The sequence below is a fragment of the Oryctolagus cuniculus genome, chromosome 8 (assembly GCF_964237555.1).
Source record: "Oryctolagus cuniculus chromosome 8, mOryCun1.1, whole genome shotgun sequence".
NCBI lineage: Eukaryota > Metazoa > Chordata > Mammalia > Lagomorpha > Leporidae > Oryctolagus > Oryctolagus cuniculus.
The window spans coordinates 125,745,194-125,817,282 of NC_091439.1; the positions used below are offsets into that span (position 1 = coordinate 125,745,194).

A 72,089-nucleotide genomic window follows, 5' to 3' on the forward strand; every position below is an offset into this window, starting at 1 on the left:
GAACAGATTAGAAATCAAGTTGAGTGAATTACTAAAGCAGCTGTAGCATTGGCATGATGAAGACATGCGAAGAATATTACTATTCCATATTCTGATACAGACACGTCAATTTTCTTGGAGGGACTCAGCCTAACATTCAACTCTTTTATTTTTCCAGAACAAACTACCATTGGATTTTTGGCACTTTTCATATGACTGCCTTGTCAAGTGAAGTGATATTGCCTTTAAAACAAAACAAAAAAAAAAAAAAAAGAAAAAATTTTGAAAGAGAGAGGCACGCACACACACATGCACACACACGCAGGCACATGCACACACACAGAGAAGAGAGGGTTAGAAAGAGAAAGAGCTATTTTTCATCCACTAGTTCATTCTCCAAACAGCAAACAGCCAGGGCTGGGCCAGGCCGATCTCAGGAATCAGAAACTCCATCCTGGCCTCCCATGTGGGTAGCAGGGCCACGAGTACTTGGGCCATCTTCTGCTGCCTTCCTAGGTGCACAAAAAGGAAGCTGGATTAGAAGCAGAGCAACTAGAACTGGAACTGGCACTGCAATGCGGGACACCAGCATCCCAAATGGCAGCTTAACCCACTGTGCACCAACACCCACCCCATGATCTTGCCTTTTTAATCTCTGACCTACGGGATGTCTAGAATTTGTCATGGCCCTGTCTTAGTTTTTACTTTAAAATCCTTTTTTCCCTGATTTGCAGCATATGTATTCATCATATCTACATCATTTGAGCCTAAATTGTCACTTCAATCTTCTAAGAGTTCACAACTCCTTATCCAAAATATGTGTGATCAAACCTTTTGTGCAACTCCAGTTTCTGCAGCGTGTAGACAGGCGCCGTGATACACAGGCTGTTAATGACGCCTCACCTCTCTGAGAGCACTTTAGCCGAACAGATCATTAGCTATTTTGAGTACAGTAAGACTGCATGAATAGGATACAGAAGGGTTAGTCTCAGGTCGGTCTGGGTCAAGTTTTGCTGACAAATTAGTTCAGATCAGATGTGATATCATTGCTTTTTATGTTTAGAAGTGGAAAGCAAGGATGAAAAGTCTCTCTGAGTCAACAACTCTACTCTGGATTCACTGAAGATTGCTTTCTTTTTTTATTTTTATTTATTTTTTTTTTTGACAGACAGAGTGGACAGTGAGAGAGAGAGAGACAGAGAGAAAGGTCTTCCTTTCCCTCCAATGGCTGCCACAGCCTGCGCGCTGCAGCTGGCGCACAGAGCTGATCCAAAGCCAGGAGCCAGGTGCTTCTCCTGGTCTCCCATGCGGGTGCAGGGCCCAAGTACTTGGGCCATCCTCCACTGCACTACCGGGCCACAGCAGAGAGCTGGACTGGAAGAGGGGCAACCGGGACAGAATCCAGAGCCCTAACCGGGACTAGAACCCGGTGTGCCGGCGCCGCAGGCGGAGGATTAGTCTATTGAGCCGCCCCGCCGGCAAGATTGCTTTCTACTCCTTTCATTTCACCCACAAAAGTCTTGCCCCAAACTCAGTCATTTATTTCCTTGGCCCTCATGTTAGTTGATTCTAACAAAAAATTATGAAAATCAGAGATTTGATTGTGTGCAGCCCTTGTCTCTACTGTTTTTTCTTCTTCTTGTTTTTATGTTGAATTCTTTACTTAGTTAAGCTTTAAGGTTAAGCTTATGATTATAAAATAAACTGAAAGTAGGCCATTGTAAAATATACTGAAAGTAGGCCATTGTGACAGTTAAAAGAAAGAAAAAGAAAAGAAGGAGGAGAGAGGGTGGGAGCGTGGGTTGGAGGGAGGACAGGTTGGGAAGAACCACTATGCTCCCAAATCTGTAAATATGAAATATACGAAATGTGTTCACTTTATATGAATAAAAAAATGGAAGAAAAGAAAACATTAGGAGGGCAACCGTCCAAGGTGCAATTCTAATAATGCAAAAGGTCTTTGTTCCAAGTTAATCATAACGTCTCATTGCATAGGGAGACAGTCTGAAAACACTTCAGCAAGTGTTAGCTTCTATGTTTTCCCTAAAGTTTAATTATACCTGACTAGACTCACCAGCTTTACATGACAAGCATCATTATTTTATTGCTGAAAAATTAGGATTTACTTACTGCAAATAAATTCCTACTTATTATTTACTTAGTGTAAATAAATTCTCTTATTCTGAGGAATTTAGTAAGAAAGCTGAGTACTATAATGCAGAATTACATAAAATCAGGATGTTTTAGTAGGTGTAGCAGAGACTTCTTCTAATTGTAAGACATGGAGAAGATTTAACACGGATAGGAAGGCAGATAATTAAGCATTATGTCAGAACGGCATAGTGGCATAGCTGGCAAGTCTCTGGCTACAGTGCTGGCATCCCATATGGGCCTGATTCCAGTCCCGGCTGCTCCTCTTCTGATTCAGCTCCCTGCTAACATGCTTGGGAAAGCAGTGGTAAAATGGCCCAGTGCCTGGGCCCCTGCACCCACATGGGAGACCTGGAGGTTGTTCCTGGCTCCTGGCTTCAGATCGGTCCAGCCCTGGCCCGTGAGGCCATCTGGAGAGTGAACCAGCGGATGGAAGGTCTCTCTCTTTCTCTCCCTCTGTCCCTCTGTGTAACTCTGACTTTCAAATAAATAAATATTTTTAAAAAGAAATATGTCAGGCTTTGAGAAACAATTTCCATTAAATTATGAATAAAGGAATTTAGTTTTTGTCTCAGTGAAAGCAAGGCAATGGTTTATGGTAAACCTGTTACTGAGTTTTATTCAGTGAGAGAAGAAAAATTTATATGTGTATGAGTGTGTGTGTGTATGTGTTTAATTTCAGAATAAAATAATGCTACATGGGGTCTCTTAGTTCAAGGCCTTCTAACATGGATAAATTGCTTAATATGTGATACTAGCTTGTATCTACCTTAAATTATTGGAAACAAATATAATAACAACAATGAAGTTATCAAAAGCAATAACAGTAGTAAATAGAATCCAAAAAATCATGATATTTAAAATTCAAATTCTAGCTCCATTTCCAGTATTAATGAATTAAGATAAGATTCTTTGGCTCAAAACATTTCTCTGGAAACATCTGTAGAACATCTATGTGGAGATAATGAGTTGTTTCCAATAAAGGGAGTGTATGTAACAGATAGGCAGAGAAAGAAGGGCCTTCAGATATATTCCCAGAGCCTGGTAATGCTACTTTTTTTTTCTTGGAAACTAATCTTGAAAACTATGAGTGACAGTTGAAGAATCTAAGCAAAAGTTTCAGCAGAGTAATAACACTGTGGACTTTAGAAACTGAACAGGTACTGATCACATTTCATATATTTCACTGACATCCCAAAGGTGCTTGCATTAAAATAAGCAGCAAACTACCTTTCACAAATTCCACATTCACAGAATTTCAGCCCTGATCAGATATGGTGATCTTTGCTGCTCAGAACTTAGCTCAGCTGCCTGACATGGTCAAGTGCAAACCCTTTCTGCAGGAATGTGACATTACACCTGCCTTCTTCATAAAAAACACCTGGCACTAATCAAATTAACCACACAGGTAAGAAGCCAAAGTTCAACAAAAGCCAGGTGAAAAAAAATGTGCTTAGAGGAGGAAAAAATGGAGACTCCTAGGAGATATAAGTAATGAAATCCTTAGCCATGGGCCTTAGTATAACTATAGTTAATATATTCAAGGAATTAAAGAACAAAATGGAAAATCCCATGCATCATGGCTGAAAGTCACGCATAGCTTTAGCAGCACATTAAGCACAAATACAGAGAGACTTTATAAACTCAAAGTTAGTTTGGAAGATAATGCCTAGAATTAAGTGTTGAGAAGTAAAAGATAAGGTATAGGAAGAAATGCACATGAGACCCTATGAAAAGTTGTGATATGTGTGCGGTTGTATTTTTAGAAGAAAAAGAGAACAAAGGAGAATAACATGGTACTATTATTTGATCTCTTTCCCATATCTTCCAAACTAAAAGGGGTCTCTGTTACCTATAACTGCTAAAACATCATAATTTTTATTTTATGTAATTCTGCATTATAGTACTCAACTCTCCTATTGAATTTCACAGTGAGGCATCCACACTAAGTAAATTCTAATAATAGCATTGAACTTTTAAAGTTGACTTCAGTTGCCTAAGTACCCTGGAATAGCTTTTCTTTCAGACATTTATGGAACAAAGGGCATAATTAAGACTTGGAATTAAATACACTTCTCACCGTATGTGCTTAATGGTCTCAAAAGAAAGTCCCATTGGTTGGGCCGGTGCTGTGGTGTAGCTAGCAAAGCCGTAGCCTGCAGTTCTGGCATCCCATATGGGTGCTGTTCCAAGTTCCAGCTGTTCCACTTCTGATGCAGCTCTCTGCTATGGCCTGGGAAAGCAGTAGAAGATGGCGCAAGTGCTTGGGCCCCTGCACCCACGTAGGAGACCCAGAAGAAGCTCCTGGCTTCAGATTGGCACAGCTCTGGCCATGGTAGCCAACTGGGGAGTGGACCAGCGGATGGAAGACCTCTCTCTCTCTGCCTCTGTAACTCTGCCTTTCAAATAAATAAATAAAATCTTTATAAAAAAAGAAGTCCCATTGGTGCAGTAGCAGCATTGCCATTTACTTGACAAAAATCTAGCAGTGATATCTTTGTACACAAAACTGTTCATTTAAGCTAATTTATAAGGTTGAATACAAACTGTCTGCTAACATGGTAGATCAGATACTTTTATCTGTGTTTGATTGTTCAGTGTCTGATTGCTAACAAGATAACTAATGTTTTCTATAAAACCTACCCATCCCTCATTTCTATATTTTTAGCAATGTATTCCATGAATTCTTTTAATCTAAATAGACAGCTGAATCAACCTATTTTTGTTAACTTTTTTCTTTAAAGATTTATTTATTTATTGAAAAGCTGAATAAGAGAGACATGGAAAGAGAGAGGGAGAATTCTTCTACCTGCTGATTCACTCAATGGCTGCAGTGGCTGAGACTGGGCCAGGCTGAAGCCAGGCGCCAGGAACTCCATCCAGGTCTCCTACACAATTAACAGAGACCCAAGCACTTAGGATCCCTCCCCCTGCTTTCCCAGGCACATTAGCAGGGAGCTTGATCAGAAGTGCAGCAGCCAGGACTCCAACCAGTGCTCATAGGGGATGCCGGCTTAACCAGTTGTGCCACAATGACAGCCCCTAAATATTTTAATTTAGAGACATTGGAATAAGCAGTGAAATAGCAAAGTTTAAAGTACCAATTTGTTCTCCCAAGTGAAATACCAAGCTGATAAGGATAAACTCCAGGGAAATCTTTTAATGGTGACTGTGATATGCAAAGAGGCAGAGGAGTTTCAATGTAGATAAGAAATTTCAAAAAAGTAACCTAAACCAGTTTACAAGAATACAGGCCCTAAACATTGGGTTTTATCTTAGGGAAAGCAGATTTAAGAGTAATTGAAGATAATTTTTGGAAACTACCCAATACTGCAGGTCAACAAAAATTGTTGAAAATAAGATATCATTATTTTTGTGTCTTATAAATAAACGCAATAAATCTACATATTTTTTATTTGTAAGATATCCTGAGCTGTAGCAAGTCCTCTAATTTGAGAAAAAAGTTGCTGAAGAGAGAGAAAGAAGAGGAAAAAGTGACTTGTCTGAGAAATGCTGTGGAGAGGAAACCCAGCAGAGTGTACACTGATTAGAACATTTCTGTTTAAAGACTTAGAACAGCTGAGGATTATAAAATCCAAAGGATATCAATAAGATGAGCATATATTGTTCTCTAGATTCTAGAGAACTGGAAATAAAAAGTATTACAAGAATGTTTTGAGGCTTGTTTCAGATCTACTAAAAGCTATATAAATTACTTTATATTATAGGTAGTCATTTTAGGTGTTTTTTTTTTGAGATTTAAATATATGTTTATTTTGGTGTAAAATTTGAAATCCATGAATAGTTTTCCATAGTAAGAATTTTCCTGGGGTCAGCGCTGTGGCACAGCAGGTTAAGCCCTGGCCTGAAGCGCCAGCATTCCACATGGGCACCAGTTCTAATCCCAGCCACTCTTCCTCCCATAAAGCTCTTGTTTTAATTTTAGGTGTTTTAGTTGAGAAGAATTAAAAATAAACAATGGAGTAGGAATGTTTCTGATCAATGTGTAGGTAACGAATCAACTCAATTATAGGTTAATTACTATGCAATGTATTAGTAGAAACAAGAAAATATGCATATAATGACCAATACGGAGCTTGGGATGTAATGTCAGATGTACAAACTGGCGGCATGGTGCCTGTGTGTGTGTGTGTGTGCATGGGGGAGGGTATCAAGGAGGGTATTTGTTAAAGCCCCTGGAGGGTATGGCTGCTGAATTTAATTTCACCAAGTTTTTAGGCATAAAGCAAAGGAGCAAGAGGGATGATGGGAGTAGTGTCAAAGGCAAGAGATGAGAATGATCTCCTCTACAGGAAGCAGCTGTGGGCCTACAGCAGCAACACTCAACCCCAGATGTGCAGGGTAAGAGATGAGAATGGAGACAGCAGTAGGTCCTGCTTTTGTCACATTATGAACTCAGGTTACTGCTAGGAAACGCAGGGCTCTCAACACAGAATGATTGAATATGGGACAGGAATATCAGCCTCATTGGCTTCTACCTCTTTTTTCCTGGTCTGACTTAAAACTAGTGACATAAATGTGTATTCATCCAAAGGGGGAAAAAAGATGAATAAGAGAAAAATTCAGGAACATGTATATTAGAAAATTAACTCAAATTCGTATTGTAAACTTTTCAAAATCTTAACAACACAACTAGGATTAAAGTAAAAATGATACTGGACGTTGAGATGGAATTCCGTTCTCCAGAAGTGTGATAAGGGATTTTAAACTATTGCCAAAGGGCATTATAGAAAGCTCACTCACTGGCATCCCCCGCATTTCAGGAACAAGAGTGGCAAGAATGAGCAGACAGTGGAATGATGCAGGTGGCTGTAGCACAGGTCCCCATTTACCTCTTCAGTAGCAGTCATAGCTACAGGATCCACAGAGAGACATTGATGTCACGCCCTGCCACTCTCTTTCATGTACATGGGTAATTAATACTGGGGTGACTTTGTTCTTACCTGAGATAGATGAAAAATGCCATCTGGAGGCTATGGCCAGTGTCAGAGTGCTGGAGCATCATCTCCAAGGAGTCATTTAGGGACATCTGGACAAACAGTACAGAAAGTGACCAGAGGAAGGAAAGACACATTCAGCTCGACTGGATACAACTTAGAGGAGCGCTCTAAGTTTTGTGGATTCTCAAAGTAGAATCTCAAACTCAAACCAGAGGGCTTGCAGTCTAACTTCGTAAAGGAGGAGCCTCCAACAGTCTTTAGTAAATATAGGCATGATCTGGAGAGAATGGCTTAATGTAATGAATAATCTTCTAAGTTATTTTCAACATTTCCTGACCCTTCCCCAATTCCAGCCAAATTTCAAGCAACTGAAAGATTGAACATTCATAGCAATACACCTGCTGCTTCCCTACCAGCTTAAGTTCTGAGAGATTCAGATGCTGGGAGAGGGGAAGGAGAGGGACACATGATGATGAAGGAAAGATCATCCAGGGAGTGGGTATGGAGGCACAGCAGGGTTAAAATGTTGTTTGAAATGCCCACATCTCATACAGGAGTGCCTGGGTTTAAGTCCTGCCCTGCTTCTGATCCAGCTTCCTTCTGGGGAACATCCTTAGAGGAGCAAGGTCCCTGACACCCCTGTGAGAGATCTGGGTTCTTGGCTTCAGGCTGGCCCAGTCCTGGCTATTGCACCATTTTGGAAGTGAACCAGCAGGTGGAAGATCCCTGTCTCCATGTAGTTCTACCTTTCAAATAAATAAAAAATTTTTAAAAATGTTAAAGGGGTATACATTTTGGTGCAGAAGTTGGTTAAGCTGCTGCTTGCGCTGCCAGCATCCCATATCCTGGCTGCTCTGCTCCCAAACTGTCTCTTTCCTATTAATACACTTAGGAAGACAGCAAAAGATGGCCCGAGTGCTTTGGCCCCTGCCACCCACATGGGAGACCAGGATGGATTTCCTGGCTCCTGGCTTTGCCTTGGCCCAATTATACCTGTGGGGTCATTTAAGGAATGAACCAACAGATGAAATGAAAGATTCTCTCTCTCTCTCTCTCTCTCTCTCTCTCTCTCTCTCTTTCTCTCTCTCATTGTGACTATCAAAACAATAAACAGACCTTTAAAAACATTTTTTTTTTTGACAGGCAGAGTGGACAGTGAGAGAGAGAGACAGAGAGAAAGGTCTTCCTTTTGCCGTTGGTTCACCCTCCAATGGCCGCCGCTGCAGCCGGCGCACCGCGCTGATCCTGGCAGGAGCCAGGAGCCAGGTGCTTTTCCTGGTCTCCCATGGGGTGCAGGGCCCAAGCACCTGGGCCATCCTCCACTGCACTCCCTGGCCATAGCAGAGAGCTGGCCTGGAAGAGGGGCAACCGGGACAGAATCCGGCGCCCCAACCGGGACTAGAACCCGGTGTGCCGGCGCCGCAAGGTGGAGGATTAGCCTATTGAGCCACGGCGCCGGCTCTAAAAACATTTTTTAAAGAAAAGATCACCCAAATATGAGTAAACAGAAAAGAAAATTATTTCTGGGCTTACCACAATCTTTTATCAGTGATGAAAGGAAACCAACATAAATTGAAAGAAATAGAAAAATGTTATAGCTTCAAAAATACATATCTTAAAAATTTTAGGGAAAATCTTATTACTTCAAAAATTAAAAAAATTATGAAAAATAAATAATTAAAAGATTCAGTAAAACCTATAAATGTCAAAACTAAGAAAAGAATGATGGTACTGTAGATTACTCAGATGACAGTGGAGAGAGCAAAGTTCACAATCCACACGTAAAAGTCTTGTAGCTGTGGGGTGGGGAATAGACTTGAGAAGACTCCCTCAAGTGTAGTGAAGTGGAATAAAAGGAGGAACGTAGGGGCAGGGTTGTGGCACAGAGGTCAGCCCATGTCTTGGGATGCATGTGTCCCATATCTGAGTGCTGGCTCAAGTCCTGGCTGCTTGACTCAGAGCCAGCTCCCTACGCATAGACTTGGGAGTCAGCAGATCATGACTCCAGCACGTGTGTCCCTGCCTTTCAGGTGGGAGACCCAGATAGAATTCCTTTTGCCCTGTTTCAGGGTGGCCCAGCCAATGTTAATAAAATGGCACCATCTTATCTATGGTGCCAGCTTAGGCTCTGGCCCTGTCGCCATCCTGTACAATAAGCTGTGTGACTTGCTAGAAGTCAGGTGGCCACATGGCCCCACCACAAGCGCCAGCTCCACCCCACTCACTAATGGGATTTGCTGCTCCCTTACCTCTACTAAGCTATGCAAGATCTGTTCTCCTAGTACAGGCTGCTGTTTCTCTTGTGCATGGCGAGGCAGCCTGTATGGTCTCCCCTACCTGACAGCAAACCTTTTCCCCTACTCCGGTGTTTGGTGTGTTCTGTGGTGGCCTCTCCTTTCAGCCCAGGCCAGGTGTTGCAGTCATCCGGGGAGTGAATCAATGGAGGGATTTCTCTCTCCTGCTCACTCTCACTCTGCCTTTTAAATAAGTAAATCTTTTTTTTTTAAAAAAGAAGAAAGCAGTTATAAGAAAAATTACCAGTTTGGGATTGGAAATCACTGTGGGTTAATAATGATCACAACTAATTAAATGATAAAATCCCTAACTAAAATTAAATTTTGAAATATTAAAATGCATCAGATATAATGAAAATTGAGAGTTTGCTTCTGTGGAATAAAAAAGCTTATGGCATGTGTTATACTATCACTGAAAATTAGCATTTATAGATAAAGTTGTTAATTCCAGGAACTCAATTTGTGTCTCCCACGTGAAGTGCAGGAACCCAAGTTAAAGAAAAAAAGTCTTCATATACTTAGATACCACATATAATTCATATATAAAGTCAGGCCAGTTTCCAATTTTTACTTAGCAACTTTAGTTACCGCACAAAACATGAGACTAATGCTTACAAGATGTAGCTAGGAAAAAATATGATGCAAAATTTCTATTTCCAGGCATGTCAATGCTCATGTATAAAGCAGAACGGAACTCCATACATAGATTCCAGAATGTCACACATGTATGCATCTAAAATTCTACATGGTGGCGTACTCCAACCAATGGAGCAATGAGAAAATGGAGGCAAGGAATGGCAGCAGGGACAAATGGTGGTAGTGATGTGCTGGTTTCTCCTTCCTGTCTCACCCTTGTCCAGCTACTGATTGGGCAGTTAACCAGCTGGGTTAGAGAAGATTTAGAAGTGGAGGACTGCTGTTGCTTCCATGGAGGCCACCAACATTTCTCCCTTCCCCGTCTGCATTTTCTCCCTAGGGCCGCAGGAGAGATACTCCACATTGAAGGAGCCGTGTGGGGGTCACATTTGAGGATGCTGATTGAGGGTGCTGATTGTGCTAAAAGGTTCACATTACCTGTGAGAATACCCCTCTCTTCTCCACAGAGGAGAGGAAAACAAAGATGTCTAGTTCGTAGGGTCACTCCTTTTTTTTCTCTCTCAATTGTCATCGTCTCTGTTTTCCTCTTCTATTGAATGTTCTCTCTTTCCATTGTGAGTTTGTGAGGACTTCTCATCACTGAAAGACTTTTGTGTTAAAAACCTTACACTAGTGAAGATAATTTTTAAAAATTGAGTCTTCATGTGTGACCTTCAAAATCAGTGTCATTGACAAAACTTAGTACATATATATTGTGTCTTGCTTTTAAAAAAAGTAAAACTCAAAGTTATAAATGTAGACTATTTATATCTATGTATAAAAATGATTAGGCACCAAAAATACAGAAAATAATTGAAGAAAATGTAACAGTAGCTTTGCTAGATACCAAGACAATAAATTAGCTTTTATACACTTAGTTCTTGCTTTGCACAGTTCCAATATGCATAAATTTCAATTAACATATTTTAATTCAATAAAAGAAGTCCCCCAAAACATGGTTCACATTTCAATTACCCTAGCAGATTAACTGTGAGTGCATGAAAGACAAACTTCACTGCTGCTCTTCCAGCTATAAATTGCTGCATGAATAACAAATCCACATCCTGAGCAACAGTCACATCATTTGTTTCAAAAGTCTGTGGGAGACTGTTCATTGTACATCTGTGTTTCAGTAAATGTCCAGGAAGCTAAGCATGCAGAAGCTTCTCCCAGGTCTCCCACATGGGTACGGAGACCCAAGGATCAGAAGTGGAGCAGCCAGGACAAGAATCGGCACCCACATGGGATACTGGCGCTGCAGGTGGAGGCTTAGCCTACTATGCCACAGTGCTAGCCCCTCTAATTAATTATTTTAAGAAACCTCTTGTTTCCTGGAAAACCGATCAATGAAGGGCAGAATGAGAACTACCAGACTTTCAACAGGGGAGCTGTTCATCTGTTTTGGATAAAGTCATAAATATATATAAACAAAATCTTTCAAAACTGCAGTTCAAAAACTGGCAATTCTCCAGGTGAATTCTATCTGCACAACCAAGACAGAGATCTGCTTGTTATTGATTAATTTACTTGAGAGAGAAAGGTGAGAGAAAGAGAAGAGAGAGAGAGAGAGAGAGAGAGAGAGAGAGAGAAATCTCCCATCTGCTGCTCACTCCCCAAATGCTCACAACTCCTGCAGCTGGACCAGGCCGAAGCCAAGAGCTGAACTGCTTCCATGTGTCCCACATTGGTAGCAGGGCCTGTGATGGCGGCGAGTGGAAGGCATGAGCCAGACCCGGGAATCAAATCCAGGCACTCAGAAATGGGATGCAGATGCTAACCAGTAGGCTAAATGACTACTTCAGCATCTGCTTTTTGGAACCAACTGCCTCAGCATATTGTACTCTTTGGTTCTCTCCTGACTCTCGTCTCAGGCCTCTCTGAGCGCCCCAGCACGCACTCTAGGGGAAGCTGGGTTCTCTCCACCTCAAAACCGGCAAGAGGAAAGTCTTGTCAAATCAAGAGCAGTGCAGACCCAAGTCTGCACTTGTGCACCGGCTCCCCTACATGATTTCCCGCCTCCATTGGAAACAATTCTCTGTGCCCGTAATAAAGGTTTGCCAACCATCCAAGAGAAAAATCAATTACTGAGAACTCCTGCACCATGACGGAGATAAATGTGGTGTCTAAATGCAAGTACCTTAAGAACAAGTCACATCTAAAAGGAACTGAGATTGACTCTCTGCTGGGAACACGAGAAAGGAAATTTTCTGCCCACTGTGAAACCAGCACAGACGTAAGGTGGTAGAGAATTTCACAGTCAGTGGACTTGACTTGATTTGGGAGATAATGCCTTCCTTTACAAAGTTAGTGGGGAAATATTCAGTTACAGAAACCAGCCCCTTGTGTGCCAATATTCATCACATCCCTTCTCTCTCTCTCTCTCTCTCTCTCTCTCTCTCTCTCTCTCTCGCATGCACCCGGCAGCACAGTGGGGTGACAACAGTTCACAATGGTGTGTTGTATACTGTATGAAGATCTGGCCGACTCCAACTCAGAACAGAGAAGGGGCATGGAGGGACTGCTGGCCTGATCACATAGGCGATCCTGTGTACAAATGTGAAGCTTTGCACCATATGCTGTAGAAATGTTCATGAAAAATACAATTTTAAAAAGATCCCTTTTCTCCATGATCAAGTATGAATGGGACTTCCAAACAGACAGAGAGGTACAATTGGATTCAGTGCCTCTTATATTCTCTAGGTCCAGACTTATGACAAGCTGATCATTGACGTCCCACAGCAATAGTCCATTCATTGTAAGAAAAGGCATTTGTGACTATTTTTCCCCATGGGTTTCGTGATTGTCATGTGTCTGAGCAAGCATCACCAAGCCTTGGAATCAAATGAAAACCTTTGTACAATTGCCCCCATAAAGTTTTCTGCTTATCCTTGGTAATAAAAGACCCTGTTGTTAAAATAATTTAAACCTGAAAAAAATTTATTTAGATTTGCGTAATTCTCATGTTGGATCATACCAGGTCTTACTAAAAGAATTTAAAAAAAATATTTCTGGGGGCCGGCGCTGTGGTGCACTAGGTTGATCCACTGCCTGCAGTGCTGGCATCCCATATGGGTGCCAGTTCTAGTCCCAGTTGCTCTTCTTCCAGTCCAGCTCTCTGCTGTGGCCTGGGAAGGCAGTGGAGGATGGCCCATGTGCTTGGGCATCTGCACCCGCATGGGAGACTGGGAGGAAGCACCCAGCTCCTGGCTTTGGATCAGCATAGCTCTGGCCGTTGTGGCCATTTGGGGAGTGAACCAATGGAAGGAAGACCTTTCTCTCTGTCTCTCCCTCTCACTGTCTGTAACTCTACCTGTCAAATAAATAAACAAAAACCTTTAAAAAATTATTTCTGAAGACAGCAATTTTGGTGTAAAAGTAGAGAAATGAATTAACATTTTGGAGCAAATTAAAATTGTAACTAATATAAAAATAAATCTTACCAAATTTCTGCAGTACAGGAAACACAACAAACTTATTAGGGTCTGAGCAAGGAGAGTCTTCATGAAAGTCTGGGATTAAAAGGAAATCATCTGATTCTTATGCATATGGTCACTCTGTTTGTAAATTTAAGCACTTTTGGAGTTTTTATACACAAAAATTCCTTTAAGATCTTTATATTTGTATACAAAATAGTCAACTGCATATAATGAATCATAATTGAACTTTGGAAATGCATTAGAATTTTCTGCTTCATTTTAATAGGGAAGTAGGAAAGCAAGTATCTTCATGGTCTGAAGGCAGATGATTCTTAAACATGGATCAAGATATACTTCTTGAAAGACAGAAATTAGAGACAAGAAAAGCAAGCTAAGTTTCTTTGGAATTTTAGAAATATGTTTGAGTCCCCCATGAGAACTTTCACAGGTTTGGCGTCTGTGGAAAAGAAACTGTGTGTTAAAAAAAAAAAAAAAAAAAAAAAAAAAAAAAAAAAAAAAAAAAAAAAACAACTACCAAGGGAACAAGTGTCTTAAAGTAATATTCAGCACTTAATGCCAAGTGAGGGCATTAAAGAACTAAAATAGCCTGTGTTTTATACTTCAGAATCTGTACAAATTCTAAGCATGGCTCCCAGCTTGCCCAGCTAGTGAGTATTTTCCTACCTACCCCAAGTTTGGAAAGCGAATCAAGCCCTCTGGTGTCTCTCATTAAAATATGTGTAAAACATAGCGTAGGTGCCCCTGAGATGAGACTCAGTAATCGGACCCTTTGATGAGATTGATGGCATCAGAGTCACATATCCAATTCCCGCTGATTAAGGAAGCTTTATAGGAGCAGAACTGGAGGGAAATGGAACTATCTGAGCTGTGCCTATAAATATGCTGGCAGCGACAAGCCTTTCAGAAGTGTTTATTAAATGAAAAATGGTTTTTTCACCCCGACTGCTGTATTTCATCAGCGGCCCCAGAGCCGTGCATCAGTGCCCTTGTGCACATGCGATTATCACAGGGCAGCGCCCAGGCCAGCAGAGGTGCCTTAGCCTCCATGATTCTTTATCCCTAAAGCTTTCTGGGAAACTGTGAATCAATAGCATATTTGTAGTCAGTGGGTGAGTCTGACTAGTGATAATCACTTCGATCTTTAACTGTTTAAAAAGGAAAAGAGAATGAAGAAAAGGATTACGAGATCCACAATGCATTCAGCAGTGAGACTGACCAACCTAGAAGGATGATCTGTTGTGACCCAATTTATCGCCTGTCCTCCAATGCCAGGTGCAAGAAAGAGCACTTATTTTAAACTGTTCTTAAATTTGTGATGTTCGTTTGGTCTTCTTTTCAGAAAGGGAACTGAAGTGTTGTTTTTAGCCTCTGAAAATCCCAAGTCCAGAGGTTTCTAATTAATGCGACATTTTGAGCTAACTTGGATTATATATTTACTTAATGTTTGAATGTGAGAGGTGGAGATACAGATAGACATGCAGATATCTCTCACCAGCTGGTTCATTTCCCTAAGTGCCAGCGATAGACAGGGTTGGGACAGACCAAAGCTGAGAAAGGAACTCAGCTTGGGCTCCCATACTGGTGGCAAGAACCCAATTACTTGGATCATCACACTGCCTCCCAGGGTCCTCGTTGCTGGGAAGCTGGAGTCAGGAACCTGAGCATTTGCGTCAAACCCAAGCAGTCTGGCATGGGACATGGGCATCTTAATTGCTAGACTAAATTCTCATTCTCTCGAAGTCCGTAGAGCTAGGTGAGTTGCATGAAATAGAGCCGGCGTCCCAGAGTTCATAACACTTCTGCACTATTTATGATGCACCTTCTCACATTGCAAATGTTATTGCTTTCATGAAAACACTTGTAAATCAGACTCTAAATCCCATCTAAAAGTCAGAATGCATAAAGAATACAATTAATTTCTCATTCACATTCCCATGCCCAAGTCAAACTGATGTTTGATGCTTGAATGTTTGCTCACCTGTTTTTAGAATAGTATGAGATTATCTATATGCATAATTTTCTCAATGCAGAGCCATCGGCTACAACACGTTCATAGTTCTAACTTGATGAAGACAGCAGGGTGGATCTAGGTTGGGCTTGCATGACAGTGAAAAACATTTTCTGCAATAATTAATCAGTAGTAAGTCAACGTTTTTAGACTCCTAGGGTGTTTGAGCTGCAGGCTCTTAGTTCTATTTCCTTCCTAGGGCTGCTCTTACAGAGTCTCACAAATTGGGTTCCTTAAAACGTCCAGAAGCTTTTGGCTTCCCAGTTGTGGAGGCTGCAAGTCTGAAGTCCAGTGTCTGTGAGGGGCCCTTCCAGGTCTGTTTCTAGCTTCTGCTGGTTTGAAGCAGTCCTGAAGCTCCCTGAACAGCAGCTGCAATGCTTGATCCCTGCTTCCATCTTCATGCGGGCGTCCCTCATGTGTCTCTGCCTTTGCTCCTCTTCTTGTAAGGCAGGGAGTTATTACAGGGTTAAGGACTTGCCCTACTCCAGCAAGACCACGTGTTAATTAATGGCATCTTCCAACAATCTGTTTCCAGATAAAGTTATAATCCAAGGCTTACATTTAATGTCTTTCTGCATATGTTCCGAGAGTAATACCAACATATCTTTTGAGGGAGACACAATCTATCCCTTAACAAAACACCTCTCTGAAATCACTTTCTTCAAGGATAAGAAACTAATCTGCATTGAGAGAAACATCTTTATAAGTTAAGGCTTTGTGCGCATTAGTTGCTTTCTCTGTAATAAGATAAGATTTGAGCTTAAGACATTAGGCGCACAAGCATTCATTAAGCACTTGAGGTTGTTGTGGAGGAGGGTTGTCATTATTGTGGTAAAATCATGAGACGAGTTCTAGGAGTCTTTTTTCCTATGTTGAACATGTGGGTTGTATAGCAATGCTTTCCATTAAGTTGTATTTCCCTCTGTAGCAAAGTAGGCATTTGAGGAGTTCTGCACTATTTCAGGCCACCAGAAAAATCATTCATTATTACAAAAGGGCATTTTCAAGCACCTGTTGCTGTGGAATCTCAAAGCTTGTGGAATCGCAGACACCACACAAATTCTAGTACAGCTTGCAAAGTACGTTGGGAAACAGCTCCTTCCCAAGGAGCATTACTGAAGAAATCATAAGTCACTGATGCCATTGATTATGGTGTCAGGTTTTCACATACAGTTCTTGATGCCCGAGAAGAAAGGAAACCAGCTGTGGTACTTTATTTTGATATATTCTACCACATAGTAGAATATAAGGATGACATATAGGCAGAAGACAGTTTCTTCCAAACAAGTCAGGTACAGGCCTTTTAATGCTGCACCTGCTAACTGTCGGCAGTGCCTGACGTTAGCGTTTGAAATTAAAGCTGAAATTTCAATGTGACTTTGAAATAATTTTAGCTCCTAAAAGTTGTATTAACTGTTTCGGGCCGGATTAGGCCATGGACCCCTGGAGGAGTCGGGAAAACGACACATGCCCTGCAGGAAATTGTGTGTGTCAGAATCGTAGAGAAGCTTGAGTGACATTTTGGGATCTTCACGGGCTGCTTGTTCTGTACCTCCACCTTCAGAGGTTTTCCTAGAAGGATGACTCTTAGGTTTTATGTAAAAGAATGAAATGTGAATCATGAAGGAAATTACCATTTTGGAGGCGTTCAACTTAGAACATCATAACCATTCTCACTGGAAACCATGCTGAGGGATTTGGACTCCTTTGAAAATCAGATTCTTCCGTGATAACACTAGGAACCCAGTATAACACCAAGCAACTTAGAATGTATGCTTACTTATGCCAGCCTTTGAAATCAATGATTGAATGGAATACACTGGGCTTTTTTAAACTGGCCTGAAATAATCCACAAAAAATAAATTTAATTAAGATAGTAAACATCATCTCAATACAAATGTTTGTTCTACATTTCTAATTGGTATTTTTCTCAGAAGTTGTATACATGGCACACAGGTTAATTTCACTAAGCATAATGGCCCCCAAAAGACAATATATATTTTTTCTGATTTGTGGTAACTAATATGTAGAGTACAAAAATGTAATATAGCTTGGTGAAATTGACATTATGAGATTTGATTAATATTCATATCCCTTGTCTATACTCCTGAGGAACAGTAGTTTTTCTACATAATAATTATTTTTAAAAAAAACAGATTCAAAAGAAAAGTATAAAGAAGTGAGTATATTATTTGGATGCAAATTTGTGAGTTACTATAGTAGTTCTCAGTCACTCACATTCCATCACATAGAGATGAACCATGAGAAACATTTGTAGGTCACTTTATGCTGACCTTGGACTATGATCTTTAAAGAGCCAGGCTGACTCGTGTCAGTACCTCTGGGAGCTGTGATAACACAATCTAATAGAGTTCATCACTGCTTACTCCACAGCTTGTCACATTAGCCTTTGTCTTACTACATTGAACACAGATTATGTCCATTTTGCCACAGGCTTACGAGAAAGACCAGGTTATTTTGTCTATATAGACCAAAATGAAAAGTGTATATTTCCATTTAAGGTAAAAAATATGTAGGTAATAAAACGGGCCGTGCAATCCATGGCATATTCTACTAAACCTTCATTGTTGAGAGAAATAGAGAGAGAGGGTGGAAAGAGAGAGACACAGAGAGAAAGAACGGAAAGGAAGGAAGGGAGGATAGAAGGAAGAATGGATGCTGGAAGGAAGGGTGACCAAAGGAAGGTTGGAGGGAGAAAGGAAAGAAAGTCTTACCATAAAAGCACTGGAAATCATTGACAATGCAGTTCAGTATGTATCCGCAGAATTCTGAACAATATTTCTTTCTGGGCAAGCATTGATTATGTGTGCAAACACATGTGGGTTCCTGGAAAATTCATGATATATTTTGCCTCTAGATCTTACTATATTTTTATTACTTCTTCTTGTTTCCTCTGCCTACGACTCTCTCTCATGATCAATCATTTCAAGGTTTGATGCACCTGCACTGGGTTTCCCTGCACCCATCCTGCCCATAAACCCTGAGACAGGCCTTGTCCCTCTTGTTCCGTTTTCCTCATCTCCAGAGCATGCATCCAGTGTTTGACATGGTACTTCCTGCATGCATGACATAGGCAGGCATGAATAATCGATCTGTGGAGCAGCTCTTTCTTCTTATCCATAACCATGGCGTAGCATGATGCATCCTGAATTTCCATATTTAGTCTTCCGTTTTTATTTCTATACCTACTAAATTATCTTCCTCATTCTTTGATTTCTCTCCTATTACTTGTAAGTTTAGAAATATCTCAAGCCGGTGCCGTGGCTCACTAGGCTAATCCTCCACCTTATGGTGCCAGTACAACGGATTCTAGTCCCGGTCGGGGCGCCGGATTCTGTCCCGGTTGCCCCTCTTCCAGGCCAGCTCTCTGCTATGGCCAGGGAGTGCAGTGGAGGATGGCCCAAGTGCTTGGGCCCTGCACCCCATGGGAGACCAGGATAAATACCTGGCTCCTGCCATTGGATCAGCGCGGTGCGCCGGCCACAGCGCGCCGACCACGCCGGCCATTGGAGAGTGAACCAACGGCAAAGGAAGACCTTTCTCTCTGTCTCTCTCTCTCACTGTCCACTCTGCCTGTCAAAAAATAAAAATAAAAAAAATCTCAAAATTCATGCATAAATAATACTATACACATGATTTTGAAAGGCCAAACAAATCAAATTATCATCACGTCTAAAACTATACAGAACCCACTTAAGTGAATTGCTTAGAATTCTGATCCAAGATAATCTTTCATGTATTCAATAATCAATAGTCAATATTCAATTTAATATTTAATTAAGTGCTTAAGTATGTGTCAATAACTATGGTAGGTGCTAGGAAACATCATAAATTAACATGATCTCTCACAATCTAGTGGGATAGACAAGAATATAAATAAATAAATTTAGTCTTATTTCTACATATGAATGCTTTTCCATGTTATATTTGTATGTGAGTTTTGTTTATAACAGTATGATAAATGCTAAATTAAACATTTCCCAAAGCACTGGAGGCAAGTTGACAAGATACAGATCCTCACATAAGCTTCTCTGGAGGCTGCACCTCCCTGGCCCTCAGGCCGATGTTTTTGTTACGTGAATATACGAAGTAATGCAGTGCAAATAGTGACGTCTTCTCTGTCTCGTTGTCACCTGTGTCCTTGTAGATCAGGCTTCTGCAGGCAGCTTGTCTTCCTTAAGACGACACAGTGACTGTTTTCCAGTATTGCTGTAGTGGGGCCTCTGTTCATATTTGTGAATGAAAATAGCCAGCCGAGGGGTATCTACTCATCATACAATGAGTTTACAAATATGCACATGAGGGGCTGATTTCTCAGTCCAGGAACTAATTCTCCATTAATCAAGAAAATTACTCTGTTGTTTATGTGAGAGAACTTCCAGAAGTTCATGGGAAATATAATTGAAAGAACTTGTGTTGCCAAAATTTTAAAATCCATACATAAAAGGAGTCTTCAAAAAATTCATGAAAATACAAATTATGGGGAAATAAAACTGTGTTGTTGGGGCACAGCAAGAGTGTCTGGTATCAAGTCCTGCCTTCATTGCCAATCCAACTTTCTGCTGATGGGAACCCTGGCTCAAGTATTTGGGTCCTTGCTTTCCATGTGGGACATGGCTTCAACATGGCCCAGTCCCAGCTCTGATGGCATTTCAGAAGTGCACCAGAGGATGGAAGATATTTCTCTCTCTTTCTCTCTCTCTCTCCCTCTCTCCCCCTTCCAAATACAATACAATATATTATAATACAATACAATACAACACCTTCTACAATGAAAAAACTAGGCATGGATTTCAAAAATTTTAGCACCATAATAGACATCTTTTGGTTCTGTTTTTCTATAGACTTTTTGGAAATATTCCCTTTGGGGATTACTTCCCCAATTCCAAAAATATGGTGTGACCCACCCATTTCCCTTCTCTTTATTATTTTATATAAACCAGGTAATGTCATATTGCTTTTGAATGGTATCCTTCCATGGTCTCTTGTGTCTTGTGATCTGACTCCTTTATCCCGTTCACACCTCATTTTCTACAGGGTCTCTAGGAAGCAATGGCCATCCACTGATCTATTCATTATGACTTTGTTGTTTTTCTAAATAAGTTGCCCCCTCCTTGTATTCCCTTATGTTTCAACAGCTTTGATCATGACAGAAATACTTTCTTAGCTTAAATTGGATGTTAGAAGGCACAAGGTACTACAGGAGTAATGAGAATTACTGCTGTACAAATTAGATAACATTTGCAGCCACCTTGTGCAACATCATTAAATCAAATCAAAGGAGAGAAGTGTCTCCAAAATGAGCCCCAACTGTGCATTGTCAGCTCTGTGATCCCCTTAACCTGTCAGCTTTCATTACTTCACGGAAGATGAAAAATTACTTAGAATGGCAAGATGAGTATGGTGATACTGTGTTCGTGGGTGCACACATTCCCGAAATTGAAACTGACATTTTCCTCTGCACAGTGCTGAACAGAGAGCATCATTGTTCACCTCGGGTCCATCCAAAGTTCAAATGAACCATGACTTATGAGCTGTTTTATTTCCAGGACAATGTCACAAAAATATATAAGGCATGCTGTGTTGGTAAAGCCAGGGGTTATCTTATGCTGTGTTCTATCTCACATTGTGGCTCAGAAGGTAGGCTGGGTGAAACTCTCTCTCCTAAACCATTAAAAATGTGTCATTAAACAAGCTTATCTTCATGGAACAATTTCTCAGAGTCTGAATGAATAACCCAAAGACATGTAGAAAAGCTATTCTAATCATTTTGTTGGTCTAGTCTGCATTTGGAGTTACATTGGTTCCAGGAGTATGTCTTAACTGAATTGTGGACTCTTTTTATTTTCCTAAAACCTCTTGCAAACTTCCAGGGATTCTCAAACACCTAAACATTTTATTTAAAATGTGGAGGTCCAGGCTAGCTCCTTTATACTGTTATACATTTTGATCATACTAGTTTCTAGTGATTGTCTATTTCCAATAATTTTACTTTTAAAAATCAGAATTAATAGAGAAGTATTTTATTTTTTGATGCTGTGAAGTCTCCATGTCGAGTTTACTGAAGCATTAGAGTCTATTGTTATGTTTTAGATGGTGCACCATCTGATAGCAGGGTGAGAGTTACTTGCTTTGTTCTTTTGGGAACTAGATATTACTGATCTCTCTCCTGAATCACAATACCATTGTAATCCACTATCTTATAAGTAATGGTTAATAATACAAGATGGGTTTCTTCCTTATTTAGTATTTCACTATCTGGAAGGCTTTTGCATTTCACCTTAAACAAGAATTCTAATAAATGTATTTTTGATGGAATAATCATTTTATCAGAAAATTTCCTTTTAGGTAATTTGTTGTTGATTTGAGGTAGTTGATTAGCCAAGGATATTTGGAAGTATCATTTTACTGGCATGTTCACTCAGCAAGCATTTCTTGGTATTATCAATCTCAATCCAGTGCCAGGGGCAAAGAAAGAAAAAATCATTTAGTTGTACTCCTTTTTTTTAAAGATTTTATTTATTTATTTATTTATTTGAGAGGCAGAGTGACAGAGTGGAAGTTCATCCATCTGCTGGCTTACTCCCCAGATGGCAGCAATGGCTGGGGCTGGGCTGATACAAAGCCAGCAGCCAAAACTTCGTCCAGGTCTCCCACATGGGTGCAGGGGCCCAAGCACTTCAGCCATCTTCTATTGCTTTCCCAGGCCTTAAACAGAGAGTTAGATTGGAAAAAGAGCAGCCAGGACTTGAACCGGTGCTCATATGGGATGCCGGTGCCCCAGGAGGAGGCTTAGCCCACGATGCCACAGTGCCAGCTCCAGTTGTACGCCTGTTTTACACAGATGCCGTTCATGTTATCCAGGGATGGGATGACGGGCATAATTCCTGTTGTCATGATGTACAAGAACCAAGCAACAAATCCTTCAAATCTCATGCGTTTTCTTCCTCTGTTTTCAAAAAGAAGCTTCTTGAAGTACAGCTGAGGTAAGTCTGAAGACCCCTGGCACTTCGAGAGTGTTAATAATTTATTCTGTTTACCAATAGCAAGCTGAGAGTCTAGGGTTCCACAGGGATCCCTTTGGGATTGTGCGCTTGTTATTCTGAACCTGAAGTCATGCATGGTAAGACTGTTTCTCAAATTTGCTTCCAGCCTCCTGGCTTTCTCACACAGCCCCTTCCGTCCAGGATCACCCCTGTGGAGGCTTCTCCTACCTGCTGCTCAGAGCACCAGAGCGCTGGCCAGGGGAGAAATCCTTCAGCGGCTTTTGCCTTTTGTTGACCATTCTAAGCTCCTTCGTGTGGCCTGGCAGATCCAGGATTTCTTTCCCACTTCACCTCCTCCTGCCTGGACTGTTTCTGTACAGCGCTTGAGCTGTGAGATTTGCATTCCCAACACCGCACATGCTTCCAAAGTCTTTTTTATTTTAAGATTTTATGTATTTATTTGACAGGCAGAGTTACACACAGTGAGAAGGTGAGACAGAGAGAAGGGTCTTCCTTCCATTGGTTCACTCCCCAAATGGCCACAACAGCCAGAGCTGCGCCTGATCCCAAGTCAAGAGCCAGGTGCCTCCTCATGGTCACCCATGCAGGTATGGGGCCCAAGCACCTGGGCCATCCTCCACTGCACTCCTGGGCAACAGCAGAGAGCTGGACTGGAAGAGGAGCAACCGGGACAGAACCGGCACCCATATGGGATGCCGGCACCGCAGACGGAGGATTAACCAAGTGAGCCACAGCGCTGGCCCCCAAAAGTCTTTTCTCTCTGCCTGCAGTGGCACTCTTCCACGTTGCACTTCTAATTGTCTGTTTTTGCAGTATTAAAATGGAGCTCAGATTCCTCTCTTCTAGGAAGTCTTTTCTATCTTCTCCCATTGAGGGTACCTTCAGCTCTGTGCCTTCTCAGTAACTCATTCTATCTCTAATTTGGAATTCCCGCAGTGCAGTAGTGATTTTGTTTACATGCTTTCTTTCCTATAACGCTACGGCTCCTCCAAGGTGGGACTGTAACATTCAGATCTTCATGTTTAATGACTGCCATCATGATATCCTGTCCCCAGAAGATAATTGCGTTAATATTTGTGGATTGAATAAATCATGAGTAAATGCTTGATCCTGGCTGGTAGCACAACCAATTTCTTTTTTTTTATGCTGTTTTAGCTTCAATATTTAATGTTCTTTCTTTTTTTTTGAATGGCAGAGTTAGCGAGAGAGAAAGAGAGAGAGACAGAGAAAGGCCTTCCTTTTTCCATTGGTTCACCCCCCAAATGGTCGCTACAGCCGGCACACTGTGCTGATCCGAAGCCAGGAGCCAGGTGCTTCTTCCTGGTCTCCCATGCAGGTGCAGGGCCCAAGCACTTGGGCCATCCTCCACTGCCTTCCTGGGCCACAGCAGAGAGTTGGACTGGAAGAGGAGCAACCGGGACTAGAACCCAGGGTACCAGCGCCGCAGACAGAGGATTAGCCTAGTGAGCCGCGGCGCCGGCCAGTATTTAATGTTTCTTAATAATTTGCCACATTTATTTTGTATGTAGACATTATATACACTTATATACTATTCTTTCCCATGATAAGGATCGTAACACGGGGAAAGTCGCTTATATTGTCATGTACATGGTATGAGTCAGTGAAGCAATAATTCTAACTCTATGCCAACTGATAGGACATCCACAGAAATTTTTACACTTTATGTACTTTGTTTCACACAAAAAGGAGAAAAGGGATGTTTGTCATCCTGAGTCTGGCTTATTTCACTTAGCATAACGATCTCCAGTTCCGTCCATTGTGTTGCAAATGTCAGGATTTCATTCCTTGTTATGACTCAGTACCATTTCTTTACATGTTGTTACTCCCTGTTTCTTCCTGGTTTGCAACCCTCAATGCAAATGTGGGTGCCCTCTGCACCTCCTGGCCACAGGCTACCTTAGTGACTGCTGCTCAGGGAGAAGACTCGAAATCTGCCACTGAATTTTAGCTTGTGGCCACGTGAAAGGTAAGAAAGCCAATGAAATGGCCACGTGGTTTGCCTAAGAAAAATAATTAACTGTGACACATTTCCCTGAGTTGTACTTATGTTTTGGAAAACAGTTTGCACATGACCTAACTATTGTTTCTTAAAACGTCACCAATAAATGTAACAGCGTGATATAAAATATTTTATAGGAGAAACCTTAGCCAATGCCAGCAAAAATTCAACTACCATGAGTTACACATTTTCATGAACTTTCTTCTTCCCCCAAAATATAAACACTCATTATTTCAAAACATCCAATATGTTGCTGTGTAGGGAGACTTAAGTCTATATTGCCTAACCTCCATTAAACATTGAGGAGCAGGAGACAAGGAGTTTTTATCCCCAAAACTCTTTTACTAAAATCATTTTTAGGGAGTTTAATTGACAAATATTTTCTACTTAGATCCAAGATGGACATCCTAGAATACTGGTTTCATACGGATGGTCTCCGTGTTGGCATCATTACAAGCCTTCTTTACATCACAATTCAGTTGCTTTCCCTCCTAACCATTGTGTGGCAGGGCCATTATTGAGTGGATGCAGGGACGTGATACAGTTCAGTTCAAGTTAACCTTGCTTCCCAGCAGTGACATGAGTTAATTTAATTCCTGTCACCAGACTTCACAAGGGTATATTGCACATTATGTCTCCTTATTGCAGCCACAAGTCATTATCTCCAAATCACCTCTTGTAAAACCTATATGTGACCCTTCTTACATGCACTCCATACAGATAGAGACAGGCAACATAAGGAACATCCATAGAGAAATACACCACAAAAATGTACCTTACAGAAAGTTCTTACAAACTTACAAAAAGTTCGCTTAGGGGTTGGCCTTATGGCACACCACATATAGGAGCACCTGTCTAAGTGCTGGCTGCTCTACTTCCGATCCTGCTTCCACCTAAGCACCCTGGGAAGCAATTGCAGATACCTGAAGTATTTGGGTCCCTCTCACCCATTTAGGGGACCAGAATGGGGACCGGGGCTGTGGCGTAGGGGGTTAAGCCTCAGCCTGTGATACCAGCATCCCATTTGGGCACCAGTTTGAGTCCTAGCTGCTCTATCCAGTCCCAATCCCTGCTAATGTGCCTGGTTAAGCAGTGGAGGAAGGTCCAAGTGCTTGGGCCCCTGTACCCACATGGGAGACCTAGATGAAGCTCCAGGCTCCTGGCTTCAACCTGGCCCAGCCCCTGCCATTGAGACCATTTGGGGAGTGAACCAGCATATGGAAGATCTCTCTCACATGCTTGCTCAGTTGCTCTTCTCTTTCTGTAACTCTGCCTTTCAAGTAAATAAAAATAAATCTTAAAAAAAGGAGACCTGGATGGAGCTCCCAGCTCCTGGCTTCAGCCCAGAGATTTAGCTATGGCAGCCATATGGGAAGTGAACTAGAAGATAAGGTGAAAGGCCTCTCTCTCTGTCTCTTCTTGTCTCGGTGTATCGCTCTGCTTTTAAGATTAAAGTTGAAAAACTACTTCTTGAGTCCAGTCCATTGTCCCTTCCTTCTTTCTTTCCCCCCAGGCTCTCCATGCCTCCCTTCTTGCCACAAGGGTTAAGTGGGTGCTTAGTGTGTGCTATCCCTTGTTCTTCTGTTAGTGATTTACCAGTGCAAAAATAGACAAGGCCCATGCTCTGTTGAACTTTAATTTTTTTCTCATTATTCATTATCTTCAGTCACAAAATTATTTATTGAATGCCTGTTATGTGCACAATATTCATGAGTGAGCCTCCACTAAATATCTTAATAAAATCTGTTACTGGTAGGGGTGTGCACCCGTGAGCAGGAATACAAAGACTTGTAGTGTGTTTAGAATGTTGATGGAAAATTACATAACTCGTTGCATGCAAATTCTCAAAATATTCCACTGATTAATAATTTGAAAAGTCAAGCAAGCTCTTACAGGGTCTCCACTTGTCCTAACTTAAAAAATAGCAAGTCGGAGAGCCTATGACAGATCGGAATCTTTATGCTGTCATGTTTCAAGCCTTGACACAAGGATCAGGGAACTGTGAACTCTGACATAGCCTCCTCCACCCCCACACCATCCTGCTGGACAGAAAGAAACAGCTAAGGTCACCGAAGCCACAGATGAGGCTGAGTCCCCTAGGAAAAAGTTGTCATCAGTCAATCCCTCTGCCCTAATCAGAAAGGGAAAAAATTGAGGGGGCAGGAAGAGAAGAAAACCTTCCCAGCAATGGTTCCTGGAAGTAGAATAGTCCCCGGATGTATCATGAGAAGTTCACTCCTTTCTCTTTGGGAACCAGAATCTTCTCTCCCCATGCAATCTACATATGCAAGCACAGATTATTTTATATATTATATTTCTATTTTATATATTATATATATTATATTTTTATCTATATATATATATATTCCCCCCAAAGACACCTTTTATGTAAGGAATACAGACTTTGGGCATTTCATAAGTACAACTTTAGGAATACAGTGATTCTTCCCACCATACCCACCCTCCCATCCCCCCTCTTCCTCCCTCTCCCATTCCCAGTCCCATTCTCCACTATGATCCATTTTTGATTAACTTTATACACAGAAGACCAACTCTATACTAAGGGTTCAACAAATTGTATGGCAAACAAAAACAAAGCAAAACTAAAAAAATACTGTTCCTCAATAGTCAAGACAAGGGTTGTTCAAAGTCATTGCATGTTGAAGTCAATTGCACTTCCTTTTTGTTTTTTAGAAACTTAATTAACTTTGAGATTTTTTTATTTATTTTACTTGAAAGTCAGAGTTACACAGACAGAGAAGGAGAGGCAGAGAGAGTGAGAGAGAGAGAGAGAGAGAGATGTCTTCCATCTGCTGGTTCACTCCCCAGTCGGCCGCAACAGCTGGAGCTGCACCTATCCGAAGCCAGGAGCCAGGAGCCTCCTCTGAGTTTCCCACATGGGTGCAGGGACCCAAGGACTTGGGCCATCTTCCACTGCTTTCCCAGGCCACAACAGAGAGCTGGATAGGAAGTAGAACAGCCGGGACTCAAACTGGCACTCACGTGGGATAACGGCACTGCAGGCGGCAGCCTCACCAGCTATGCCACAGTGCCTGCCCCAACTTAACTTTAAAGAAACACCTAAGACTGATATATCTTTTGCGAGCACTTAGGCATAGTTATAATACAACTCTTTAAGGACAGAGGTCCTACACGGGGAGTTAGTGCACAGTGACTCCCGTTGTTAATTTAACAATTAACACTCTTATGTATGACGTCAGTGATCACCAGACATGAGCTGCCTAGTCTATGGAAGCCTTTGAATCCACAGACTCCATCAGTATTTAGACGAGGCCATAAGCAAAGTGTCAAGCACAGATTATATGTGCATACAATCAAGACAACCCTATAGACTCAGTAAACAGGAGTGTATCTACAAATCTTTTTCCTTATTGCTTCTATCTTTTCTATCATGTTTTTATGTTTGGATCTCTGGAGTTACTCATGCCTACCAACGTACAATTATTCCAGTAAGTATGTGAGTGCCACAAGGTTATTTGAAAAGACAAATGAGAGTCAGATGTTGCCACAAGCCCTCTGCAGTGCCAGAGTAAATTACTATGGAAGCAGCAACAATGACATCAGCTGCAAAGAACACGGTAAAATTATTGCAAGAATCAGCAAAAATCCCCAATATGACCACAAATAATGAGACTGGCTTGTCATTCATAGTTTATAAATAATTTTAGTTTCCCAGAAGTAAATAGGAAGGCTGCCATTTTTCACTCAAATCCTATCTTACAAATAAAATATGCAAAATCCATACCAGAAAGAGTCTATTCTTTATTGTGTTGATAGTTCTAATTTTTAGAAACATATGGAGGGGCCGGTGCTATGGCAAAGTAAGCTAAGCCCCCGCCTACATTGCCGGCATCCCAAATGGATGCTGGTTCACGTCCCAGCTGCTCTTCTTCTGATCCAGTTCTCCGCTAATGGCCTGGGAAAGCAGTAGAAGATGGCCCAAGTGCTTGGCCCTTGCACCCAAGTGGGAGACCCAGGAGAAGATCTTGGCCCCTGGTTTCAGATAGGCCTAGCTCTGGCTGTTGCAGCCATTTGGGGAGTGAACCAGCAGATGGAAGACCTCTCTCTCTGTCTCTCCCACTCTCTGTAATTCTGCCTTTCAAATAAGTAAATAAATCTTACAAAAAAAAAGGAAAAGAAAAAGGTTCTACAAAACAAAAGCCCTCAAAAGAGGACACCTTGCAACTCAGCTAGGGTAAAGGAATCAATTATGTCACTGCAATTAATCACTTCTATTGAATAATATTCTAAAAACATCATACATTTCATTATGGCTGAAAAGTTTTCAGTGGAAAAATTATGATATGAAAGCATTTTCAAATGAATATTTAATTCAGTTTCAAGGTTAGAAAATGAAATCAAATGTCAGTTTCTTTATTAATCAAGTACAAATAAAATTTGTTTTTAAGCAGAAGAAACCTAATGTTACTTAGAAATTTAATTTACAAATAACTTGAGTATACATCTGGAATTTTATTACTGAGCATTAACTGAGGGAGAGTATACAAATAGCAAAACTGACATGTAATAAATTTTTATATTTGTAGGTGTTTAAATATTACTTCTAATTTAATTACTTAACCAAAAAAGTTAATATTTTTAATCTTTATACTTATGAACCATAAAGAAAATAATCATGCAATCATTATAAATATAACAAAATGCAATGGAAAAATAAAATCTGATGACAAAATTCAGTGTATAGATAATTCTCTCTCTATATATATATTTTTTTGGACAGGCAGAGTGGACAGTGAGAGAGAGAGACAGAGAGAAAGGTCTTCCTTTGCCGTTGGTTCACCCTCCAATGGCCACTGCAGCTGGCACGCTGCACTGATCCAATGGCAGGAGCCAGGTGCTTCTCCTGGTCTCCCATGGGGTGCAGGGCCCAAGCACTTGGGCCATCCTCCACTGCACTCCCTGGCCACAGCAGAGAGCTGGCCTGGAAGGGGGGCAACTGGGACAGAATCCGGCGCCCTGACAGGGACTAGAACTCAGTGTGCCGGCGCCGCAAGGCGGAGGATTAGCCTAGTGAGCCGCGGCGCCGGCCTAGATAATTCTATATAATCTTTAATATAATGATATGCAAAAAGGTAAATCAGAAATAATTTAAAATTTTACCAATCATTATCTTTGGATAATAAAAAACACATAGTTTATTTAATTTTTAGTTTGAATTTTTAAGTGTTCTTAAGTAAAAATCCGTGTGTTCACAATAATTGGTCAAACACAAACCCCACAGGTAACAAATGTCTGATCTAGGAGCTGATGTAAATTCTAAAATATATTATCTCAGCCTTTACTGTAACTATTATAAAATTTATTGGATTAAAGAATTTAAAAATATCAGGGCTGGTATTGTGATGCATCAGATTAAGCCACTGCTTGTGAGGAAGGCATCCAACATTGCAGCACCAGTTACAATCTTAGCTGTTCTGCGTCTGATCCAGCTTCCTGCAGATATGCCTGGGAAGGCAGTGAATGATGATGGCTCAAGTCCCTGAGTCCCTGCAGCTCATGTGGGAGACAAACATGGATTTCAGGCTTTAGCTTTAGCAGCCATCTGGGGAGTGAACCAGCAGATAGAAGACCTCTTTCTCTTTCCCCATCTCTCTTTCTGTATGTGTGTTGTCTGAGAGACTCTTTCAAATAAATATATAAATCTTTAAAATAAAGCAGCAGAGATTAGAGAAAGTACTATCATATCGCAAAACATAATAATATATGCATATTATTCCTGTAGGAGAAATGTAGAAACAGAAAACATGCCAGAAAGAATGTTTGGAAATAAATTATCTTTCAAATAATTGAACAAAGACAAAATCTGTCTAAAAATCAGGAAGTAGATTGGGAAGGATGACACCCATACCTATTACTAGAATTCAGATATTTGGAATGTGTTGCCAAAGGAAGTGATCAGTAGGAGTCATAAGACTATTATAAGGATCACTGTTTCCCAGACATTCTGTTAAGAAGATGGTGTGTGTGTGTGTGTGTGTGTGTGTGTGTGTGTGTGTGTAATGAGGTTGGGAGCTAGGGGTGGTCTGGTGAGGACTGTCTTGGCTTTTATTGAATAAGAGAGCTTTCATAAATAATTAAAATATAGGGAGCTGGCACTTAGCCCAGTGGTTAAGGTGCTTGCATTTCACATCTGAGTGCCCGTGTTCAAGTCCTGGTTCCAGCTCCTGACTCAGCTTCCTGCTAATGCAGACCACGGGAGGGAGGCTGCAGTGAATGCTCAGTTGGATTTCTGTCACCTACATGGGACACATGGACTGCATCTTGTCCTTGTCCGTAGCTTTGATCCCAGCCCTACCCAGGCCATCGCTCTCATTTTGGGGGTGAACCAGTGTATGGGACGATCAATTCTCTCTCGCTTGCTCGCTCTTGCTCTTTCTCTCTCCCTCTCTCCTTCTCTGTATCTCTGCCTTTCAAATAAATACATAACTCTTTTTAAAAAGAAAAAGGCGCGGCACTTCTTCCTCCCCTCCCCTCCCTCCCCAGCCTTCCCCTCGAGCAGACGCGGCAGCGCCTCTGTCTCGCTTTTTCTTATTTTTTCCCCCCTTTCCCCTTCCTTTTTTTTTTTTCTCCCTTTTTCTCCCCTTCCCCCCTTTCACCATTTCCCCTCGGAGGCGCTTCCCCCGGGCAGGGGCAGAGCCGGCCTCACCCCCCCGCCTCTCCCCGGCCCCCGCCGCCCTATGGCGAGAGGGAGCCCCCTCCTCACCCGGGCACCAGCGGCGGCGGTTGGAGGAGCGGGACCGGCGGCGGCGGCCTCACGTCCAGGGTCACCAAGGAACTAACTCGCTGAGCGCCTGGCCGGCCGCAGGCGTGTGTCCCGCCCGAGTGCCTGCGCCCTCCGTGCCCCGCTCCCCCTCTTCTCCCTCCTCATCGGCCGGCTCCGTGTCCCGCGCGCCCCGACGTCGCGCGCTGAGGAAAATGAGGCGGTGACGGGGCCCCCGGATGACCCCGCGTCACCCCTGTGAGGCCTACAGCTCTGCCGGGGTGGAGGAGGAGGAGGAGGAGGAAGAGGAGAAGGTAGCTACATCAAGCTGGGTGGCAGGCAGCTCCAAAGGATATCATGAAGTTTCCAGGACCCTTGGAAAACCAGAGATTGTCTTTCCTATTGGAAAAGGCAATCTCTAGGGAAGCCCAGATGTGGAAGGTGACTGTGCCGAAATTCCCTACAGATCAGAATGTTTCTCCATCCCAGAGAGAGGAAGTAATTCAGTGGCTGGCCAAACTCAAGTACCAGTTCAATCTTTACCCAGAAACGTTTGCTCTGGCTAGCAGTCTTTTGGACAGGTTTTTAGCTACTGTAAAGGCCCACCCGAAATATTTGAGTTGTATTGCCATCAGTTGTTTTTTCCTAGCTGCTAAGACTGTTGAGGAAGGTGAGAGAATTCCAGTACTGAAGGTATTGGCAAGAGATAGTTTCTGTGGATGTTCCTCATCTGAAATTCTGAGAATGGAGAGAATTATTCTGGATAAGTTGAATTGGGATCTTCACACAGCCACACCATTGGATTTTCTTCACATTTTTCATGCCATTGCAGTGTCAACTAGGCCACAGTTACTGTTCAGTTTGCCCAAATTGAGCCCATCTCAACATCTGGCAGTCCTCACCAAGCAACTGCTTCACTGTATGGCCTGCAGCCACCTTCTGCAGTTCAAAGGATCCATGCTTGCTCTGGCCATAGTTAGTTTGGAAATGGAGAAACTCATTCCTGATTGGCTTCCTCTTACACTTGAACTGCTTCAGAAAGCACAGATGGAGAGCTCCCAGCTGATCCACTGTCGGGAGCTTGTGGCACACCACCTTTCTACTCTGGAGTCTTCCCTGCCTCTAAATTCCGTTTATGTCTACCGTCCCCTCAAGCACACCCTGGTGACCTGTGACAAAGGAGTGTTCAGATTACATCCCTCCTCTGTCCTGGGCCCAGATTCCTCCACGGACAACAGCAAGCCAGAAATGCCAGTCAGAGGTACAGCAGCTTTCTACCATCATTTCCCAGCTGCCCTTGGGTGCAAGCATACCTCTGCTAAACGCAAAGTAGAGGAAATGGAAGTGGATGACTTCTATGATGGAATCAAACGGCTCTATAATGAAGATAATGCTTCAGAAAACGTGGGTTCTGTGTGTGGCACTGATTTATCAAGACAAGAGGGACATGATTCCCCTTGTCCACCTTTGCAGCCTGTTTCTGTCATGTAGTTTGAATGGGTATTACCTTCAAGTACAAACTAAGGTAGACCACTCTAGAAATGAGAACACGGAAAAATCAGGAAAGGCTATAGAAAGATATATACCTTATCAGGCTGATCTGAAGTGAGCCAGAAACAAATCCCCCCATTTCGTTATGTGGCTAATGGTAATTCAGTACTTCACATAAAGACAGCTATATTGAGATAGATACATATATCTATCTACTTCAGAAATATCCAAATTTTTTTTAAAAAAGTAAAAAATCCCCTTGTAGTCTGTCAGTTCTGCTCTTCTGTTAAAATGTAGCTTGCCCTGTGTCAAAATTTTTCTTTAAATTTTAGAATTCATAGCTTGCAAATCCTATCCCCAGCATCCAAACCAAATTTTCCTGTTGCTTTTGCCTGCTTCTCCATTGAATAATGAATTTTATGCATGTTGATCTGTGGGGAGCAATCCGGACTGGACTAAGTTACTCGAATTAGGACTTATTCTATGCATCTGCTCTCCCACAATATGGCGCTGGGAGAGAAGTAAACAGCTTCCGCACAGCTGCCTCCAGTTCAACCAATTAACTGTAGGACTTGCTCCTGATTGGAGAGCAGCGTACTCGGCGTGTGGGCAGCCGAGTTGGGATTGGCGGAGGAGGACTATAAAGGAGGAGAGAGACGGCATGCACCAGGAACATCTATGGGGAACATCTAAGGGAACCCGTGCAGCCCCCGAGAGAACCGGCCGGCGGTGTGCCGCTCCCCTGCGGAAGTGGGGAATGTGGCCAGGGGGAACTGCCCTTCCACGGAGGTGGAAGGGATAGTAGCCAACCCGGGAAGAACCAGCAGCAAACCCGGGGAGGGCCGAGCAGACGAAAGAACAGCGCAGGGTCCTGTGTCGTTCCTCCACGAAGAGGGGGAGCGACATAATGGTGCCGTGACTCGGATAGGAAACGCAGAACGGATAGGAAACCTAGAACGGATAGGAAACTTAGGACGGATATGAAACTCAGGAGGGAAGAAATGGGAAAAATACCGGAGAGAGAGACTAGCAAACAGCCTAGGGAAAAGCCGGACGAAAAGGGTGCCGGAAGAAGCTATTGAAAGCCTAGGCATAGATTCGGATACGGACTACGGGGGGAAGCTGGGAGAAATCTCTAAGGTCGAAAGCGAAAGTGAAAGCTAGAACAAACAGACTCGGACGTGGACTGTGGGGAGAGGCCAGGAGAAATGAGGGGGGAGTATTGTTGGAAGAAAGCTTGGGGAAACATACCGGGTAGAGAAAAGTGTTAGGGAAATTGAAGCCGCGGGGGGCAGGCCAAGGCGGACACGAAAGCCACTTTGGGATTCTCAAGTTAGCCCGGGAATAGGGGGCGAAAAGTTGAAACCAGAAGCTGAAACGTGAGCCTGGTTGGGATCCGTCTGATTAGCCCGGGGAGCAAAGGACGGGAAGCCAAACCGTGGGGCGGAGACGTACGCTGGGTTGAATTCGCCAGGCTAGCCCGGGGAACTTAGATTGAATGCTAGTGGCGGACACGTAAGCTACGCTGTGTTACTCCCGGAAGCCGCCGCGTGCAGAGAGAGCACGGGGCGTGAATAGATAGGGAACGGGGCTGGCGTAGGCCGTGGTGCAGACGCGAAGGGCGTGGAGACCGCGGAGCACGCGAAGCCAAGCCGCGCAAAGCCGGGAAGCCGCGCAGATGAGAGACGCGGGCTGAAGCGGCTCGGCGGGAAAGCCGCGGAGAAATAGCCTCGGGGCGGAGCCTGCCGGCAGGGCGAGGCGCCAGGAAGCTGCGGGGATAAGAGAAACAGAAGTTTAGAAGTAAAGTGAGAGAAATAGGAATGTTGGCAGACAGAAGTAAAATGGGAGAAATAGGAATGCCCGGAGATAGAGAAATAGAGAAAAATAAGGCCTCCCCTCAACATGGGAATGAGAAAGCTTGGATTCGGCCTGCCTGATTAAGTGAGGCGATGAGCACGATGAGCACCTGCGGCGGCTAGCAGCTTATGCGCCGCAGGTCACTGAAGACAGGCACGAATTAACATCAGTAAGGCTTCCCCACAATACAACCATTAGGAGGCTTGGATTCGGTCTGCCTAATTAAGGCGGTAAGCGCCAGCAAGCAGCTCGACCAGAGTATGAGCTGCAGGTCACCGAAGATAGGCACAAACCAACACTAATAAGTCTCCCCCACAATACGGCAATGAGAAGGCTTGGATTCGGTTTGCCTGATAGGTTTTGTAAACACCTGCAGGCAGTTCTAGCAGAGCAGAGCATGCGCTGCAGGGCACCGAACACAGGCACGCATCAGCGCCTAAAAACCTCCTCACAACATGGCGAAGAGAGGACCCGGATTCGGTTTGCCTGATAGGACTTGTAAGAGCCTGTGGCAACTCTAGCAAGTAGAGCAGAGTGTGTGCCGCGGGACACCGAAGACAGGCGCGTATCAACGCTAAAAAATAAAAAGAAAGGGGGATCTGTGGGGAGCAATCCGGACTGGACTAAGTTACTCGAATTAGGACTTATTCTATGCATCTGCTCTCCCACAATATGGCGCTGGGAGAGAAGTAAACAGCTTCCGCACAGCTGCCTCCAGTTCAACCAATTAACTGTAGGACTTGCTCCTGATTGGAGAGCAGCGTACTCGGCGTGTGGGCAGCCGAGTTGGGATTGGCGGAGGAGGACTATAAAGGAGGAGAGAGACGGCATGCACCAGGAACATCTATGGGGAACATCTAAGGGAACCCGTGCAGCCCCCGAGAGAACCGGCCGGCGGTGTGCCGCTCCCCTGCGGAAGTGGGGAATGTGGCCAGGGGGAACTGCCCTTCCACGGAGGTGGAAGGGATAGTAGCCAACCCGGGAAGAACCAGCAGCAAACCCGGGGAGGGCCGAGCAGACGAAAGAACAGCGCAGGGTCCTGTGTCGTTCCTCCACGAAGAGGGGGAGCGACATAATGGTGCCGTGACTCGGATAGGAAACGCAGAACGGATAGGAAACCTAGAACGGATAGGAAACTTAGGACGGATATGAAACTCAGGAGGGAAGAAATGGGAAAAATACCGGAGAGAGAGACTAGCAAACAGCCTAGGGAAAAGCCGGACGAAAAGGGTGCCGGAAGAAGCTATTGAAAGCCTAGGCATAGATTCGGATACGGACTACGGGGGGAAGCTGGGAGAAATCTCTAAGGTCGAAAGCGAAAGTGAAAGCTAGAACAAACAGACTCGGACGTGGACTGTGGGGAGAGGCCAGGAGAAATGAGGGGGGAGTATTGTTGGAAGAAAGCTTGGGGAAACATACCGGGTAGAGAAAAGTGTTAGGGAAATTGAAGCCGCGGGGGGCAGGCCAAGGCGGACACGAAAGCCACTTTGGGATTCTCAAGTTAGCCCGGGAATAGGGGGCGAAAAGTTGAAACCAGAAGCTGAAACGTGAGCCTGGTTGGGATCCGTCTGATTAGCCCGGGGAGCAAAGGACGGGAAGCCAAACCGTGGGGCGGAGACGTACGCTGGGTTGAATTCGCCAGGCTAGCCCGGGGAACTTAGATTGAATGCTAGTGGCGGACACGTAAGCTACGCTGTGTTACTCCCGGAAGCCGCCGCGTGCAGAGAGAGCACGGGGCGTGAATAGATAGGGAACGGGGCTGGCGTAGGCCGTGGTGCAGACGCGAAGGGCGTGGAGACCGCGGAGCACGCGAAGCCAAGCCGCGCAAAGCCGGGAAGCCGCGCAGATGAGAGACGCGGGCTGAAGCGGCTCGGCGGGAAAGCCGCGGAGAAATAGCCTCGGGGCGGAGCCTGCCGGCAGGGCGAGGCGCCAGGAAGCTGCGGGGATAAGAGAAACAGAAGTTTAGAAGTAAAGTGAGAGAAATAGGAATGTTGGCAGACAGAAGTAAAATGGGAGAAATAGGAATGCCCGGAGATAGAGAAATAGAGAAAAATAAGGCCTCCCCTCAACATGGGAATGAGAAAGCTTGGATTCGGCCTGCCTGATTAAGTGAGGCGATGAGCACGATGAGCACCTGCGGCGGCTAGCAGCTTATGCGCCGCAGGTCACTGAAGACAGGCACGAATTAACATCAGTAAGGCTTCCCCACAATACAACCATTAGGAGGCTTGGATTCGGTCTGCCTAATTAAGGCGGTAAGCGCCAGCAAGCAGCTCGACCAGAGTATGAGCTGCAGGTCACCGAAGATAGGCACAAACCAACACTAATAAGTCTCCCCCACAATACGGCAATGAGAAGGCTTGGATTCGGTTTGCCTGATAGGTTTTGTAAACACCTGCAGGCAGTTCTAGCAGAGCAGAGCATGCGCTGCAGGGCACCGAACACAGGCACGCATCAGCGCCTAAAAACCTCCTCACAACATGGCGAAGAGAGGACCCGGATTCGGTTTGCCTGATAGGACTTGTAAGAGCCTGTGGCAACTCTAGCAAGTAGAGCAGAGTGTGTGCCGCGGGACACCGAAGACAGGCGCGTATCAACGCTAAAAAATAAAAAGAAAGGGGGATCTGTGGGGAGCAATCCGGACTGGACTAAGTTACTCGAATTAGGACTTATTCTATGCATCTGCTCTCCCACAATATGGCGCTGGGAGAGAAGTAAACAGCTTCCGCACAGCTGCCTCCAGTTCAACCAATTAACTGTAGGACTTGCTCCTGATTGGAGAGCAGCGTACTCGGCGTGTGGGCAGCCGAGTTGGGATTGGCGGAGGAGGACTATAAAGGAGGAGAGAGACGGCATGCACCAGGAACATCTATGGGGAACATCTAAGGGAACCCGTGCAGCCCCCGAGAGAACCGGCCGGCGGTGTGCCGCTCCCCTGCGGAAGTGGGGAATGTGGCCAGGGGGAACTGCCCTTCCACGGAGGTGGAAGGGATAGTAGCCAACCCGGGAAGAACCAGCAGCAAACCCGGGGAGGGCCGAGCAGACGAAAGAACAGCGCAGGGTCCTGTGTCGTTCCTCCACGAAGAGGGGGAGCGACAGATCTATACCCCAATATCCACCGAAAAGGCCCCCCCCAATTTTTAAAACAATTATTTCAGCTTAATGGCCATGTTTAATCCTGATTCAAATTCTACCTAGTTTGAGAAAGGTACTGTGGAATTGTCCTGTGTGAAGTAAGAAGTGGTAATAGGAAAATTGCTCACAATACCACTTCGCTTATTTCAGTTTCTATTGTTTGAAAGCAAAAATCACTGTCTTTAAGAGATGCTTTTTAAAGTGGCACATATTAGGTCACCCATAGATTTGCTGAAAGCATTTTTGACATTTGCATATAAAAGAATTTGTGATAAAGTTAATATATCAAGGTGCTCACCAAAGAAATATGTAACAACTAAAATTAGGTTTTTGTAACTGATGGGTTTCCACTCATTTATAATCAGTGGGAGAATGTCTAGATGTTGGGCAGCTCTATGATTTGAGTGTTACATGTACTAACTAAATTCAGTACCCTAGTTTTAATTCTGTATTGGGATTTTCTTGATAAAAGTTACTTCCCATCTCCCCAACCTACCTTTGTTCCTCTTAATGACTTCTGGATCCTGAGCTCCCTTTGCAGTCTGAAGGCGGCACTACAGTCAGAACCATGTCCTGATGTTAAAAGCCTCTGGTAGCAATAAAAGTTGTCAAAAAAAAAAAAAAGGCAGCATGGATTCTTGATCTTAAACATGCTAGTTAATATTGGCAATGGATTTCTGATATTGGGCTGCATAGTTGGCTCTCTAGTCTTTAAGACGGTCATGTGAATATGCTTCGAAAACATCTCTGCCAACACAAGGTATCTGAAGTGTTGAGAACTGCAGAATCTCAATCCAGTCATTACTCAGGAAACAGAAAGACTTTGACTTCCAGCACCAAGGTTCTCCTAACACCTGGTTTTACTCAAATTCATATCTGTTCTGAGATCACAACTTCTCAGTCCACACTTTCCTGTCTGAAATCTCTTACACCCCTGAGCCTAGGGCAGAAGCTGGCCTTAGCTTGTTCCTCATTCACCAATGTCCTAAGAATATTCAACACTGATGGAAACAATTAAAAAACAGACCACAGGAAAATGGTTATTATTTTAAGCAAGACTAAAATGCATTTTACAACAATAGTTCCAGCTTCTGGCTGTCGTCTACCATCTGGCAATTTTTCTGTGTCTTTCTAGTTCTCCATTTGTTCCTTAAATCTTGCCATAGTGTCTGAATGTTCTGTCTGCATGATGTATTTACTCTTAGACTCTCAGTTCTGTGATTCCTAAAACTCTAATATTCACTTCCATTCAACTTATGTCAGATATGTGTGTGTTAACACATCCACAAAAATACAAAAAATACACCCTCACTTTCTTCCCGCTGAATTTCTCAGCAGTCTCCTCTCTTTAAAAAAAGGCCACATCCATTGTGTTCAAAGCCTCTTTTAATTCCTTTCTCAGTGTACCTCACTCTGGGTTCTGCCGCTGCGTTTGTCTTATCAAGGTCATCAGCACATTTTAAAAACATGTAAATATAATCTGAGATGACTTCCAGGATAACCACCAAAGCAGTGAGGGGCTCAGCTCAACCTGTGTGTTCTCGCAGATATTACGGAAGGTTTCGAACAGTAAAACATTCACCATGGAGCTGCAACTCTAATGCAGAAGAGGAATAAGAAAAAGTGTAGAGGCAGCAGTAAAATATCAAGAACTTGTGTAGGTAAGTCCTTATGGTGTGGTCCCTCAGTCAACAGTTCAACATCAACTTGGAACTTACTAGAAATTTAAATCCTAAGGATCTATCCCAGACATGCTGGGATATCCCAGAATCAGAAAGTTTGGGCTATTGAGCATAGCGAACAGTATTGTAAGAGGCTCTGAAGATTGTTTTGATACATAATAACTTATGAGCCACTTTCGTAAGTGTATGTCAGTATGAATATATAGCAATCAATTTATACAAAATATCTGTGTGCATGTAAACAAAGAGTGGCATTCTATGAAGAAAAATAGCAACGTGCAAATATTTGGTATAAAATAATTCTTTGAAAGAACTTCAAAAAAAAAAAAAAGCAATGGATTTAGAATGGAGTGATCCAGTGGGAAAGTAACAAGATGCTATCAGGCTGAGCGGATCATGTGCAATCCTGAAGGTAAGGAAAGAGGCTTGGATTTCATTTTGTGTGGAATCGGAAGACACTGGAAACTTACAAATAAAGAAGTGTCATGACTTGACTTACTTTTAAGTTACTCTTGCTGCTCTGGAGAAAATAGATTGCCAGAGACAGAGTGAGAGTGGAGATACCGGGTAGGACGCTTTCACGGTGCTTTGGGAAACGGTTGGTGGTGGCCAGCTCACGGGTCATGGCTATGATGACCGAGAGACATTCACAGGCACCAACCCGAGGGCTCTGTCAGGAAGTCCTAACTCACTAGTAGGTTACCCACCTGGAATTCCTCTTTCTTTTCCTTTCCTAATCCTTATAACAATCTGTACTTTTTCTTCAGAAATGTGATAAAACTTGTCCCTAAAATAGTTGTGATTCTGTACTCATAGATGTGTGTGTGTGTTGGTGATGAAGCTTGATTTTAACTAAAACTTCAAAGTGCACATCGACTAGCTCTGTTTTGCTTTCATTAGCATATTTTATGCTTTTTCATAAAATTTTTAATGAGTTTTTCATGTTTAGCTTCATCTAGTTCTCTATTCTATTTGCTGTTATATCCACCTAAGTGTATATAATATTATTTAATGGTTCCCTAAGTTCTGTTTTTATTATCAGTTTTTTCAGCTTGCCAAGGGATTTCTGTTTTAGTTTGGTTTTCATTGCTTTTTTTTTTTTGCAAGAAAACAAGTGGTTGATTATACGGATGATCTCTGCTTTCTAAATCACTTGTCTCTGCCTTTACCATCTCTATTTCTCCTTTTATTTTGGATTTTACTTTCTTAGAGTTACGAACTGTTTTTCTGAATTCTTGAATGTAGTGCTTAATTCATAGTTTTACATATTTTCCAACTGAAGACCTTAAATTTGCTTCTCTAGTTACCACTGCAGATTTGATTGTTTGATATTTTTGATTGTTATTGTATTCTAAGAGTTTGTTATTTCCATTAAGATGTGTTCCTTAGTCTGTAGAATGATTGTGGGACATGCATGTTCTGTGACATGGTTTTGTGGCTGCAGCCTATTCTGGTTTTCATTTTGACCATGAACTGATCCATAGCAGGAGAGCCCCACCCCCATCTATGGTATAGAGACCTGCAGTTCTTATTTCCTCTGCTAGTACTGTTTAGAGTTTACTGATCTTGAAACATTTTCCATTTTTTTTTCTGGCTGGCTGTTCCTGTATGGGAAGGAGACATATATGCAACACAGTTTCATAGTTCTGGGTTTGTTGAAGGTGTTGTATTTCTAGGCTTGGTTCCACTCCAACCATGGTTCAGGAAGTAAATATCTTCTGATCTGTTTGGGTTTCTGGATTCTCACATCATGTCTCACATCAAGCTCCTGTACACATGGTCCCTGAGCATAAAATCACTTCCTTTAACAAGAATTAAATCTCCACATGCCCTAAGGTCTCTACGCATTTCCATTCATGTTGTTTTGAGATATCTATGTACTAACATGTTTGAGTGGTTTTGTGTATGTTGTGGGGAGGAGAGTCCGTTCATTCAGAGGAGTTGCTCCAGCGTTTGACCTAACCTGACTCACAGCACTGGACTGATTTTTTTAAATTTTCTCAATATCTACAGATTCTGAGCACCTGGAGAATAGGCCCCATAATTTTCTTTTTCTTCTTTTTTAAGATTTTATTTATTTATTTGAAAGGTAGAGTTACAGACAGTGAGAGGGAGAGACAGAAAAAGATCTTCCATTTGCTGGTTCACTCCCTAAATGGCTGCAACAGCCGGAGCTGGGCCAATCCAAAGCCAGGAGCCAGGAGCTTCTTTTGGGTCTCCCACATGGGTGCAGGGGCCCAAGGACTTGGGCCATCTTCTACTGCTTTCCCAGGCCATAGCAGAGAGCTGGATCAGAAGAGGAGCAGGTGGGACTAGAACCAGTGCCCATATAGATGGAGGATTAAGCTATTGCACTACAGCACTGGCCCTCCATGTTTTTCTTGGATTTCTCTTTTCAGCATGTTGCCCAAAACACAGGTGTTTACTGACCAAATTAATATTTCAATGCATTCATATAGTTTTCTTCCAAAAACATGAAGACACAAGCAATATTCACCCTTCCTTTTCTGACGTTTACTGAGAGAGTATAAAATTTCAAGCCTATTTAAATTGTAACATACCAAGATGGAGTCAGTAAATGAAAAAAAAATATTTAAGAAAACTATAGATGAAATACCTAAAGCCAAGTTTCATTTCAGGATTCATAACTATCGTCAAGTACATGTGTCAGTATGGGAGAAATTTCACACCTGTTATATAAGTGTTTGTGATGATTGTTTTACCTCCAGCTGGAAGATACAATGCCACATGCATTAATAAACAAGGGCAAAATGTCATTGACATGCAGAGCGTTAACTTCAAATATAACCACATACATAGGCTAGAAGAAAACAGCAAAGAAGTTATAGAGATTGGCTTATAAAGAAAAAGAAAGTATCTCTCATAATCCTATGTGAACTGTCTCCAAGGTAAATTCACAAAAATTGTGGTCCATGGTGTCCCAAATTATCCAGAAGCTTTATCACTCAGTTTTGGATTGGAATGTGTTTGGAAATGTCTTCTTCCAGTCAGTGACAGTAGAGTTAACGAGTGCATCCCATTCCTTTAATACTACAATTTCTCATAGGTTTGAGGGACAGATAATTAACAAATATTTTCTTTGCAGCAACAATCTGCCAAGTTTCATGTTAAGGATCATGTTGAGTTATGCATATAGAACAGTAAAATGTAGGGCACACAGCTTCAAGATATAAGGCAGGACGTGGCATTCATGTACTCACAGGTGAGCAACCATTTCAGTTTCATCAGGAAAAATGGACAATGGAAATGTAATAATTTTAGGAGTATTAAAAGCAAAAGTATTTGGTGACAATAATAATTTCTACCCTCATTAATGATAGATTTATTTAATAATATCTTTTTTCCATGGTCCAGAGCAACAGAGATTACTGTAACTAAATTCCTGAGTTTTCCAAGTGTATAAGCCGGTAAAGGGAGAGAACCATTAGTTGCACACATTTATAAAGTGTAGCAAGATCTATGCTATTTGGAATCCTGAGAAGTAGAAAGGAGAAATGTGTTCAAGTTTGAATGAGGATAAGGGATGCAGTGGTTAACAAATGTTTCATTTAGAAGGAAGTCTTTGAGTAGTATGCTGATATAGGACAAAAATAAAAATGCTTGTGCATCAGACTAAAACAGGCAGTCAAATGTGATGTGTGTTTCTCTAACTTCAACACATGAGCAGAGAGCGCAACAGATGCACACAAAGCCACAGCTAGGCCTCTGGGGGAATGCAAAAGTCTAGATGGGACAAATAGTCTGATGGAAGCTGAAGACCCTTAATCCTGGAGATAGGCAGAGCTGCCCCATAAAGCTGGCTTCCTAACCTGTTACCTACAGATCTAATGTGGCAAGGTGTTTTCTGCATGAATGGGAGGGCAACTTCACACAGAGGTCAATTCTTTCACCTTTATCCTCCCACCTACAATGACGACATTCTGAAAATTTGGGTATTACCTAGAGCTGAGAGTATAACGTTAGACTGACCTTGCTAAAATGTCCATACCCACAATACATCTAAATCAACCGTCCAAGAACAATGAAAATTGCTCATGTTTTCTGAAAGTCCTGAAAGGGTATTTTAAAAAATTGTTTTGTTTTAATTTTTAACAGATTGAATATGATTTATTGATATAGTTCCAAGAATATAAGCATATTCCCTTCCTACCTCCCCCCCACCCCCTTTCCTTTAACCCTTCTATACTCTCCCTTTCTTTTATTTTTGGTTTTTGAGATAACATATTTTAAATTTATATTATAGCAAAAATTTTAATATTTCACTGAATAAGAAATTAAACATGTAAAAATCGAATGACCCTAGTTGTGGGAATATAGACAATGGCTGTATAATTGAATGGAGAAATGGCAATACAGTACATTTTAAAGTAATCACAGATCATTAGAACTGTAGTAGTGCAGCATTCTTAACAATTGGCTTGACAAAGGTATGACACAAAGTTTAAAAAACTATATTGCAGCAATACTGGTACACACAGACATTTCCTTTTTTTAGATTTTAGCTCCCCTATATAAGAGAGAATTTGTGATATTTGTCTTTCTGGGTCTCTCTGGGTCCAGTTTAATTCACTCAATTCCAGTAGCATCCATTTTGCTGCAAATGGTAGAATTTCATTCTTTTTTAATAGCTGGATAATATTCCAATGTGTATATATACCACATTTTCTTTATCCATTCATCTGATGACGGACATCCAAATTTTGGCTATTGTGCACAGTGCTGCCATAAACATGGTGGTGCAGGTATCTCTTTCCTACATCGTGTTCAAGTCTTTTGGGTATATACCCAGTAGTGAGATTGCTGAGTCATATTGCAGGTATATTTATAGTGTTTTAAGAAATCTTCACACTGTTTTCCACAGTGACTGTGCTAATTTGCATTCCCACCAATAATGTGTAAATGTTCCCCTTTCTTCACATCCTGGCCAGCATTTGTTGAAGAGACAGAGCCATTTTATCAAACATCAGTTGGCTCTACATACATGGATTAATTTCTGGGCTCTCTATTCTTTTCCATTGATCTATGTATTGGTTTTTATGCCAGTATCGTGCTATTTCAGTTACTATAGCTTTGTAGTTTGTTTGAAGTCAAGTATTGTGATGTCTCCAGCTTGGTTTTTCTTGTTCAGGATAGTGTTGGCTAGCCTGGGTCTTGTGATCCCATATGAATTGTAGGATCGCTTTTTTTAGTCCTGTTAAAGAATGTCATTGGTATTTTGATAGGGTTTGCATTGAATACATAGATTGCTTTAGAGAGCATAGACATTTTATTTATTTATTTATTTTGACAGGCAGAGTGGACAGTGAGAGAGAGAGACAGAGAGAAAGATCTTCCTATGCCGTTGGTTCACCCTCCAATGGCCGCCGCGGCTGGCGCCCTGCGGCCAGCGCACCGTGCTGATCCGATGGCAGGAGCCAGGTACTTATCCTGATCTCCCATGGGGTACAGGGCCCAAGTACTTGGGCCATCCTCCACTGCACTCCCTGGCCACAGCAGAGAGCTGGCCTGGAAGAGGGGCAACCGGGACAGAATCCGGCGCCCCGACCGGGACTAGAACCCGGTGTGCCGGCGCCGCAAGGCGGAGGATTAGCCTAGTGAGCCCCGGCACCAGCCGAGCATAGACATTTTAAGATATTGAAGCAAGGAATATCTTTCCATTTTTTGTCCTTGATGATTTCTTTCACCAATGTTTAATAATTTTCACTGTAGAGATCTTTCACTTCGTTTTTTAAAGACTTATTTATTTTTATTTGAAAGTCAGGGTTACACAGAGAGAGGAGAGGGAGAGAGAGAGAGAAGTCTTCCATCTGCTGGTTCACTCCCCAGATGGCTGCAATGGCTGGAGCTGTGCAGATCCCATGCCAGGAGCCAGGAGCTTCTTCTAGGTCTCCCATGCATGTGCAGGGGCACAAAGATTTGGTCCATCTTCCCACTGCTTTCCCAGGCCATAGCAGGGAGCTGGATTGGAAGTGGAGCAGCCAAGACTCGAACCAGCACCTATATGGGATGCTGGCACTTCAGGCCAGGGCATTAACCCACTGTGCCACAGCGCCGGCCCCGAGATCTTTCACTGTTTTGTTAAATGTATTCCTAAATATTTTATTTTTTCACTATTGTGAATGGGACTTCTATCTTCGTTTTTATTTCTGTGATCATTAGCATATAAAAAGCTACTATTTATTGTACATTTATTTTGTAACCTACAACTTTACTAATTGGTTTATCAATTCCAACAGCCTTTTGGTGGAGTTTTTAAGTTTTTCCATGTACAACATCGAGTCATCTGCAAATGTGGGTAATTTAGCTTCCTCTTTTCCAGGTTTGATGCCCTTTATTTCTTTTTCCTCTCTAATTGCTCTTGCTAAAACTTCCAGTACTACATTGAATAAGAATGACAAAAGTGGACATTCTTGTTTGCTTCAGATCTGAAGGGAAATGCTTTAATTTTCCCCATTCATAATGATAGTAGCTGTTGGTTTGTGATATATACCCTTTATAATTTTGAGGCATGTTCCTTCTGTACCGAATTTGTGGATGGTTTTTATCATGAAAGGGTGCTGAATCCTAGCAATTACTTTCTCTGCATCTATTGAGATGGCCATACGGTTTTTGTTCTTCATTCTACAGATGTGATTTTTGAGGTTTATTGATTTGTGAATGTTGAACCACCCTTGCATTTCTGGGATGAATCCCACTTGATAGTGAAGTATGATCTTTTGATGTGGTTTTGGATTCAATTTTTTAGTATTTTGTTGAGAATCTTTGCATCTATGTTCATTAGGGACTTTCATCTGTAGTTTTGTGTGTGTGTGTGTGTGCGTGTGTTGTGTGATGTCTTTCATTTTGGTATCAAAGCAATGATGGTTTCATAAAAGGAGTTTGGGTGAATTCCACCCTTCTCAACATTTTGGAATAGTTTGAAGAGCATTGCATTTACTTCCTCTTCTGTTGTTTGCAGAATTCAGTAGTAAAGACATCAGGTCTTGGACTTTCCTTTGATGGAAGACTTCTGATTACTACTTCAATCCCATTGCTTGTTATGGGTCTGCTCAGATTGCCTATATCTTCTTCATTTAATCTTGGTCGGTTATACGATTCCAGGAATTTATCCATTTCTTCAAGTCTTTCTACCATATTAGCATATACTTTTTCATAGTAGTTTCTTATGATCATGTGTATTTCTGAGGTGTCAGTTGCAATATCTCCTATTTCATCTCCAATTTTATTTGAATTTGAATTTTGAATTTCAGGTATCTTAGCCTAAGATAAAAGAAAGACAAATGTATAAACAGGAAAGGGGGATCTCAAGCACTGTAGCTGCTGTTCCAGCAAGCTGCTAAAATGTAGCAGGATTTCTTCTTGTTGCCGGTGTCACTCCATGAATTATTCCAGTCTGGCACATGGAAGGCCACCAGTAAATGTTTTTTGATTTGTATTTTAAATCACAAGTTAATTAAAAGATTACTGAGTTTATAATTGACAAGCACTGAATTGTGTATATGAGATCTACTTTTAATTTAACATTGATTTAGCAATGTAAATTAGAATGTGTTAGTAAATCCATCAAATTTTTAAAAGTAGAGTGAATAATATTTATAACAATATTTCAGGAAATAAAATTATTATATATTTCTACTTGATGTATACATTTAAAATAAACCTAATATTTATTGTTGCTTTTGAATCTTCTTTAATATGGTGGTGTTTATTTTCATTTACCTAGTGTTTATTGATTCCAAATTAGCTTATTTTTTTCTCATGTGCCACTTTGCAATTTCAAACATTTAGTGTTCGATGAACATGCTCCAAAATGTGCCACATTAATTATTTGGTTATATGCTTTCCTAGTATTGGGATGCCCCTCCAACCAAGTCCTATGTCTACACAAATCCACCCATCCTTAATACACATCATAAATCCCTCCTTTTTCATGATGTCTTTTCTGATTTATTGGTTAAAATTTGATATCTCACTTTATTAAGTCCCCATCAAACTACTTATGTCTCTTATTATCATCCACTATTTCAAATCACTTAAGTAAAGTCAGTATAGCTTGGTGTGATGTTATAGATCCCCATCAGCTTATAAGATTCTTGAGAGAAGAAACTGTGTTAGCAATGTTTGCCCTGCCTGAATCCACCAGTACACTGACCTGTACCTAAGAGAGAGCGACTAATGCATACTTATTTATTACCCACTTTGCTTCAAACCTTATTTGAAAAATAGTTCACCAAATTGTTTAGCTTATTTGAACTGAATTGAAAATAAAGTATCAGGCATAATAATCTGTCCTCTGGAGAACATTATAATTGCCTTTGCAAGTGCTCTACAAATTTAAATTTCTTTTTAGTCAATTATCTTTTAATAGACATATTTTAGATCCAAAAATGTCACAGTTCTTCCTTATGTTAAATTTAAACATCCACCTTTTAGTTGCGGATTTGTTAAAGACACATACAAATACTGTCTTGACACACATACTGTCATAAAAATAAAATTCGACTTTAAGCTTATAACAGTTAAACACTTTCATTAACATTCCAAGCAGCACCATTAGAAGTGAATGCATTAGTTAGCTGCTCTGTTTGAACATCAGGGAAGAAAAGTTATTATAAAACATCAAACTGACTAATCTATGACACAATGTGGTCTCACATTGAATCCTCAGGTTTATTAAATTCCAAGCATCAGTACAGCCCAAGTTGGTCCATGGTGCCAATTTTAATGCCAATGGAGGCATCATTTTTTTATAGAACATGTTGTTTTTAGTAAGTATCTTAAGGGACACTTATATCTCGACAAAGGCTGTTTTTCCCATCAGCTACATGTAGGAAGGAGCCTAGGGTGCATGGATTTTCATAAAACTCTCCATGTATATTGGATCCTTCATCAAAATTAAGGAAATTATAGATCATCATGTTACCTAGCTCTGTGATAACACACTGGTCCCAGATAGGATAATAGTAGTTGGATGCATGGGAAATAGTTAAAACACATTGCCGCCATCACACAAGTAGCCCTTCTTATCCATGGCTTTACTTTCTGTGATTTCAGTTACCTGTATCGATCACAGTCCAAAAGCATTAAGTGGGAAATCACACAATTCTAGTTTATTATGGGTAAGCACAGGAAAAATGCATGGTATGTGTAGGGTATGACACTATCCAGTTTCTGGCATCCCTGGGGCTTGCAGAGTGTATCTCCCCTAGATCATGGGAGTTGACTGTACATCTATTGCTAGTTTTGGTGAGCTTGAAAAATCAGTGTGAGATAATTTGAATGATTAAATATTTTGAAAAGATCTTTTCTGTGCATATGTTTTAGCCAACACCAAAAGGAGAAATAACACCTAGATTTGGCCATTACAAATCCCCCATCGGGCCATTTTGTAGATATTCAAGTAAATAACTCAGGGCTTTATACAAGAGTGATCCAGTACATTGATTTTATCTATGGATGGAGAAAAGCCACCATGGTGCTGTGTGGGAAAGATAATCAGGCGGGTGTGTAAAGTATCTCCAAATATTGTTTCTTATGTATTTTACAGATATGCATTATGAAAGCTATATATTTCAGTATTTGTTCACTCCTGCAATTTTTTCTTGAGTTGCAATGTTTTCCAGAAAATCCACCTTAATTCCTCAGGAAGAGTCAGAGCCTACCCTGCAGAACAGCCTCTGTCTGTATCATTATCCATAGACAGTGTGTGCCCTGGGATTTTCCACCCATGACAGTCATTAAATGACTGTGTCCTTCGCATAAGGTAATAAGAACATCCATCACATGTTTTGCTTGTTTGGGCTTTTCCTTAAAGTTTCTTGAATTTCTTGTCTGAGCATACGGTTCATCTTGGTTTCCATTTAACTACAGTAAACTGGAATCAGCTGCTCAGACCCCTGACCCTGTGTCTTTGTTTCTACCAGTCCTGTGGTTCGGGATGTGCATTGCATTCTCTGCAGAAACCCTCCTTCCACCTTGCACTTACCCACCCATCCCCATCCTGCCAGACCAAGGGTGCTCTTCTTTCCAGACCTCACCACCAGCCGCTCTAACTGGCAGCTCTGGAAATCACCTCTATACTAATCAATTACAGGGAAGTAAAGAATTGTTACACAGAATTATCATTTTAAAGTATTAAAGTTTTTGCTTTGGGAAGGAAATCTACATAAATATGGTAAGGATTTTGTGAAAGAACACATTGGCCCCGTAGGGGAGCACTGTTACATTATTTCGATTTTTAGATTATTTCAGAAATTAGTAAGTAATGACTCTAACAGACTTAAACATAACCAGATAGGTCTCCCTATTTAGTCTGCTTTAATTTAACTGACCGGAATCAACAGAGTCTCTACAATATCAAAGCCAAACATCTAAAGCAATGTAAATTCAAAAATCCTATGAAAAGGAAAACAAGTAGGTCAGTTTTTATGTAGATAAATGAAGTTCAAAGCAATGATTTATTTCATCAATCAAATCTGTTTGTAATGAGAAAGAATCCCCACTATTTCCAACTCGATATAGTTAGTCATCCTACTTGCTATTCTGCTTCAAATGAGTGCTCGGGGTTCCCATCTCCTTTGGCCCAGACCAGGCTCTTTGAAGAGGAAAATCAGTGATGGTGACTTATATGTGATATGTACTCACTGAGAGCTGCAGCCCCAGGTTAAGCTCAGAGCTGGGGAAATTTTGGCCTGGTTGTTGAATTAGCACTTGAAATGCTCAGATTCCATATTGGAGTGAGTAGGCTGGAGTCCATCTCCAGCTCCTGATGGCACCTTTCTGCCTATGTGAGCCCAGGACGGTCTGGGATGGGTTAGCAGTTGAGTCCTTGCTGCCCACATGAGAGACATAGGTTGAATTAATGGTTCCTGCCCTTGGCCTGGCTCAGTCCCAGTTATTGAGGACCTTTGGCAGGGCTGGGGCGGGGGGGATAGGGGATACAGCGTTAGCCAGTAGATGGAAGATGGAAGCTCATTCTCTTGCTTTCACTCTTTTTCTCTCTACCTCTCTCTCTCTCAAATATATAAAAGTGAGCCAATAAAGCATTTTTTTTAAAAGAAAGCTCAGTGCTTTTGTGATAGGAATAATGTTGAATAAAGATTGGAACATGCTTTTGTTCTCTTTCCAGTTACTGCCTTGTGTCAATCCTTGTATTTCACAAACACATTTCTATGTTTGTATTTGTCTGTGTTCTTGTATCTATTCATTCATTTTCCTTGGGAACTCAGTTCAAAGGCAAAGTAAAAAAATAAAAACAATTGAAATATATCTGAAATTTTGAGAAACACAAATTAGCCTATTTTTTCATCAAGCATACCAAATTATGTAGAGCCAAATTTTTGTCTCCTTACTCTTAGAAACATAATTGTTATTGAGAAAATATTTTATATATGCATATCTCAATATATTAATCTTTGCAACACACATTTTTCAAAATTTTATGATAAAAATATGAAATACTAAAGCTATAATGGAAAAACTTTTTTTTAAATTTATTTAATCTATTTGAAAGGCAGAGAGACAGACAATGATATCACATCTATTAATTAACCCCAGAGGATGGAAAATTTCTCTTTCTCCCTCTCTCTCTCTCCCTCTCTCTCTTCCTCTCCTTCTCTCACTGTAACTTTGCTTTTCAAATAAATAAAATAAAAGTATTTTAAAAACCTATCTTTTGTAAAAGGAACATTGTGTATATGAATGACAGAGGTACACAGGTCTGTGGCACCTCATAGTCAGCATCAGAATGGTGGAGAATAGACATCCACTATTCTATTGCTATTCCTCTTTATTGGAGCTGATTCCCTACTAGAAATTGCATATAAGTTCTCCAAAATCATTACTATTGTTCTATATAGTGGACAATAACATATTTTTTACAATTGTAAAATAACTGAGCAAATTAGTGGCAGAGCTTGGAATCCAAGATAATTTTGTCTGACAACAAAACTCACACTCGATCCTCTTACAAGGCTTCTGAGCTGACTTTATCTTTCAGTGGTACTATCACCGTTGGTATATAATGCATCCTTGACCCTGAGAACAAGTTTTTTCTAAGTGCTCCTTGAGTAAAATATTCAGATTTTATTCACTGTTTTCTCTCCAGAGCCTGGTAGTGGTAGTGTATTAAGAATACTGAATAACCTAACAGGACCATTCATTCTGTGTAAGCTGATGGAAGCAGGTTAATTTTCTGCAACATTTTAAAAAATATTTCTTACAGATTTATGTATTTATTTGAAAGGTGAAGGGGCAAAGAGAGAAGTCTTCCATTTTCTGGTTTATTTCCCAAATGGCAGCAATGCTCAGAGCTGGGTCAGGCCGTAGCAAGGAGCCAGGGACTCCATTGCGATCTCCCACATGGGTGCAGGGGCCCAGCCATTTGGTCATCTTCTGTTGCTTTCCCAGGTGCATCACCAGGGAGCTGGATTGGAATCCAAGCAGCCAGAACTCAAGCTGGTGTTCTAAAGTGGAGTACCAGTGTTATTAGCATTGCCTTAACCCACTGTGCCACAATGCTGCTCTAGATCTTCTGCAACATTTTAATTTCTTTTATTTACTTTTTGAAAACATTATTAATATAAACGGAATTGACTTCATGTATATCACAGATATAATTTGAAGAAGATAATCAAACTTCCCTCCTCTCTCCCCTCCCTCAATTTCCTCCCTTTCTTTTATTTCCCTTGAACTTTCACAATAACATAATTTCAATTTACTTCATAATCACAGGCCTGATACATCAGTAAACATAATGCTCAACAAGTACAAAATAGAAACACCACTGTCGCACAAGATTATAGACAAGGGCTGTAATCAATAATCAAACCGTAAGATGTCGGTTTCATTCTTATACAGTTTTTGAGTTCTATATTAACCTACAACATATCATGAAAAATCTATATTTGTCTTTTGGGTTCTATTTGTCATTTGAGTTCTCTATTAACCTACAACATATCATAGAAAAATCTGTATTTGTCTTTTGGGGCCTGGCTTTTTTCACTAAGCATAATCGTTTCCAGTTGCATCCATTTTGTTGCGAAAGACAGGATTTCATTGCTTCCGTACGGTTGAGTAGTACTCGCTAGTGTATATATACATTATCTTTCTCTAGTGATCTCCTGATGGACATCTGGGTTGATTCCACTTCTCAGCTATTGTGAATTGAACTCCCAAAAACACGGAGTACAAACAACTCTTCAAATGGTGATTTCATCTCATCCTGGGAGTGGGATGGCTTGGTCACATGATATATCTATTTTCAGAATTCTGAGAAATCTTTATACTGTATTTTATAATGGTTACACAAGTTTACATTCCAACTAACAGTGAACAAGGGTACCTTTTTCTCCACATTCTAATTTCAATGAGAAACTTAGGAAAACAGGAGCAAGTATCCTGGTGCAAAAGGCTAAGCCACTGCCTGCAATGCCTGCATCAGATATGAGTGCTTGTTCAAGTCCCAGCTGCTCCACTTCTGATTCAGCTACCTGCTAATGAACCTGGGAAAACAGTGAAAGATGGTCCAAGTACTTGGACCCCTGGCACTCATGTGGGAGACCTGGATGGAGTTCCAGACTGTTGCCTTCAGCCTAGCCCAACCCTAGCTGTCGTGGTCAATTGGAGATTGAACCAATAAATGGAAGCTCATTTGCTTGATCTCTCTCTGTCCCTATCTCTCTGTCATTCTGCCTTTCAAATAAATAAATAAATCTTTAAAAAATTAGGAAAACATTGAGAATTAACATCTATTTTGCTAAATTATTTATTTGAGAAGAGAGAGAGAGAGAATCTCCCATCTACTGGGTCACTCCCCAAGTGCCCAAAACATTCAGGACTGGACTGAAACTGTTGCTAGAAGCTAAGAAATCAATGCAGGTCTCCTACAGGGGTAGCAAGAAGTCAATTACCTTGGGCCATTACTGAAGCTGAATTCAGGAGCCTCGGATGAGCACCAAACCCAGGCATTCCTATATGGGACACAGGTGTCTTAACAATTTTACTAACCGCTCCTTGGTAACATTTCTGTTTTTTAATGCTAAAAGTAAGAAAATGTAATTGACATTCTTCAGGTCAACTTATAGTACTACATGCAGAGACGTATATACAAAGGAATGAGCAGTTATCATGTTCCGCCAACATAATATTTGATTTCTCCCTCATCATTAATCCTTCACTCTTCCTTTTGTTTTTCTTTGGATCCAAGAAAAATGGTATTTTGGTTACCAGATTTTGTGTTCAAATTTCTCCTTGTGTAAAGACTAGTCATTTTTTGGTGAAAAGTAACAAAACATTTTATCCCTGATGTCCCCTGTCTGTGTCCTGTGTCCCTTTCTGAAAAACGTGGCCTGATGTGCCTTTCATGGGGATATTCTGCCAGAAGGCATTTTATCTCCTTTTGTGAGGGCATCAAAAACTCGGACTGGAAAACGCTGAAATTGCTTCATTCATCTGTCAGGACATTCAAACCTCTTCAAAGCCAGAAGCCAAAAGAGGTCCTGAAAAAGAAAATGATGTCAGAAATAGATCTGCCAGAGAGGACTTGCAACACTAAATCTCTCGGTTGCTGCAGGAAGGTCAAGAGTCTGTGAACCCCTGTGCACAGGAAAGAGCTAGAAAATGCGGACAGCGAGAGCAGTCTGTGAGAAAGCCCATCGGTGTTGTCACTGGAATCAGCAATATCCCTTCTGCTTGCATTTCCTAGGTACACTTATTTCTGTATTATAAATCATTAATTGAACCATAGTAACCATACAAGGAAACAATTTTACGTTGCTCACTGAGTCATCACCGTACGTTCAGTTTTCACCCAACCTCTTTGATGTGCATCATCTCACCACCCCCAGGCAGCTGCAAAGTGAGCATCAGAATGGGCAGTCCTGTGGAGAGAGGGCCCTTCAGCAGGTCAGTCTGCGCCTGACCTCGGAACTGCTGGAGCTCCTCTGTCAGTCAACTGCCCCCCATGAACAATAGTTCCCGAATATCTGTACTCACCTCCAAAGAATTCTATTTTACTATGAGGTATTCATTTCAAGATTATATATATTTGATTATATATCATTGCTAGATATATAATCAAAATCCCTTAATTTCTATATCGGTTGAATCACATTTGAGTAAGATTTGGAAAAGTCAAGGATAAAATCATTTGGATCTTGTATTTCTGAGTTTTTTTCTTGTGGAATCCTTTCCCTCCAGCAGAACTTTGCAAGATTTCCCATGTGATATATTCTCTTAGTCTTATTTGTCTGAAAACTTTATTTCATTTTATATTTTAAAATTATTACCAGGTTTAGAATCCTGGGGAGACAGTGTTTCTTTTGTTCTTATGGCATTGTGTAGATACTGTCACATTTTCTATTACCTTCTGTTAGTCTCATTATTCTTTTCAAGATAATGTCTTTTTCTTAGACTGCTATTTTTTTAAATAAATTTCTACAGTTCTAGTGCCATATACCTAGCAGTGCTTTTTCTGTATTTACCCAGTTTAGATTTTTTTTAGATATTTGCATCAATGCGATCATGTCTTTCATCATTTTTATAAAATTCTAGGCATATTTATTTAATTATTTTTTAAATATTTATTTATTTATTTATTTGAAAGAGTTATACAGAGAAAGAAGGAAAGACAGAGAGAGAGAGAGAGAGAGGTCTTCCATCTGCTGGTTTACTCCCCAGTTGGCTACAAAGGCCAGAGCTATGCTGATCTGAAGCCAGGAGCCAGGAGCTTCCTCTGGGTCTCCCACGCGGGTGCACGGCCCAACGACCTGGGCCATCCTCTACTGCTTTCCCAGGCCATAGCAGAGAGCTGGATTGGAACCAGAGCAGCCGGGTCTCGAACCGGCACTCACATGGGATGCCAGCACTGCAGGTGGCTGCTTTACCCACTACACCACAGTGTCGGCCCCAGGCATATTTATTTAAATATCTCTTTTGATCCATTTGCACTTCCTTGTTGATAGCACCTCAGTTTGCTACAACAAAAAATATGGAATCAACATAGATGTAAGACGCAAGTTTCCTTAGATGCCTTTACTGGTAGGGAGATTCATGTTACTGCTGTTGCTGTTCATGTTTTTAATTAAGAATTGCTGCTAAACTTTCTTCAAAGCTTTCTATGTATCTAGATAATCAGATGTATTTTTTGTGCTTTACTCTTTGAAAATGCTGAAATATAACTACTAATTTTCAAGGGCTAAACTAAACTTTTTTTCCTTGGATAAACCCTTTGTGATTATTAGGTACTGTTTTACATATTTATAGCTAGTATGAACTTTGAAAGCATTATGTTTAATAAAAGAAGCCAACAACAAAAGACCACATACATGAAATGTTCAGGATAGACAAATTCAGAATTAGAAAACAGATTCATGCTGTTTGAGATAGGGGTAGGAGAGAACGGGAAGTGATTGCTAATATAATATTCCTTCTTTCCTTCATGTCCTTCTTCTTTGCCATGAATATCCATTTTGTCCATGATACCATGATATGGGAATAGAAGGGAGAAAGTACATTGTCTTCAGGTTTCAGAAGCCTAGAGCCTAATAAAGTAGTAACCTCTATTAAACTGGTAAGAACAGATACTACACTTGATCTTAGCCAAAAGGCCGAGAAGCGATAAAGTAGTAACCTCTATTAACCTTGACTTCATTAGTTCATTATTTAACCTCCCTACTCCCTTAGATTTGAATGACTTGAATCCTGAGCTTCATAATAATCCCCTACTAATATAGATATTTTGTCTAATAGTATATAATATATTTAGTCCATCCACAAAGTGTGTTTGTCAATAAGTGTTTTCTCACCTATATCTACCTTAGGTTTTATATCAATCTATTCAAAATTATTGAATATCTGATAGGACTTAGCATTGGGTTAAGGATGGTGACCTGTGTGAGTTATCCAAAGTATATGAGGTAGAAAGACAAGAATCTTGAATAGAAGGTATCTCTCTGCACAAATGTGAACAGAGTTCTACAAGAAATATATTGGTGAATTATCACTTAAGAGACAAATTCTACCTTTATCATTTAATACCACTTTTCTATTCTTCTGTATTATCATTGGTTAAGATTGGTAAATGGTTAAGATTATTGGTAAATGGTTAAGATCATTGGTTAAGATATCATGGTTTCTGTATTATCATTGGTTAAGATTCAATTTGGTAAAACTATTAGCTTGAAATTGTAGAAATAGCCCATATTTCAGCGAATCAAGGTAAATAATAATGTAATTCAGAATAAAAAGGGCACTATCTGAACCCTTATCATTTCAGCTTTCTTTTAATAAAATAAGAGTTAAGTAGATATGAAAATGACGTTCTGAGAAATAAAATAGCAATTATTATTTCCTGGTATTTTCAATAACTTACTACATGTATTCTTTCAAGGACTAATTATGAACTGGAGCAGTCATCATATTGTGTAGGGAATATAAACTAGTAAAAAAGCAAAGTTATTTACTGCCAAGAGCTATTTTCCAATTTATAAATACGTAACAAGTGTCTGTATTTTCTCATATGAAGAAATTACTTATAGTTCTAAAAATCTATTTCCTGGAAGAGATGTAATTAAGGCTAGAGCAGTTCTATAAAGACAATCACACTATTATTTTCATAAACAGTTAAGAATTAATGTAAAAGACATTCTCTGTATATTTCAGATAACAAGAAAATGAATAAGGTTCCACAGAATTCTATTATGCAATGTATTTTCTTTTGAATACAATTCTGAAAATTATGAGGAACTGAAATAGCCAAGGTCATTAAAAAGTATATTAACTTATTTTCAAAATTATCTCCTAAAGTTAGAATCCTACAAGAAGCGATTTTATTGTAAATTTGAGAAATCTATAATGACCATGTTAATATGATTTTTATAACTTCAACTTAGCGGTGCCAAATTAGTCTTTGTTTCTAACACTTTTAAAAGAAAACTTCAAGTTAACAAACAAAGAAGGTAATTCATCCCCAAGTACCCACTAAATAGATTCCAATCTATTTAAACAATATATTTATAAACAGGATTTCTGTTTATTCCATTATCTTCTTTCCCATCCGATTTCCACTGGAATATTTCATCTTGATGATCACCATATATCCGTTTCTATTGGTCACTTCTAACACTGAGTTAAAAGAATAAAACTAAATAAAGGTATGTTCCCATCTGAAATGAATGCAGGAAATTACTTTATCAAAGGAAAATGCAGTTTCAATGGAAAATTGATCATTTTAATGCCTTCATTTTTAAAATTTAAGACAGAAAATACAACTATTCAGAATGAAAAAATATTAAGCATTAAGGAAAAGTAATTCATAGAATAAAATGCAAATTGTTAACAAATAAAGATAAAATGTTAAGATACATTCAAATGTTTAAGTTATTCAGTATCAAAAATGATAACATTCTGAGTTGGAAAAGATGCCAACAAGCTTGCTCGTGTTATATATTTCTGGTAAATAAGAGACTCATAAAGTACTTTGGATGGGATTTAAAATATTTATTTATTTATTTGACAGGTAGAGTTATAGACAGTGAGAAAGAGACAGAGAGAAAGGTCTTCCGTTGGTTCACTCCCCAAATGGCCGCCACGGCCGGCACTGCGCCAATCCAAAGCCAGGAGCCAGGTGCTTCCTCCTGGTCTCCCTTGTGGGTGCAGGAGCCCAGGTACCTGGGCCCTCCTCCACTGCCTTCCCGGGCACAGCAGAGAGCTGGACTGGAAGAGGAGCAACCAGGACTAGAACCCGGTGCCCATATGGGATGCCGGCATCACAGGCAGAGGATTAACCAAGTGAGCCATGGCGCCGGCCCCTATTTGTTTATTTATAACACTGAATGAAAGAAGAACAGAATCTTAGAGAAAGAGCTCCCATCTACTGGTTCACTCCCCAAATGCCCACAATGACTAGGTCTGGGCCAGCACTGAAGCTGGGAACCAGGAGTGCTATTTGGGCTCCTCATGCAAGTGACAAGAACCAGTTACCTGAGCCATCACCACTGCCTCTCAGTATCTGCATTAGGGGGAAGCTGGAATCAGAATTCAGAGCTGGATACAAATCCCAGGCACTCCGGTTTGGGATGTGATGTCTTAACCACTGAACTAATGCCTGCCTCTTTGGATAGAATTTAACAATAGCTTTCAAAAGCATTAACATTTTATGCTCTTGTTACCCATCCAATATTTTCTAAGAATTTGTGTGCATAAAAAAGATAAGAGATGGACAAAGCATTTGGCTAAGGTGTCCATACTGATTGGCTCAAATCCTAGTTTGATCTCAAATGAAAAATATAGGTTGTGATTTTACTTCAACAACAATCCAACATATAATACAGACAGTAGTTGTGGAAATGAACAAGAAAAGTTGTGGAATGGCTTATTTTGAAAATAATACAACACTGGAGAAATTTCTGCATTTAATGACCAAATAGGAGATAGCTGAGCATGTGAGGTACACTTAAAGGAATGATCAAAAATTTGAACAACATCTCATATGACGCAGCCATCCCACTCCTGGGAAGTTACCCAAGGGAAATGAAATCAGCATATGAAAGAGTTATCTGTACCCTCCATGTTTATTGCAGCTCAATTCACAATAACTAAGACATGGAATCACCCTAATGTTCCTAACCGAAGACTGGATAAAGAAATTATGGGATATGTACACCATGGAATACTACACAGCAGTAAAAAAAAATGAAATCCTGTCATTTGCAATAAAATGGATACAACTGGAAAACATACTTAATGAAATAAACCAGTCCCAAAAGGACAAATACCATATGCTCTCCCTGATCTCTGATAACTAACAGCACCTAAAAAGTAATCCATAGAAATGAAACTGACACAATGAGATGTAATGACTTTGAACAGCCCTTGTCTTGACTGTCAAGGAACAGTTTTTTGTTTTTCTTTTTCATACTATTTATTGAATTCCTTACTTGATATAGATTTAATCTCATGTGTATGAAGTTAATTGAAAATAGATCTTGCTTAAAAAAATAAGAATGGGGATAGGAGAGGGAGGAGGAAGAAGGGTGGGGAGTGTGGGTAGGAGAGAGGGCAGGGTAAAAACAATCACTATGTTCCTAAAGTTGTATTTATGAAATGCATGAAGTTTGTATGCCTTAAATAAAGTTTTCTAGAAAAAAAAATTGAACAACATAAGGTCACAGAGAAGAGGAGAGTATCTGCTCTTTCTAACTAACACTCTCTGATATTAATTTGGAATCATGGTGTGGCAATCACCGTGGTTTAGAAGGGACACAGGAGTTTCCTTATTATCAAAACACGGGGTCAAGGATGGAAGGATGGGGTTGCCCACATACAGAAATATACCCACACCAAACCCCTGACCTTACCCTCCAACTCAACCTATTCTACACACGATAGTCTTCATGTCAACTAACTGAAATACCCTTCAGTTCCAAGGCCAAAAAGGTGTCATCTTTCATTCTTTTCTTTCACATTCTACATTTACTATGTCAGCAAACTTTGTGCTCTCTATTTCCAAATGTATCCAGAATCCTACTACATATATTCCTCATTATTATTTGCTCCATATCACTGCTCTCACATCTTAATTATTTTGATATCCTATAAATTCTTCATTAATTGTATATTGCTTCCCCATTTTGTTCTTAAACTGAGGGAAACACTAATATTTTAAATCATTACATATAACTCCTTGGCCTTGATCACTTACTGGTGCCTGTTCTATGCAAAGTTCTCACAAAGCTCTTTGTTATCTCTCTACCCTCCTGTTCTTCTGTTTCGCCTTCCTCTTATCTAGCACAGGGCCAGCCCTGCTGCATCATGGAGCACGCACCCTGCTTCCTCAAAGACCTGGCAGGTGCCTTTCCTGTTGCTCCTCTATAACTCTGCACCTCCCTTCTGTCTTTCTCAGGTGTACTCTTCTCATTAAGACATTCCTCGATCACCCTAACTGACAAAGCACTGCCCACCTCAGGACTACTTCTCCAATTCCTCATTCCTAGCCCACCCCCAACACTCTCCTATGTAAAGTCCTATACCTTAGGCACTGCTATCTGTCTATCACCTAGGCTAGCACTGGTGCACAGCAGTTGCTCCTTTGGTCCCTGGGGAGGTGCCCCAAGTGCTTTCTGCTGGCCTTTTCCGGAGCCTGGGTCCTTTTGTTCTTCTGTGTTATTCTGGACAAGGGGAAGAGTGGTGGACAGAAGTTAGTTCTTTTCTCTTGTCATAGACACTTTACTGAGACAATCAGTGGCTAACTACCCTCAGATTATACCATGTACCCTTTCTTTGCATGGAATCTTGCAATATCTCTTATTTCTTTCTCTGAAAGCTCATGGGCTTATTGTTACTTCATGGAAATTTGATAGTAAATAGAGTGTAGAACACTTCCTTCCAGGGGACCCCAGCATCACTTCGCCTTTGTCTTTTTGCCCAAAGTCCATCATTTCGAAATAAATACTTACCTGTTTTTTTTACTTTTTCAAGCAAGAAAGCACATAATCTATATTTAACCTTATTTCTTTCAACTCTTTTATTTTTATGACCCTACACAAAAAAAGCAGTACAGAGGTACATTTCTAACTGTGTTTTCATCTGCAAATTACATGGCAGAATTTTGATAAATTCATTGGAGTATATGGCCTATCTTGTATACACCTGGGCTTCTTTTGCTCCAAATTCAAAATAAAATCTTAGATGTTGCAATTTACTCAGTAAAAGCCATTAAAATGCTCATCCAATCAATGACAAAGGAAATGGAGGGGCCAGTGCTGTAGTTCAGTAGGCTAAGCGTCCGCCTGAGGCCCCTGCATCTCATATGGGTGCCTGTTCGAGTCCCGACTGCTCCACTTCCAACCCAGCACTGTTATGGCCTGGGAAAGTGGTAGAAGATGACCCAAGTGCTTGGGCCCCTGCACTCATGTGGGAGACCTGGAAGAAGCTCCCGGCTCCCAGCTTCAGATCGACTCAGTGCTGGCCACTGCAGCCACCTGGGGGAATGAACCAGCAGATGGAAGACCTCTCTCTCTCTCTGCCTCTCTGTAACTCTGCTTTTCAAAGAAAATATTAAAAAGAAAAAAAGGAAATGGAGTCTAATAAATGGAGTGAGATCCCATTTGACCTAATGCCTAGAGTAGAGTTGTCCAGCTGATATCTTGAATCTTGCCTCTTCGGTGAGATGTAATTAAGAAATAGGCAGGGGACTACACAGAAGCTGGTGAGAGGGTAGCATTAGATTATGCCTCAATCCACATAAAAGGTGAAAGAGAAGACAGGCTCAGAGAGCTAATTCAGTGATCAGATCACATAAAGAAATGGAGGAGACTATGAGTGGTCCTTTATGAGAAATGAGAGAGAAATTAATCACTCATTTTAATGTGACTGTCATTGAAAAACTGACTGACTTTAAAAATAAAAAGATGAGGCAGCTGTTTTACCTAGATGTTAAGATCTCCACATCCCATGTTGCAGTATTTAGGATTAAGTTCCAGCTCTACTCCTGATTCCAGCTTCCTGCTACTGTGCACCTTGAGAGAAAGCAACTGACGGCTCAAACAGTTGGGTCCCTGCCACCGAGTTTGGAGACCTTGATTAATTTCTTTGTCCACATCTTCAGCACTGGTTATTTGGGGAGGGAACAGCAGATGCATGCATTAACACAGAGATTCTTCCTCTCTCTCTCTCCCTCTCTCTCTCTCTCTCCCTCTGTACTCTCAAACAATTAAAGTGAATTTTTTTAAAAATTCCAATTACAGAATCATAGGTACATCACATACTGTTTTAACAATACCTTGGGGCTGGTGCTGTGGCTCACTTGGTTAATCCTACACCTGCGGCGCTGGCATCCCATATGGGTGCTGGGTTCTAGTCCCGGTTGCTCCTCTTCCAGTCCAGCTTTCTGCTGTGGCCTGGGAAGGCAGTGGAGGATGGCCCAAGTGCTTGGGCGCCTGCACCCACGTGGGAGACCAGGAAGGAGCACCTGGTTCCTGACTTTGGATCAGCACAGCTCCAGCCTTAGCGGCCATTTGTCGAGTGAACCAATGGAAGGAAGACCTTTCTCTCTGTCTCTCTCTCTCTCACTGTCTATCTGTCAAATTAAAAAAAAAAAATCTTGATTTCCCCCTGCCCTTTATCTTCCCTCAAAAGCATTGAGACAAGGGTGGAAGTAATTAGTTAACAGAATAGATTTCTGTAAAAACTGCGAGGAGAGTGGGAAAGCAAGAAAAAGGAGAGAAACCAACAGAGAACACATTATCAAGGAAGTTTTCCACTGTGGGCAGAGAAGCATCATGATCTCACTGAGGAATTCTGTATGTAGACAGCATTCCTCAGAATTATTCCCACGAAGGGCAAGGGAGCTGATGTTTAAACACCAAGTACTCATCCAGTATGGTTTTAGGACTATAAGTGTCCTTGGGTACTTAGAAAACTTCAAGGAAAAATGGAATTAAAAGATAAGCAAATATGGTGCAAAACAATTTGAAATCCATGCACAATATTTTCATAATGGGCATTTTCCATGAATTTTTGAAGAGCCCTCTACAAATAGATTTTAGAAGTTTTTTGCGCCAATGTAAACTTTCTTTCATTTCAACTCTCCCACAAACTTTCTGAAGTACTTTGTGAAGCCTTAGCTCTAAGCCAATCCCAGCTTGCCTGCCTTGATCTAGCTGGCTCCTGTGAGCAAGGAAAAGCCCTGAACTAGAGTTTTGCAGTGACTCCAGAGGACATCAAAGTGAAGGTGGGTGTTGAAGAGACCTGGGGAGATCACAAGAGCCTGTTATATTTTCGTTGCTGTATAGAATCATTTCATTTGGCTTCATGTCATCCATTCCATGCTTGCTCTCAAAACTTGCTTAGGTATTTATACTTCTACTGAAATTTTCTCTCTCTCTCTCCCTCTCTGCACCCCTCCTTTGGTCAGTTTTGAAAAAAAAAAAAAAGACCCTCTGCACTTCCCAATGTATTTCAGAATTTTTGGCGATTATTATTCTTGATTCTACCTTTATCAGGAAATCTGTTGTAGTAGCTAGCTATAAAAACATTCCTGAGGTTTGCAACTGGAAAGAGCAATGGATTCAGGAAGTTATCCATATGGATTTTATAGATTTTTCTTCCATCATTAAGCTACTACTGTCAACTCTCAATGAACACCACACTCTATCTTGGGGCCGGCAGACTGCAAGCAACAAGCCAAGTATGTGTCCAGCCTTCTCAGGGAACTCTGTTCAGGCTGTAATTCATTTGCCTAAGTATGGCCATATGTTCTCACGTATTGCAGTTTCTAGTCCTCTGCCACTTGTACTGTGGACCTCTCAATAAAACTGATTGCTGGGCTTTGTAGGACGATGCTGGGGGGTATTCCTTTCATCCATATTATGAGTTTCATAATGTAGATACAGACTGGCAATTTAAATTGGTGAAATTATGTGTGCTTAGGCCATGGGAAAAGACATATAACAAGAGATTATTTCTGAAGTTAAAAAGAATTTGAAGAACTAAAAAAAAATTCCCTGGTAAATCAAGTTCAAGCAAGAGAAAAAGGAAAAAAATTAATGATGAAGGAAAGCATTCTAGTCCAATTGGATATTTTTATGCAAAATTTTAACTGCATACATGGATATTGGTGTAATTTTATCTGAAAAAAGGAAAAATTCTGAAGTTAAAACAATACATTAAGGGGCCAGCGCCATGGTTCACTTGGTTAATCCTCTGCCTGCAGCGTTGGCATCCCATATGGACACTGGTTCTAGTCCCGGTTGCTCCTCTTTCAGTCCAGTTCTCTGTTGTGGCCCAGGAAGGCAGTGGAGGATGACCCAGGTGCTTGGGCCCTGCACCCACATGGGAGACTGGGGGGAAGTACCTGGCTCCTGGCTTTGGATCAGTGCAGCACACTGGCCATAGCAGCCATCTGGGCAGTGAACCAACGGAAGGAAGACCTTTCTCTCTGTCTCTCTCTCTCTCACTAACTCTGTCAAATAAAAAAAATTAAAAAAAAATTAAATATTAAGATTACTATTGTGCTGGTATTTAAAATCATTTATCAGGAGCCAGAGCTGTGGTGCAACGGTTAACACCCTGGCCTGAAGCACCAGCATCCTGTATGGGCGCCGGTTCAAGTCTCAGCTGCTCCACTTCCCATCCAGCTCTCTGCTATGGCCTGGGATAGTAGTGGAGGATGGCCCAAGTCCTTGGGTCCCTGCATCCACATGGGAGACTCGGAAGAAGCTCCTGGCTTCTGGCTTCGGATTGGTGCAGCTCCGGCCATTGCGGCCAGCTGGGAGTGAACCATCAGATGGAAGACCACTCTCTTTCTCTCTGTCTCTCCTCTTTCTGTGTAACTCTGACTTTCAAGTAAAATAAATAAATCTTTAAAAAAGTAAATAAATAAAATAATTTATCAGATACAATTTATATATAAACTATACCTAATTTGAACAGACAGTTCTATGAGCTATCACAAATGTATATCCCTGTAAGTACAGCCCTAATCAAGATGCAAAACATTTTCTCACCAAAGGAAGATCTCTTCTGAGTTCTGGTAGTCAGTTCAGCTCTTCCCATCAGCCTCTTCCTTACTTTCATCACTGGAATCAGTTCTGATTTCCATCCCTATAAATTGGATAATTATTGAACTTCATGATGGAGAATCATAATAATATACCTTTTGTTCCTTGCTTTTTGATTCATCATAATCTTTCTGAATTTCATTCCAATAGTTATATCACTGTGTATTTTTTGAGATGCATTCCTATGGCTATAATGATATGTATAGTACACATTATTGCTGTATGATATTCTACTGAATAAAATTAATGAATTTGTGTCTTGTTTGAAAATTGGAAGGGGCCTCTGATAATCTACATTCTTGTTCTTTCATTGGAAATTATTTCACAATCTTGAATGTGGACAGCCTGGGAATTTAAAACATTCTTGGGAAATATGTTGACTCTGTTATGTTCATTTTTAATGTCCAAATCTCTGGAGTCTTAAATTCGTTTCTGCCTTGCTGAAATGCTCTCACCACTGGTAAAGACAGCCTTGTGTTTGCCCATAGTCATACTCATAGAAGAACCAGACGATGTTGTTAGCATCATGCTAATCTCAGTAGGGGTGGGCAAAGAACTCAAACTTGAAAAAATGGCTCATGTTTGGAATTATTCTCTTTCATAAACTGCAATTGGCACAATATAAATTATTTGGCTAACTCTGGCCAGATTTCAGTCTGTCTACAGGGACTATTTCTGTGTGTTTGATCAGAATTTCCATAAAACCCAACTAATATTTCAGTAGTAGTGAAGAAAATCCCGCAAACCAACAAGTCATATATTTTCAAAATTTACACAGCCCACAGGGATTTGAATGTATCAACATAATTAAAATGTCCATTGTCTTCTCCTTTACAGCCCTTTGGCATTGAGTAAGTCAGAGTTTTCTGTATCAGGCATAATGACAATGCCTAATCAACATCAGAAAGTATGATTTTCTAACATATTATGAAACAGATTAGTGTGCAGTATGGGTAAATTGGAGACTTTGTAGTTCTTTATAAAAAATGTATCAGCACCTCCGATGCACTTCATAATCATCAGTTGTTTCCCATTATATTGCATGGAGTCCTCTTCTTCAGTCCACTAGAAGTGATTTTGTCACCCCAGCTAGAAAGGTTCTCAACCAACAATCTGTGCCAAAATCAAAACAAGTGGCAGGGCACTTGAATGTGGCTTAAGGAAACCAATAAATGCCATTGTTGCCTCATTAAATGAGCACATCATATTTTTAAAATAAAGAGAATTCAGGTTAACTTTACAAGGACAAAAACTTACCAGAAATGGTTATTGCAGAGTAACAATTATATGTGTAAAACATAGTAAATAAAATAGCTGAATATAATGTTTGTGTTACTTATTGTTTGATGAAATGATAAATAATAACTTTATAAGAATGTTAATTTATACACATGAAATTAAAAAACATTCAAGGAAAAATATGTAAGTGTCATAAATAATTGTTTGTGGGAGCTGAAAAATAAGTTTTCTAGTAGTAAACAGATAAAAAGTGTTTTATAAAAAGTAACGCAAAACATTAAGAATCAAAACTTGAAGCAACTAGGCTTTGAGTGGAATTAGGAAAATAAATGTCAGATCTTTCAGAATAACCACATTAAAAAAACACATAAAAATAAAGTAATACAATATATAGGCTTTTTTTTACTTATTCCTTTCAAAAATCAGAATTTCTAATTTTCAAAATCTAATTTCTTTAGAGTAAGTAGATGACAATGACTGGTGATGGAGCAATATCAAGGAAGACATTGTATAAAAGCCTAGAAGAATGAGCCACCTACTGTTGTTTTTGATGTTCAGACAAGTGATAAGTCTAAACGTGGGGTGGACATGGAAAAAAATAGAGCAAATAAGTTTTCAAATGTAGATTTCAGTTTTTTGAATGTAGATTTACAACAGGAGCATAGAACGTAAGTGAAAAATCAAGTGTTACGGAATATTTCTTTTTTTTTTTTTGACAGGCAGAGTGGACAGTGAGAGAGAGAGAGACAGAGAGAAAGGTCTTCCTTTGCCATTGGTTCACCCTCCAATGGCCGCTATGGCCAGCGCACTGCGCTGATCCGATGGCAGGAGCCAGGTGCTTCTCCTGGTCTCCCATGGGGTGCAGGGCCCAAGCACTTGGGCCATCCTCCACTGCACTGGCTGGCCACAGCAGAGAGCTGGCCTGGAAGAGGGGCAACCGGGACAGAATCCGGCACCCTGACCGGGACTAGAACCTGGTGTGCCCGGCGACGCAAGGCGGAGGATTAGCCTATTGAGCCGTGGCACCAGCTGTGTTACGGAATATTTCAAAAACATTGAATAACAAATGTATAATAGTAGAATATAGAGTTGTAATCAGTGATAGAGTGTCTAGGCAAAACACTGTGCCTTTTCATAACATTTAAATAACTGAAAATTTGAAAATCTTGACAAAGAACTTTCTGTCTTCTTTGAATTGTACTTACGCATCACTGTCCCACAAATGGTCAGGCTATGACCAGTGTTAGTTGAACTTTCACATGCAGCATTTTCCTGACTATGTGAGTAAAAGCTATGCTGTTTAACACTATCATCATTATAACAAATCTTGCTCCCACAGAGCCCGTGGGTGACATCTAACTGACCTGGCCCTGCCACGTGTTACTGTGTGTCATTCCACCAGCCTCAGTTGAAAAGACTGAATGAAACAGTAAGAACTCCTTTTGAAACAGACTCTGTTATTTACCTAAGTTATCATTTTATAGAGAACCTTACAGTATATTAACATTACCTATAGTTACCCTAAGTTACCCTACTGTGTAATAGAACTGTAGAAGTTCTTACTCCTATCTAGCTATACCCCCCCATACCTGTCAATCAACCATTCTCTATACCTAACTGCCCCCTTCTCTCCCAGGGCTCTAGTAACCATCATTATAGTTTAATTTCTGAGATCCCCAACTGTTTTTTTAGACTTGATATATGAGTGAAAGCATGTGATATTTGTCTTTCTGTGCTTTTACATTACATTTTAGATAGTAAGCTCTGATTCTGTCCATGTTCTTGCAAATGGAAAAATTCCATCTCTTTTTTATGGCTGAGTGGTATCCCAGGGTGTGTATGTACCACATTTTCCTTATGCATTCACTGGTGCATGGACACACAGGTTCTTCTCAGTTCTTGGCGTTCATGAAAAGAGCTGCAATCCTCCAGGGAGTACAGATGTCTCTTTGACAGACAGATTTCATTTCCCTTGAATGTATATACCCAGCAGTGGGATTGTGGGTCATATGACAGTTCTGTTTTTAGTTTTTGGAGAATCTCCATACCTTATTCCACAATGATTGTGTGTAAGGTTGCCCTTCCTTCCACATCTTCATCAACACTTAGCTATCTTTTTTTCATTCTGATAACAGCCAATCTAACTAGACTGGGGTGATATCTCATTGTAGTTTGAATTTGCATTTCCTTGATAATTAGTGATGTTGAGCATTTTCTCATATACATGTTGGCCCTTTGTATGTCTTCCTTTGAGAAGTGTCTATTTAAAAATAAAAGATATTGTTAAATGCATTTTATTCCAATATTTTCCATTTTTAAAGCTAACTACACAAAGGTCCATTCAGGACAATCTCATTTTTAATTCTTACACATTTCCTATATTGATTCTGAATATAATTTAATAATTAGTAAAATGCCTTTTAGATATAAATATATTTAAGAGATGGCATATAGTCTATAAAATATTATTTTGAAACTACTATCTTATCATGGAAATTTCCCAATGAAGTACTACAGATGGATCCTAAAACCATGAAAAAGTCTTATCCAAAAATTTTAAAATACAAAAAAATGTTAAAAGAGAGACAGAGGTCCTTCCATTTAAACAAATGGGGAGGGGCAGGTGTTTGGTCTAGCAGTTAAGATACCTGGATCTGGGAACCTGTTGTGGTTAAGCCATCACCTGTGACTCTGGCATCCCATATGCAGTGAATCTGTTCCATCTCAGGGCAATAAACTCATTGTGTTTTGTTTCCATTGTGAGCTATATGTAATCTAACGGAGCTATATATAAACTAATGGATGTTATCAGTAAAAATACAACTTACTCTGGGACTTCTGAGACAATAATAAATAGCATTCTGCAGTGATCGCTTCTAGTCGTGATCTGTAGCTTACTCTTCCACACGTGTTGCTTTGCACCAAGCTGGCAACACATTCTGTTTCCTTATCAATTTATATTTTAGAAATAAATCTGTGAAAGGTTCATGTCCAAATCCCATGAGCCATGGTGAGTTTTCCATCATTCCAGACATTCTTCTTTACTTAGTTCCATGTGACATCAGTCTGTGCTCTAGAAGAGATGGATAGATAGATAGATCAATAGGTAAACAGAAAGATTCTAATATGTACTGTGTATGCTTTCAATCATTAAATTTCACAATAAGTGCTCATTAGATTTTTCCAATTATTCACACTTCTCATGTCGTATTTTCATATTACAGATTCATTTTGTCTCCTATTTTTCTCATTTGTTCCAGTGCTTTAAGAGCAGGTCTATGAAAGCTACGAATAAAAATTCTGTGTGATGTATACCACTAAAAGTTCTATATTGCTATGAAAATTTAGCACTGCTTTGAAATAATTTTAGAGATCTTGAATACAAACCATGGTGTTGAGAAGAATACATAGGCATTCATTTACAGCATCCTCCATTTCTGATATTTTATCTTGAATTTTGAAACATTTCTAATGATATCACAACACAGAAAACATTGTCCTTAATAATCAATAAGAATTCAGTGTCTAATACTGACTGCACACTGTGGCCGAGTCTATAACACACTCTATTTTGGAGCAATTCTAATTTATTTCATTTCCTCCTCTATTTTAAACAGAAAGAATTGAATAACTTTTTTCATTACGAAACAACCATAATGCATTTCTTCAAAGAGCCAAATGTATTAAAGTCATCTTTCAAAGATGCATTGAATATAATGCGGTGACTCTAATGCTATTGCTTGCATTTCACTTGCTGGGCCACAAAAATTTATGGTCATCTGTCTTTTATCAGGACATGTTTTTATGTATCTAGTGACTTTGAATTTTAATGGGACTCCAGTGAGGGTGAAAACAGCAAACACAACAATAACTGTATAATTGGCGCTTTCTTGAAGATGAAAATACAGGGGTTGGTGTTGTGGCTCTGCAGGGTAAGCCACCGCCTTTGATGCCAGCATCTCATATGGGCGCTGGTTTGAGTCTAGCTGCTCCAGTTCTGATCTGGCTCCATGCTAATACACCTGGAAAAGCAGTAGAAGATGTCCTTTGATTGTTAATCCAGATACTGTAGTGACATTATTCCCTGAACTTATTTTGAAAAATTATTTTTCTATTTTTTTATTTTTTTTAACTTTTATTTAATGAATATAAATTTCCAAAGTACGGCTTATGGATTACAATGGCTTCCCCCCCATAACGTCCCTCCCACCCGCAGCCCTCCCCTTTCCCACTCCCTCTCCCCTTCCATTCACATCAAGATTCATTTTTGATTCTCTTTATATACAGAAGATCAGTTTATCATACATTAAGTAAAGATTTCAACAGTTTGCTCCCACACAGAAACATAAAGTGAAAAATAATAGATGATTTTTTAAATGCTGATGAAATCAGATCAGACCTATTGTCATGTTTAATCCCAGTGAGAGTCAAGTTGGGAATTGATAATTTCTTCTTCTTTTTTTTTTTTTTTAACAGAAGATCAGTTTAGTATACATTAGGTAAAGCTTTCAACAGTTTGCACCCCCATAGAAACACAAAGTGAAATATACTGTTTGAGTACTCGTTATAGCATTAATTCTCAGTGTACAGCACATGAAGGACAGAGATCCTACATGAGGAGTAAGTGCACAGTGACTCCTGTTGTTGACTTTACAAATTGACACTCCTGTTTATGGCATCAGTAATCTCCCTATGCTCCAGTCATGAGTTTCCAAGGCTATGGAAGCCCCTTGAGTTCTCCGACTCTTATCTTGTTTAGACAAGGTCATAGTCAAAGTGGAGGTTCTCTCCTCCCTTCAGAGAAAGGTACCTCCTTCTTTGAAGACCTGTTCTTTCCACTGGGATCTCACTCACAGAGATGAAAGATTATTTAAATATCTCCTTGAAATTGATTTACTTCATCCATTTATCCTCCATTTCTTAGTATTTGACTGAAAGTCTACTACTGAATTCTTTCACAGAAGCATATGAACTATGTACTTCCTCTTTTCATCTCAGATGGCAGTTTTGTGTAATTATTAAAGCATATTTTAAAACTCAAATGGATAGATATGACAGGGCTTGGGGGGACATCTGGGTTATTTTTTGCTAGGCATTGGGCCCCTGCCACCTGGCTCTTGGCTTCAGCCTGGCCCAACCTTGGCAGTCATGGCCATTTGGGGAATGAACTAGCAGATGAAAGATCTCTCTCAGTCTCTTCCTATCTCTGTCTGTAACTTTGTCTCTCAACCCCATCAGAGTTACAGATAGAGGGAGGGAGAGACAGAGAGAGTTCTTCCATTCATTGGTTCACTCCACAAAAGGCCATAACTGCCAGAGCTGGGCCAATCTGAAGCCAGGAGCCGGAGCTTCTTCAGGGTCTCCCATTTGGTGCAGGGGCCCAAGCATTTAGGCCATCTTCCTCTGCCTTCCCAGGCCATTAGCATACAGCTGGATAGGAAGAGTAGCCGGGACAGGATCTGTACCCAAATGGGACGCTAGTGCTTAGCCTACTAAACCACAGCCCACCCCCAAGAAATAATTTTTAAAAGATAAAATAGGGGCCAGCGCTCTGGCATAGTGGGTAAAGCTGCCACCTGCAGTGTCAGCATCCCATAATGGACACCAGTTTGAGTTCCAGCTGCTCCTCTTCCTATCCAGCTCTCTGCTATGGCCTGGGAAAGCAGTAGAAGAGGGTCCAAGTGCTTGGGCCCCTGCACTCATGTGGGAGACCCAGAAGAAGATCATGGCTCCTGGCTTCGTATCGGCGCAGCTCTGGCCATTGTGGCCATCTGGGGAGTGAACCAGCAGATGGAAGACCTCTCTCTCTCTCTCTCTCTCTCTCTCTGCCTCTCCTTTTTCCTCTGTGT

The 72,089-nt window shown here is 40.9% G+C and overlaps 1 protein-coding gene and 1 pseudogene across 1 annotated transcript; one reads left to right on the plus strand and one right to left on the minus strand.

Annotated features, from left to right (window-relative positions):
* The first annotated feature begins 31,009 nt into the window (after positions 1 to 31,009).
* LOC100343274 (cyclin-I) lies at positions 31,010 to 33,110 on the plus strand. Its single transcript, XM_051841467.2, has 2 exons — positions 31,010 to 31,570; positions 31,728 to 33,110. The coding sequence occupies exons 1-2, from the start codon at positions 31,496 to 31,498 to the stop codon at positions 32,745 to 32,747; spliced, it is 1,095 nt and encodes a 364-aa protein (XP_051697427.2). The 5' UTR covers positions 31,010 to 31,495; the 3' UTR covers positions 32,748 to 33,110.
* Positions 33,111 to 55,945: 22,835 nt separating this feature from the next.
* On the minus strand, positions 55,946 to 56,061 carry LOC127489435 (U2 spliceosomal RNA; annotated as a pseudogene).
* Positions 56,062 to 72,089: the final 16,028 nt, after the last annotated feature.

Excerpts from the sequence above, each read along its gene's own strand:
- LOC100343274 (XM_051841467.2), top strand. The coding sequence starts at position 31,496 with ATGACCCCGCGTCACCCCTGTGAGGCCTACAGCTCTGCCGGGGTGGAG. Across the intron at positions 31,571-31,727 it reads AGGAGGAGGAAGAGGAGAAG|AATGTTTCTCCATCCCAGAG; the intron begins GTAGCTACATCA and ends CCTACAGATCAG.